At 41.6% G+C, this 72,089-nt stretch overlaps 1 protein-coding gene across 2 annotated transcripts; it reads right to left on the bottom strand.

Annotated features, from left to right (window-relative positions):
• Positions 1 to 4,009: 4,009 nt before the first annotated feature.
• Positions 4,010 to 33,704, bottom strand: RBBP6 (RB binding protein 6, ubiquitin ligase). 2 transcript variants are annotated; one of them, XM_002929222.4, is made up of 18 exons: positions 33,539 to 33,704; positions 28,774 to 28,873; positions 26,640 to 26,676; positions 22,106 to 22,150; positions 19,936 to 20,024; positions 19,727 to 19,823; positions 19,194 to 19,333; positions 16,394 to 16,566; positions 15,039 to 15,142; positions 14,598 to 14,923; positions 13,454 to 13,550; positions 13,211 to 13,289; positions 13,057 to 13,111; positions 11,821 to 11,889; positions 9,357 to 9,719; positions 8,965 to 9,066; positions 6,356 to 8,116; positions 4,010 to 5,999 (listed from the first exon to the last, which is right to left on the bottom strand). In XM_002929222.4, exons 1-18 carry the CDS (start codon positions 33,702 to 33,704, stop codon positions 4,430 to 4,432), a joined length of 5,373 nt encoding a protein of 1,790 aa, XP_002929268.1. In that variant the 3' UTR covers positions 4,010 to 4,429. The 2 variants fall into 2 exon arrangements, with proteins under 2 accessions (XP_002929268.1, XP_002929269.1); XM_002929223.4 differs by lacking the exon at positions 8,965 to 9,066 and having other exon boundaries at positions 4,430 to 5,999.
• Between the last annotated feature and the right edge of the window lie 38,385 nt (positions 33,705 to 72,089).

Here is a 72,089-nt window from a genome sequence, read left to right on the forward strand (position 1 = left end):
GGGGAATGAGGCCTCTGTGGTCTGACCTCCTTCGTGGCAATGAGACCACATACAGCAAATCAGTTTTAGGATGGAACCTTCCCCTATCCCCATCAACGCCGTAGCTTATGCTTCAGGTTTCCTTTGTGCAATTTCCATCATATTAAAATGACCACAAAGGGAGTAATCTTCGTATGCTCCATAACCTACCATTGTCCCTCCAGGTTATGAGGTGTTCGTATTGCCCAAGATCTTCTATTTGCACTTCCCAAGAGTCCATCTGCTTTCTCAAGGAAGAGAATTCTGGGCATCTGTCTTTAGTTCTTAAAAAAACACAAACAAAAACACAACTTTTAAAATGTGGCATTGTGGCAAAATCCCACATTTCTGACTGTCTGCCCCTCCCATCCTTTCTCTGGACTCTAGCACTGATACAGTTCCCTCCTATGTTCACTTTTCATCCAACTTGGTTACCAAAATTTTAAGGTGTCGATGTTTCTACAAAAACTATTTTGAATCCTAAAGGTATGTCCATTCTTTCACTAGTACCTCTTACTACTTTAGATGTTAAAAATGAAGAACTAAATTGAAAAAGATCCATACTGGCCAAGCCAGCTTCATAGCAAATTACTAAGTAGCCAGATTTCTGAGTGGAAAAGCAAGATTCACTCTAGTGTTGGTTCAAAATTGGGATCACTGTTCACCCGCCACTAGTTTTTTGTGAACTGTATTAAATTAGCAATAGCTATTCTTTAAAAGTCCTCTTAACATGATCTTATAAATAATCTCAGAAGCCTGTAACAAAGAGAAGCCTTGATGAAGTGTTTAGACTGCATTACTCAAAAGAATTCTCATGAAATCTCTGAGCATTCCTGTTAACCCCATTTTTCCTATTAGTGTGCTCAACTGTTACACACAGCAGAGCCACGTTACCCTTTAAGGGTTTTAGTGGCTTACTTTATTCAATTCTTTCATGATCATTTGCGATTCTTAAAATCAATTAAAAATACTAATGCCAAAAGAACATGTTTATGATATATAAAAAGAGAAAGCAGAGCACACTATATATACGTACCTATGTATTAGAGAGGCTTTGTTAAAACAAGAGACCAGCTGAAATTGGCTTACATAAATAGCAATAGTATAAAAGGGCTCAGAGAAAAGAGCTTGCTCCAAACCAGAGGTTTTGTTCCATGTAGTTTTGCACAGTAAGAACAGCATTCATTAAAGGAGTTAAAGACAGGAAAAAGTGGACAAGACAGATGGGGACACATGCACAAATCGGGATGAATAAACCATTAACTACCTTTCTAACTCTAAAATCCCAGGCTTAAAAATTTTGGAGGGGATTTATTTAGTGCTCTTCATTTGGCATTCTGAGACTAGCAAAGGAGTTATTCTTAGGCCCCTGATCATTAAGGCTCTGTAATATCCTTGGCACACTCAAGCAGCTGGTTATTGGAAGGATACTATCTTCCAAGCCTATAGTAGTTCAAAAATTATTTTCCTCCCTTAAAAATGTTGACGTCGCTGGTTTCCAGGAAGTTTGCAAAATTTAACGTCAAGCTAAAAAAAAAAGTTACTTCATCTTATCAACTCAAACACTATAATGTGCAAGGCATGGTTTGGCTTCCGGAATATAAACCCCACATTCCTTTTGAGGCCCTCTCAGTCCATTGAGGAAGACAACCAGAGCCCACAGAAAACAACTGGAGTGTCCTCACAGCATATTCAGTGATGTTATTCCACTTNCTCCCACTCCCCCTGCTTGTGCTCCCTCTCTCGCTGGCTGTCTCTATCTCTGTCGAATAAATAAATAAAAAATCTTTAAAAAAAAAAAAAATGTTGACGTATCGCTGGTTTCCAGGAAGTTTGCAAAATTTAACGTCAAGCTAAAAAAAAAAGTTACTTCATCTTATCAACTCAAACACTATAATGTGCAAGGCATGGTTTGGCTTCCGGAATATAAACCCCACATTCCTTTTGAGGCCCTCTCAGTCCATTGAGGAAGACAACCAGAGCCCACAGAAAACAACTGGAGTGTCCTCACAGCATATTCAGTGATGTTATTCCACTTTGGGTGCATATGGGGGTGGGGAGGCAGGCACTGTGAGGGAAGAGTTTAAAAAAAAAAAAAAAAAAGGCAAGATAATTCTTGAACAGTGGGTAGGAAACTGAGACAGGCAAAGGAGGAAGAAAACTCCAGCCAGACGAAAACAGCTGAGAGTAGAAGACACGAAAAAAAAAAAACAAAACACGGAGATAGATAGACCATGGCCTTTCCAGGGTCCAGCAAAAATAGGTGAGTCTTAACATGTGATGTCCCACTCCTCTCTACATGGCAGGGCTGAGTTGGACTAGTTAGGCTTGAGTACCCAAGGGTGGACTGAACCTTCACAGGCAGTGGAATTTCCTGGTCAAAGTAGTATCAGACATCAAAAGTTAGAATTTTTAAGGATCAAATAAATACAAGCAACTAGCACAGTGCCTGGCAGGTACTTCTTACAATTTCTTTTAAGCCTTTAATTTCATTAAGCAGCCCATTCAGCAACCTTATTTAGGCTTGAGTTAAGCTGTTTGGGTACAGGAAGATGGATTAGAGGGAGCAGGTTTGGGGAGTGTCTTGTGGTGGAAATTACAGGGTTCAGGCAATCACAGAAAGGACAGACAGTAGAAAGAGTAAGGGAGGAGTTAAAACCTCAGGCCTACTTAAGGCCAGTAGAGGATGGAGCTTAAAGACCAGGCTGCAGATGAAAGATTGGTTTCAATTTAAGAGCGCAATGGCCACAGATAATGAATTCTGGAAAACTGTCCTAAGAGTGTACTGCTGTTAAATGGAAGGTCAGTTGAGAGTAAAATCAAAGGCCAGGAGCCTACCTCAGTAAGGAAACTGACCTCACATGATGAAGTTTAAGTCCTGGGTGCTAGAGTCCTCAAATGAATGTGGGCGATATGATCCTGATCTGGGGTCCTGATTAGTACAAAAGGGTAGCCTAGCTGGAGTACCTCAGAGTAGAAGTGGTAGTAGGTGTTGTGTGGGGTGGGGTGTGGTGGGGCTGTGAGGGGCACAACAGACACCTTCAACCCCAGTGACCGAGCCCTTTAAAGGAAAGTTGGTTTCATTTAACTTAACACACTTAATTTTGACAAACATGTAACAAGCTTAACTCAGTCCTGAATGGCTTTCATGATGTCAACAGCATCTGTGACACCCACATTAATCTCTTTAAATCCTTTCTTTAAATACTAAAAGTTGCATTAAAAACACTCAGTGAAGTGTTTTTGCATACTGTCCCAACGGCCCAGTCTGGAAATCCTGACAGGGCATGGACACAGGAGGTTCATAGAGGTAGCTGCTAACGTAGATACTTTCCTTTCTCACTACTAACAGTCCAGGGGTACCCAGGACCACCCTCAGACTGGAGCTGGTCTCTTCTCCTTCTTCCAGCCACTGTCATCTTGATCCCTGTCTATACTGCCTTGTTTCTGAGGTACCCTTCTTAACCTAACTCCCCAAACCCTTTCAATAGCTTTTCATTACCTACGATAACTTCCTGAACCACAGCCACAAAGGAAGAGCCCATCAGAGTCTAACCTATGCTCCTGGCCCTCCTGCTGTTTGCTCTTGTCAACAGGGCAGACTCAGCAGGCCACAGACGCTCACGGCTGTGTGCTTTAGCTGGCACTTTATCAAGGAATTTAACATTGCTTTATCAGGGTTTCAAGAAAGACAGAACCATAAACAACTCACAATTTCTCATTGCTAAAATTCAAGTCCAAACTTCTAATTACTCTCTTTGTTTAAGACCCTTTTCGATTTTTTTCAACCTGTTCTCCATTAATTAATCCTGATTTCTTATTTTTGGCCACCTACTACCAGCCCACTGATGAAGTCTACCTACCATGTTTACTTCATCATTTTGTATATTTGGTGCAGCTAATACTACAGGCTCAAAGGCTATTTTAAATGAGGAAATGGAAAGGGGAAGAGACATGACACACTTCCTTCAAATAACACAAACATTCGACATTTGAAAAGTTTACTGAAAACTTTTATTGTAATCAAAAAGTGACATAACGGGGTTGTAATGAATTCAGCAAATCATTCTGCTGATATTTTAGAACTGATACCAGCTTTTGCCAGGCAATTAAAAAAATTCAAATGTGAAAATTTCACAGTACAGTAAACTCCACCCCAACTAATTAATGGTGGTTAAAAATAATAGGCCCTAGCAAAACCTCTCATGTTACATGGTCACAACTCACAATTCTGTACAAAAGTTCGTGTTATAAAGCTCTGATGTAAAAATCAAATAATCAAGCAGCAATATTTTAAGTGCAGCACAGGGTCTTCCATATCATTATTTACAAGGCTTGAATCTCTTTACATTATAACAAAATTTAATACAGATGACTTAGTAATTAAGTCAATTTTTTAAAATCTGTCCTTTTATACAGGGACAGATTTCACTTTTTGGTCATCTTTCTCCTTCTCCTTTTCTTTATCTTTGCTCTTCTTTGACTTCTTCTTCTTGTGTTTGTGTTTTTGGCTTTTTTCCAATTCTACTTCAGTGCCTGCGTGCTTCTTATGCTTCTTATGTTTTTTATGTTTCTTGTGCTTTTTCTTTTCCTTCTTCTTCTTCTTCTTCTTGCTGTCCTGACTCTCTGCAGAGCTGGCACTACTGCTGTGGCTTCGGGTTTGGCTTCCAGAAGGGCTATGACTTCTACTTGGACTAACGCTAGGGCTGCTTTGACTCTGGCTCCTGGCCGTGCCTATCTGGCCGCCTGCTGCTGGGTCCAGGCTGTCTTTTGCTTTCTCCACGACTTTATCTTTCAATTCCTTAGAAACTTTTCCTGAAGTTTCCTCCTCTTTTACAGACACATTGCTTTCACTGTCACTTTCATTATAGTCTGGTTCAAAAGCAGCTTCGTCAGTTTCTCTAGTTAAGTCGGAGGAAAGTCGGGAGGAGTGACTTAACTGCGGTTTCGGCTTGACCGCATTCTTGTCAGTCTGCCCAGGAACTTGCTCTTTTTCAGTCTGTGGGTCTGGTGGGTTAAGCACATACGGTGGTAATTTATTGCCACTGGACTCTTTATTGTTCCTTGCTTCTAACATGTGCTTCTCACGATCTTTACAAGGATTTTTATCTACAGGTTTTGTCTCTTCACTTGGGCGCTTAGTATCATAAGTGGCTCTTTGATCATGAGGTTTTTTGTCTCTTGAGGGACTGGAATTGCTCTTTTTGGGATCTCCTGTTCCTTTTTTGGGCAAATCTCTCTCCTCCCTTGGCTTAGCTTTCTGTCCAGACACAGAATCTTTACTTCGAGAAGGAGAGTCTTTTCTTCTTAATTCATTCCTTTCATCTCTACGTTTGGAACTTGAGTAATCTCTGCTGTCATAGTCGGGTTTTTTGTCTCTGTTGGGGGTAAAGTCTTTAGTTGAAGAACCTCGAACGGAATCATGCTTATCTGAAGTTCTCGTCTCTTTGGAAGGTTGAGACAGACTTTTAAAATTTCCCTGCTCATTCAGACGGTCCAAGTTACTATCCTTCTCTGGCTGAGCGCTGTTCTTCCTCTTCTCAGGGTTTTCCTTCTCTAACACCGAATGATCTCGATCTTTGGTCTTCCCCTTTTCACTGGATGCAGAGTTTTTTGAACTTTTGATCTCATGCTGTATAAGTTCATGGCTCACTTCCTTGGTGAGTTTCTGAATTTTCTCTGATGACTCGCTTTCTTTTTCGGTATACTTGACTGTATTTAATGGTTTAGTGCTAACATTTTTAATAACACTGGCGGGTTTTCCTACACTTGGTATAGGCTGTGTGGTCTTAACATCTTCTTCTTCAGATTCAAAGTCATCTTTATCCCATTTGGACTGAGGAACCTGAATCATAATAATAACATCTTCAGCAGGAGTTGTATTGTCATTATTATACTCTTCCATAGTTTTAATGACAGTTCGTTTTGTATCTGTTTTTTCTTCAGATTTCCGCACAGGACTGCCTCCAGTTGAGCTCGTACTAAAAAAAAATTAAAAAATTGTTAATTTATGATGAATTTAATGAAGAATTTACTAGTGAACACTGATAAATATAAAAAGGCTAAATTAAACATAAATGTCCTTTTAACTCTCAAAAGCCAATGGCCCTACTCTGATGGAGATTAAATGATTAAAATGTAGGATTGTGTAAAAAAAAAAAAATGTGGCTCACCCACAAAATCTACTTACAACCTTCAACTCCTTTCTTTAAGGACAAGAATAAACCAGCCTAACCCCTTCTTAATTAACATACCATGCTTTAGAAGCACAAGCACTGACAAAATGAAATTCTTTCCCAAAACACACACCCACACCCAAGCACCCATAATCAGTCACCTGGTATAATCCACAAGTGTTGAGCTGGATCCGTCAGCTCCAGCTACTTTGCGTCTGACCTTTCCTTTGACTTTTTCTTGTTTAACCTTGCTAGATGTTGACTCCAATTTTTCAGAGGGTTCTTTTGTATTAGATACATTTTCTGTACTTCCAATTTTTTTACCAGTTTCTCTGTTGAGCTTGATTTTTTTGGCTGGAGCAGATGATGATGAAATTTTGTCTTTCTCAGGGGTCCTATCCATCTTTTCAATATCAGGTTCCATTTTGCGCTTTGGTGATGGTTTCACTATTTCAGTCACTTCTAGTTTAGAGATTTTCATTGAAGAGGATTCAAAATCTTTGTCTACACCCTTTTCTTCAGTTTTTCTTTTTCGTTTTTCTCCCTTGCTGTCAGGTGGCTTACTTTTCTCACTAGGCTTCTTGGCCTTTTCTTCCTTATTAGTTGGCTTTTCTGATTTGACATCTTTGGAGTAATCCTTCTTCACTTTTTCCTCTTTGACTGGTTTTGTCTCTTGGTGTTCTTTTGTCGACTTAGAGTGAGCTTTCCTGGGGGTACCAATGATCTTTTCATCTTTTTGGGAGGAAGATGATGATTTAGCACTGTCAGTCTTTGGAGTCTCCTCTTTGGTTTTTTTAAGTGGAGGTTCAGATCGAGGAGATTTTTCACGCTCTCCGTCTAGTTTTTCTTGAGGTCCCTTAGCAGGTTTTGCAACGTTTTCCTTTTTGGACACAGTAGAACCATCATTTTTCCGTTTGGTCTTATCACCTTTCGCTTTTGGTTTGTCTTTCTCCCTCTTGTCTTTTTCAGACACGGATTTAAAAGTGATAGATTCTGCATCCATTGGTTCATCTCTAACAGGCGTAGCATCATCTCGACTTGGGAGAACAAACAACGAGTCTGTTTTATTTTCTTCACCACTTGTAGGTTCTCTTGATTTCCTAGAAGTTTCTAATAATTCAGGGTTTAGAAAGCCTTCACTTTCCTCCCCCTTTCTTCTTTTCCTATGTTTCTTATGTTTGTTTCCTTTACCATCTCCTGGAGCATTTTCACTCTCCTTCTCTTTTGACTTTGTGTTGTCCTTCTGATTGTGACTGTCTCTTGTTGAAAGCTTTTCTGGATAGTTGCCACCTAAATTTCGACTCCTATGACTTTGTCCACCAGCATAATCTTCTCTGCGGCCTCTTGTGAAGGGAGAATTCCTGATATTAAGAGGCAAAAACCTCTCTGGAGAAAAGGTCTCTCTATTTGTTGATGGTCTAGGCTGTGCTCCAGTAGCATAACCTATTTTATAATACTTTTCATACCACTCTCTATATTTTCTCTCCCATTCTCGGTAACGCTCTTTTTCAAATGGGTCTCTAAAGTCAACACTCCTCCCATAATAAGCTTTCATGTCATAAGGTGGCGGAACTTCTCTGTATCTATTAAAATATTCACGTTCTGTTTCCCCTTGAGGCACATTACGTTTATTGGGAGATTGTCCCCTAAATGCTTGAGGAGATCTTGACCGTGAATGGTATCGTCTATATGGGGGTGACCTTGACCTAGATCGATGATATCCATGAGATCTAGACCGTGAACGGTAATTTCGGCTCTTGCCTCTGCCTCTTCTGGGGTATGGAGGTGATCGTGAATAGGAACGAGAGTGGGAGCGGCTAAATGATCGAGAATAAGAACGTGAACGTGTTGAACCAGATCTTGACTTAGAATAAGTATACGAACTTCTTGAATATGATGAACCACTATAGGGAGATTTAGACCTAAAAACAAAAACAAAACAATAGTTGATAGTTGAGAAATATATATAAAATAAAATACAGACTCAGATTCTAGCACGCTCTCCTCACGGTTCCATCTTTCTTTATATCAAATTTCATCTTAGATGATTAAAGAGGCACAGTGACCTCTACTGGAATGGAATAAAGTACACAAAGATCAGAGCAATAACTTGTTGCAAAACAAAAGTGAAATCTTGACAATTAGAGTGAAGCGCATTAATGTACCGTGAGTTATATGAGCTAATATTAAACAAAATGCCAATTAAATTTAAATTTTACTTCCTATCTGGTTATTTTAAGTAGGAATAATTTCTTTGTCCTACGTTGGCCAATAGTCTAGCTTTGAAAGGAACCACATTTCAAATATAAGCTTTAAAAAGTAAGTCTTTTAAACAAACTTCCAGGGAATTTTTATAATTCAGTTTTTCTATCGATAAAGCAATCTGTATCTACCACTACTTCATTAATTACACAGGTTAATGTTCCAGCAAGAAGCTGTAGCCTCAGGTAAAAGGGTCCTCAGAAATGTTCTTTGGCTATTCCTCTATTTCTTTCCTTCCACAAACATTTCCCAATTATTTCATGCTACAAATACTTTGAGGGACAAGGGCAATTTAATCCCCATAACTGCTAGTTCTACACAATAGAATTTACATTGAGACATTATTTCAAAAAACAGATATTGGGAAGTAAGCTACATGTCCATTTCTATAAACCTAGACCGAATCAGAAAAATTCCGTAAGTGCAATGTTATTTATATCCATAGCTAATCCCTGGATATTCAAAGTCCCATTTGTAATTCTGTTGTGAAGGCTTGCAAAACACTAACCTGGAAAATGAGCGCCTACGCTCCTTTTGAATCTTTTTGTATTCCATCAATTCCTTAGCAAAATCATTTGTAAACTCATCTAGCTTGGACTTTTTCTTTTCCCTAGTAAAATAAAGTTAAAGAGTGAAAGTTAACAAAAACCATTTAAGAAAACTAACAAGACAAATGTAATCAGATCATGAATGAAATGAATGAAATTGCCATTAGTTTTCCATTTTAAAACTATTAATAACTAAGAATCCCTGAGGAAGTTGCTTGTATGGCTTTGGTTTAATTTTTAGGTGATTTTTCTTGTACTAACTGGAAACACTAGAAAATGTTTCCAAAGATACCTGGTTTAATGTTACATCAGAAAATGAAAGTGTATGAGAATTGCAAATTAAAACACTCACTCTTCTTTTAGCCGTCGTTGCTCTCTATAGAATTCTTCCCTGGACAACGGGGGTGCTTGTGTTGTTGGGATGGTATTTGAGTGAGCTGTCTGCACTCCTGACGATACCCAAGTTGTCGATAAATTGGCCGGAGCTGGAGGAAAGCCTGGAGGAGGGACACTATAGCCAGCAGGTGGTGGCTGGCCAGGAGGAAACTGAGGAGAAAACTGTGGAGGAGGCACACCTGGAGGGAGAGGAAGTGTATGGGGTGGGGGCGGGTACAAAGGAGGGGGTGGCACGGGCACAAAAACTGGCGTTGCTGGTAGCGACGGTCCTTGAGTTCTCTGTGATCTTTCGCTGTGGTGTCGTCCGCGGTTTATACTTCTGGAGAAATAAATTCCGAGATATTATTCCTTCAAACAAAAACCACCCAAGACACGACAAAGTAAGCTTGTCTTTTCTATCCATAATCATCTTCAAACTTACAAACGATGGAATAGAATTAACTATTCAAATAAGCATAGGAACTTAGTTATCTGAAAACAGAATTTTTAAGGCCACTTGGGGACTGAAATGATACAAGTTTACAGGGCCTTCTCTCTACGGAGACGCTATATTTACAAGGTCTCTTTTGTGAAGCTCAATTCATTATCTACTTCACAACGATCTTTTGTGACTTCCTAATCTGTCATTTAAAGGAACTGACAAGGTTAATGCCTCTCTGACCGAGGCCTCCCCAAAATGCCTTCCAGACCAAAACTTTCGATGAAGAAAAACCACTTCCTGTAATCCTTTGAGGTAGGAAGTGTGGAAAGGATCCTTCTAAGTAGTACTTCAAAAATACCTAGAACTTAGGTATTTATAATTTTGTATTTCACCTGACATTATATGCATCATGAGCATTTCCCGATGTCATTAAAATGTCTTTAGAAACACAGTTTTAAGGGGTGCCTGGGTGGTTCAGTCAGTTAAGCTTCTGCCTTTGGCTCAGGTCAGATATCAGGGTCCTGGGATCAAGCCCCATATCCGGCTCCCTGCTCAGTGGGGAGTCTGCTTCTCTCTCTCTGACCCTCCTCCCTGCTTGTTACCTGCCCTCCCCCACCACAAAGAGTTTTAAATGGCTTCATAGTTTTATTTTGTTTTTGCATTTAAAGTACTTTTTATTAATTTGTTACATTTTTTATTTTTTATTTTTATTTTTTTATTTTTTTTTTTAAGATTTTATTTATTCATTCGACAGAGACAGAGACAGCCAGCGAGAGAAGGAACACAAGCAGGGGGAGTGGGAGAGAAAGAAGCAGGCTCATAGCGGAGGAGCCATGTGGGGCTCGATCCCACAACACCGGGATCACGCCCTGAGCCGAAGGCAGACGCTCAACCGCTGTGCCACCCAGGCGCCCCTGGTTACATTTTTTAAAAAACTGGGAGTACAGTTGACACACAAGGTTCAGGTGTGCAACACAGCGATTCAGTAAGTCTATACCTATGTGAGGTTCACAGTGTAACTACTATCTGTCATCATACCACCCTATCCCAATACCATTGATTATATTCCCTATGCTCTACCTTTCATCCTCAAGAAAATAAGTAATACTCTTAACATTGGTAATTAACAGCTAAAAATCTCAATGTTTTATTTCTAAGGGTTGGGTGAAAATAACAGTGCTGGCCAGTTTCTGAATTGTCTCCCATCAAAGAAATAGTGGCTTCTTTAAAAGGTGGGCTTATTTCTGTAAGGCTAAGGGTTTTTTAAATTATAAATAACTGGTACAGAACAGCAGCATCATGGCTTTAGATTTTAAGCCTCTTTTCAGAGTCTGAATTAGTAAATACTATCTTCTATTAACATGTGATCTAGTAACAAAGTTATTACTTAGCAATTCTCAATGGCACACTAGAAGATACCCTTAATATTCTTGTTATAGAGTTAATTTAGAGGCCCTTTACCCTGGTGGCGAGTGTGACCTAGAAAATAAGACCTAGGGCTTACTTCACAGAATAACACTACTTTCGCCTGTCCAGGGCAAGAGCCTCGAACAATCTCTTTGTCTCTTCTTTTGGAAAAGAGAACGTGGGAAAAGATTCAGACAATGGAGTCTACAAGAGAAATAAATGCAAGTCTTCTTCATGCTTGGGAGGTAGCTAGTTAACTTTCATCTTAAATTAAACTGGCACCTTAAATGTTGTCTGGGCCTTAATGACTTCCTTCCACCCTCAAAAGAGTAAATGTAAGTTGATATTCTGTCGTGTGCTGGGAGAAAGTAGTCATTGGGAAAGAGTATTAACGATGTAGCCTAAAACCATCATTTAAAAGACTAAATGTAATCTATTCTCTAGGCCTCAAGGGCAACTCCTGAGGACTTGAGTGAGATAAGCATAAACCAAATGACCTCCCCCCCTGCCACTGCTGTGCTTTCATTTCTCTGTGTTGTATTTTTCAGCGTGTCATCCGATCACAATTTTTCAAGATGTTTAACAAGCCTACCTGTAGCAGCTCCTCTCCCCCCTTCTAATTTGCTGCGGTGGTGAAACCAGATATCCAAGCTTATTGGAACTGTGCAGAAAGATAAAATGGGCTTGAGTATATAACACAAGATCTCTTAGCATGTAGACTTTAAGACACATATTTTAACTATTTTAGAAAATTTTCCTCTCCCTGATCCCCATTCCAAAATTTGTTCCAGATGGAGGAGATATGAGCAAGTATTACATCTACTTAAACTATTTTTTCTGATTAATTATTGTGACAATAATTAAACCTCAACGTACAGTATTTTTCACAATCTGGTATTCCATTTAGCACTCTACAAGTGACTGTGAACTTGTTACAGAAGAGAAATAGAGCCCTTTTATCTGCTGCGCACTGTGCAGCTGAGCAACTAGCACTGTTCCAACTGTGCAGATGAGCCAATGGGGCTGTGGAGTAAAACCGCATATCGCTGCTAAGTGCAGGGGCTGGGATTCCAGCCCAAGCCTACCTGTCTCCAGATCCTGTATTCCTTCTACTAATACAGTCTGCTAAGTCTCTCACTTAGCACACTTTTGAAAATAAAAAATCTGACTTATCTTTCAAACAAACATGTCAAAGTTTGAGAATATAAGCCAGTTTATATAAATTTATAAGCCTGTTTATATATAGAAACAGAAACGACAGTACACATAAAGACCATTCATAAACAAATATACTAATTTTTAATGCCACAAGACCATCAAATACAAAGATCAAAATTCTATGGATTTTAACATGTAATAAAGTTTCACTAATACAAATTATTCAAAATGAGAAATTCTGTGTTTGGTAGCCTTAGTATGTGTTTACTCAAATCAAATTTTGAAAATCCATGTTAAGGCTAGGAAAAAGTTTATTAGCTTTTATTAGCACAATAAGTGATTCAGTATTTAAAATACTCTTTCAAAAAAATACTTTCATTTACTTCTTGTCTATTCATTAACTGAGATCCTGTTGAGATCACCATTTGGACATGAGAGTAACAAGAATTGATAAGAATTTATATTTTACCATTTCAAGAAAAGAATTACTTATTCTTTTAGAAAATAGTTCTTCACATAATCTTGAATTTACACTTCACATAAAAACTATGTTAACATGGCATACGAAAGAGGAGTTCACAATAAAAGATATTCAGCAACACAGTAGATTATAATTCCCATTATCTAGTTCAAAAGCAATTATCTGGAGATTTTTAAAATATATACTTACTGTTCCCAGCCTGGCCGACCACCACCCGGACGAGCAGTGTTTATTCTTACTGGACCTTGGAAGCAAAAACAATAGGTAAATATAAAATAGCATGTTATGTAAAGTTACAACTATTTTTGAAAGGAGAAAATGTTCAAAACAGAATTTTACTCACCAGTTGTGGGGATCAACTGTCCATGCAACAGTGACTGTCCAAGCAAAGACGGGGTTCCAAGTACAGGTACCTGGTAACCCTGTAGGAAAAAAACATGAATAAAAAGAAACAGTTAAAAAGAAAAAAAAAAAAGAAAAAAAAAAAAAAGACCAAAGAGGGAGAGTTAAAAAGAAAAAAATCAAACAAAACCCAGAAGAACTACTGTAAGACAGAACTCCAAATTTAAAAGCCAATCAAACTTACCTTCTCCTCCATAAGAGCAGTGATTGCAATTGAAGAGGCCCCCTTTGAGTGCTCGGGCGCAAGGGCTGCAGCCGGCAGTATTTTACTATCAGAGTCCCTACAAAACAACATAGTTTGCGACACATTAAAAAGTCATCAGAAATGGAGGATTCAGAGTAAAAAAATTACTAAGTCTGTTCGCCCACCACCTGCATTAAGGTGAGTTAAATCAAAGTTGATGAAAACTTTTGAGGAAAGTGAGAGGACTGAACCTTTGCAGAGTTCCTCAAACACACACTGGTAAGTAAAAAGAAGGAATCTCCTTAAGGAGTCCCATCTGTGATAGCTATGATAGAAACCAGTTCAGTGGTAAGAAAAATAAAGCTTAAAAAAAAGAAAGTCCAAGTGTGGGACCTAAAGAAGACAGGATTAAGAGTAAATTCTACTGCCAGCTCCACAACTGAACCAAAGGGGTGATCTTAGAAAAGCCAATGAACCCACAGACTCATTCTATTAATCACAGCAAATCAGTGAGAAGTCTTCCATATACATGTAAAGGTCCCAGTCCTCAAGATTTTTGCTTCCGTAGGTCTGTACAGACCCCAGTATTTATTTTTTTAAAAAAGGTGGTTGATTATTTAAGAATTTATGAGCCACTGGACTACATAGTTGAAGGTCCTTTCTGTGTCTGAAGTGGTTAGGATTCAAGTGAGTTTTCATTGGTCTTCTACCTAACAATTCATTCCTGATTTCTCTACCGCCACCGATGTTTTATCCCCTCTACTTCACCGATCCAAATTGTGCTTAGTTCTGCTCAAATCGACTCTAATACCATCATTATGACCACAAGTGAATTCTCTTTATGATTCAACATTTAACAAGGGTTGCTGGCAACTTGTATAGTTCTTGATCTTGGGATGCTTAATCATTTGCTGAGTGAATCTCCTTCATTTGCCTTTTCCTCCAATAGGAGTAAGTCATCTCTAACAAGGAAACTTTTATAAGAGGGTTACTTTATTAAGTCCTCCACCTTACTGAGCACAGTGATTCACAAGGATGATACACACTGCAGGCCGCTACAACTGCTAAAGCAACATACAACAATAAAAAGCTGTATTACTGATCTCACTTTTTTCTGAATAGTGAGAGATGCAAAAAGACTTACCGGAAAGGTCCATCTGATTTTTCTGAGTGGACTGATATGGAGACTGTCGCAGTTATATCAGGTACAGGAGCTGGGGTAGAAGATGAATTTCCAGGCACAGGAGCAGCCAAAGACGACGGGTTGGAAGTTAAGGAAGACATAGAAGGAGCTGGGTGAGTTGATGAAGATGTCACTGGAATCATCAGAGGATCCTGTTGTCTTGATATTGGAGATCTCATCAAAGGTTGTAGGTTCCGCTGAATGAGTGGTCTCGGGGGTGGGGGTGGGGGTAACTGTTTTCGTAGTCTTTTTGTATAACCAGTTTCATTTTTGAAGTTATTAACAGCCTACAGATACCAAACCGAAAAATGCAGGAAAACGTTAAGGCTGTATTTACTCAAGTACAGTTTAAACAATAAAAATTTTAAAAATTTTTTCAAAAAAGGGATACAAAGGTATTACCTGTCGTAAGAATTTATTGGCAATTAAAGCATCAGGAGAGACATCATTTTGATGGCATGTTGGACATGTATGATCATCTGATTCCAAGAGTGCTGTTCTTATACCTATGTCAAATAATTTAAATATTAATAAAAGCAGAGTACAAACTCAGTGTTTAGGGAATGAATTACAAAGACCACTTTCTAATCAGTTATATTATTGTTTCCAAGCACACATCACTAATCATTTCTAAGATTAAGAAACTTAGAAATAAAATCTCTTGCCTGATACCACTCCTCTGCTCTAACTTCTCTCTACCTTAAAAACAGAAGTCATGAATATGATTTCAACAAACATTTAAACTGAGAGAAAGAGCACTCTTTCCTAAATACTATTCTCTTTGTTTAGCTACTAGTTGGAATATTGTAGGGGAAAACAATAGAAATAAGATATAGTCTAGAATGATAAAAACTTTACATGGCTAGCAGGCTTTTAAAAACAGCCTCACGAGAAAAGTACAGGTCAAAAACCAGAAGCATTATTCAGGCAAAGAGGTCAGCGACACCTTCAGCACAGTGCACAGGAATAACACTAAATTAATAGATTCACCAATTATGCTTCAGCGTAGTAAAAAAAATCCAGTAATGTGGTTTGTTAAATCTAAGACACACTCTGAAGCAAATCTTAAGCGACCTCTTCTTGACTTCGGTCTTCACTAAAGAGGCCCCAAAATAAAAGACTTATATCTCAAAGCTATGTTTAGAAATGAAAAAGGCAGAGCAGGACTGAGCAGTGAAATTTTCAGATGATGCCATTTTCATCTGGGTTAAGAAGGGGCAAATTCAAAATAAGTGGCAGGAAAAAACCAAATGCTAATATAAATGATTTGAAAAAAAAAAAAGTCAATAAGTCACCACATGGCAAATGTTGGGTAGTATTTTTACAGAGAGCAGTTCTCAATCACAATTAGGAATTTTAGAATAAGCTATTTTTCACAATCCAGGAAAGGTATTTAAGTACCATTTAAAAATATTTCCAGAATATCTAAGTCCCAAAAAGCTTTCAAAATTTTGCATACCATTTAAAATGTATAGGCAACAAAAATCCTCCATTTCATAAAACCTCAGTACAGCTACCCTGATGAAGGTATCAGAGGTGGTCCATTCTAATAATCAACAGGACAAAGAGGTGATTGACTAAAAAAAAAAAAAAGTGCAGCGACAAAAACGGTTCTTGCTATTAAATGCTCGCTGATGAACTGACCAATTACCGACATTTCATACTTCATTATTAAAACCTCTAATGCTGCTTAGAGCCTTTCCAAGTAAATACACATGTTCTGAGATCTAGGTCTTTGAAGGTTCAATGTTTCTTACATTCATCACAATAACTGTTTCCACAGCAGGGAATGACAACAGCATCAGTCATAATATCTTTGCAGATGAGACACAACAATTCATCTGGAATAGGATCATCCTCTTCTGAAGAAGAAGATGGCTCCTCTGGTAAGAAAGGTGGTTTTTCTTTCTTTCCAATTGCATATGCTTCTCTGTAAAAGAAGGTTTTACTGTTTTAACACTGTTAAGAAGGCGAAGTATTTCCAAGATATGTACATGTTCTACTACACCGTAATGCGAACTTATAATGTGGTAATGATGCTAAATTTGTTTACACAAGTACAATACCTTCCAAAATAAGGGAGTGATTATGAACATCCTCCCCCTAAACAACAAAAAGACATAAAACAAAATCCTCAACAAGTATAACAAAAAGAAACAAACACTATAAAGCTGGCTAACAGGATCTTAAGAATCTACAACTCTAGAACTGAGGGCCGGAGAATAAAGGGACACATTCGGTGCCACAAAATTAAGTTTAAGTGGCAGAGACAGGATTTGAACTTAGACATGACAACACCCTAATCACAATTTTCTCTACCCTACCATGTTACTTGAAAAACAAACGAAATTTCTCCTCCACGTCCAACAGTGTGAAGGTATTAGAGTGAATGCCGTACCACAGGAAACAGAAATTGGTGCTGACATTACACAATCAAGGGGGATACACCTCAAGGGAAATAGGGCGCTACCAACCACACCAGTAGTTAGAAGTAGACTGCAAAACCAGTGGTCTACTTATAATCAGTATTTTAAAAGCGAGACTAATCTATTTATAGCCCACTAAGAAATACTAATGACTGAAGTGATCAGAGTATGTGTTACAAAAATATAAAGTAACACTTTCATCATTTGGGGTTCATTTTTTGGTAGAAGTGCATTTTGCAGAAATGTTGTACATTTAATATATTAAAAAGAAAAAACACAATACACTATTCTCAGACTTGTCACCACTATTTCGAACACCCCCATCTTCTCTGTAATCAGGCAGATTTATAAAACACAGGAATTCCCAGATAAATTCTTTCTACCTCATTTAGGAACAGAGTGTGTCAATCTCAACACTGGAAATGAAAGAATCTCAGCTGTACAGAGTAGGGTACCTTAGGTGTGTTATTTGTGTTGCAGTTGCTCCATAGACATCACCACGATTCCAGAAATAAGTATCAATTTGCTTATGCCCCATTGTTCCCAATTTGTGAAAGAGGAGTCTCCCACTGCCCAAAAGAGAGAAAAGGAAAAAAAAAAAAAAAAAAAAGAGGAGAACAGAGGATAGAAAAAGAAACAGAAGAAGAGTCTGAGTTGCTTATCAGTGGTGTTAGTGGAGAGGGTGAAAGTTTCATTTAAAATATTTGGACTCCCATTTTCCCCAGTATTTGCTGTGTGTTTGGCACAAATGGGTTTTTTGTATTTCAGCATTCAAAAGCAATGAAGTTAATTATTAGTTAGGGTTCACAATGGTGGTGTTAATTTTTTCAACACAAATTTCTATTTAAATACTTTTACTTGTATATTTTATATTAAGATGAAGCGGTCTGCTCTTAAATTGTGTCTGTAAAAATCATCCATTTCAACCTAAATTGTTTGGAAGCATGTACGAAATATCTGAATTAGAAACAGCATAACAACAGACTGCTCTAAGATGAACCACAAAACACAGGATGGCGACGGAGAAAAAATAGATGGGGGTGAAACTGAGAAAGTGAACAAGGTTGGGAGTTTGGGAGAACATTCATTCCTATCTGTGAACTAAAACAAGGTACTATTACTAAAGTGCATACTTGAAACCACTCCGTCTGTTCCCTATCATTCTGCAGCATAGCCATCTTTCTCCATCACCCTCACCTGCTCACTACACTGCACTTCAACACGACAGCATGAAACTGAGGAAAACTGTTCTGCACATTTTCCCTGTCACTATGAACACTGGCAGCTATTCTCTAAATTGATGTTTCTCAAGGTATGTCCTGAGGACATGCTCACTTCATAATCCACTGGAGGACTGGATAGAGAATGCAGTACAAAGGGACAATTAATACTGTGCTCGATATTACGTGAGTTCACAGCTGCCCAGGGCAACTGAAAATGTAATTAGATGTATCAATAAGAGCAGATAAAATGAGAAGTTATCTAGTTGAACTACACCACTAGGTTTTCACATCTATCCATTTCATTAAAATTGACTCATTAAGTAAAATCTGAAAACCCACTTAAAATAAGCACGAAGCTGTAGCATATAGCGCTGTAGCTCTTCTAAGCTAACGGCTTAGAAAATAAACCATATTTTAGAATCTTCACACTCACACAGTATCTCCAAACTTGTTCAAGAGGACTCAGCTTTTCATTTATTCTTGGCACTTATATTTGCCTGGACATCTTGTAAAACGTTTATGCTTAAGCCTTTTGTTTCTCAAAAGGATTAAAGTATTTGTCTTCTTCACTTAAAAAATGTAGATAGCATTAAAGATTATGTGGGAGTATGTATGTGAATGAGGAAGAAAGCAGGGTATGACAGAAAAAGAAAAAAATCAGAAGACTACAAGGGAAGTGGCACTCAGTGATAACAAAAAACCCCAAATCCATTTTAAATTTGCATTTAATGGAGCAGACTGCAGCCTCTCATTCTTCACATAGAAATGCAACACATGGAGACTAACAGACTTGCTATACAATGCTCACAAGAAATCCAAATAGCCACGTTACGAGCCCGAGACTACAGAGAGTACTGGCGCCTGGCCGGACGGCGGCCTCACAGGTCGTACCTAACTCGCATACTTACGCATCTATAGTTGGTATTGCGTATTTTCCAGTGTTGGTGAGCATTGCACCTTTCATGTTAGGATCTTTCACCTCCATCATAAAACTTCTGGGAATACCAGTGCTTTTTTTAATCCTAGGACCAGATTCAAAGTTTTTATCCTATTCGGAAGGAAAAGGAGAAAGGAGGAAGAAAGAAAGCAGTTACCTTTACTTAATATTAAATAACACGCAGTGCTCATTAACTGCTTCTATTATTTGTAGGGCTTTACACTCTCATTTAATCCTCACAACAGCCACACGAGAGAAATACTGCTATGAGCATCTCAGTCTCACAGAGAAGAAACAACAGGCCTAAAGAATCAAGTAGTCTGCCCAAGCTCACGCAGCTATTAAGTGGCAGAGCCAAGGTCTGAAGCCTGGCAACTGGGCTCCAGAGCCTGTGCTCATTTGCCACTGTAATAGAAAAGGCAGTAGTCACCAAGAAAAAAAATACAATGGCTAAGAAACAATTAAGAAAAATAAGGTATACCAGGGTTTCCACTTTGGACTTACCCCATTTGTTGGGCAATTCTTAATATAATGGCCAGGTTTACCACAACGAAAACAGGTATAAGATGGAGGTGGTGGACCTAGGGGTTTCTTCATATAACTGAAAGGAAAAAAAAATTATATGTACACAAAAACTTGAAAAAATAATGCTTTTGATTGGGGGGGGAACCCACCCCAAAGTACCTATTAGTATGAAGCATTTATGGACTTACTTGATTGGGTCGTATTCATGGCCAGATTGCGACATCATTGCTTTAATTTTATCTTCTTCAGAAGCATTGGCTTCAGCCAGATTGGCAGTCTGTTTAACAGGTAATTATTTGACACACACATTAGAAACACATTTAAGACCACACAGCCAAAGACAACACCACTCATCCTGTAAAGAGCAGTATCTAATCTTGCATAAAACCTAAAACTGAAAACTATTTACATGTATAACCTAGAAGAGGCACCGGGAGTTCCTTAGGCCATTACATGATGTTTGGGTGTCTGCAGGGCTGAGGAAGATTGTTCTGGGGGCACTCAAACCTTAGACCCTGTTTGTACCTTTCATTAAGATTTGCATATGACTCCTCTAAGAGTTAAAAACAGATTAAGGAAACACTTGACATTTTAAATCTTAATAATTCAAGTGTCACAACACAAAGACTTAATACTTAAAACTTGGAGGTAGGGTTGTGGGTAGAACAACTGAACATATTATGCAGCTGATATTAAGCCAGAAGGCTCTTTAAGCAATAGCATCAGTTTCAAATTAAGTGCAAAGCACACGCAACTGAGCACTCATAATTTTAAATCCAACTCTCCAAAGTCTTATGAATTTCATTCATCTTTAAGGTATTATACACAGAATAGTCTAGATATAAGCAGGGTCTAAGGGAGTGAGTCCTAATAACTTTAATCTTCAAGCATCTAGCACTCACATCAGCCATTCATTGGGTTTTATCTTTACATTCATCCACAAAACAAGCAACCAGTTTTAACATTTTATTGTAATTTTATATACAAAGAATGCTTAACATTAACAGAGCTTAGAACAACAGCAACATTTACAGAAAACTGGATTACAGATGTTGAACAACTAATTTGTTTGAACCCAAACATTAATTTACAAATAGTTAAAAAAAAAAAAAAATCCCCCAAACCTCCAAAATTCCCCAACTGCTTCCCACAAAGAAACAATGGTAGGAACAGACCAAAACTCAAATATGGTCCTTACAGCACATAAGAATTAAAACCGTGAACTATAAACTGCTTAAGAGGTTAACTCTATGCTAGACCACTTTGCATTAGAAAATGGTAAGAGAGGATGGTTTCAGCCCACTTTGTGTCTTAGAATCATCAATTTTCATGTTTAGTTTTCCCGGAACAAGAGCTTAAAAAGCTTATTTGTTATGAAGACATTTTTGGGGATACATTCTAGGGGAAAAGGACACAACCTCTAACAAAGCCAAGGATAAGATAGGGACAGCACTAATGGAAAATCCATCCAACTCATTAATCTTGGTTACTTAAGTTTGGTTTTACATTTCTGATAGTAGGGAAAAAAGGATTTTTGGAAAACTGGAAGACTTCCTTCTCGTTCCTAAAAAATCTGTCTATTCTGTAATATAGGTCTTTTTTTTAAAGGCATGATTTGCAAGCTACATCTATTGTTTTAAAAAGTAATCCATCACTAGTGCTTTCCCAAACAAAAGTACACATTGTTGAGCAGAAAATGCAAGCAATTTTATCGCAAAACATGGCATATACAATTATTTCAGGAGGTAACAATTTGTCCCTCTGCCAAACATACACATTGGTATATTCCTGCAAACAGCTTTATACATTTACACAATTCATGTAGTCTGTGTTCAAACAAATTAGGTTGTTTAAAACTTTTTCTAATGCAGACAGACTACAAGTCTATAGCATAAAGAAACAATTGTAACACATTTAAAATGTTGACCTTCATGGGATCGATTCAAATATTCAAGAAATAACCGTGCAATCGTCCATGTAAAGGAAAGCTTCTATTTTGGCTGCTTAAAGAAAGTCCACGTAATTTACAGCCAAAACCAGGAAATTCCTCCAGAACTTTGTTAGTTTCCAATGTATAATTAAACAAAATGTATGAGGGAAAAAAAAATCAAGTAAGTGTAGCTTCATGTGTTTCTTCAGTCTTGAAGATGAACAACACTCCAACATTATGGTGAGGCTGCCAAAATACTCCCCCTATCTTCTCAAAACGGCAACTACTCTTTACAGGATAGTAATAATGTGTACAATGTTTTCGCAAAATACATCCTCCCCCAACCCCTCTTCAAACAATTGTTCCACATTAAAAAAATACGATGTTAGAAAAAATTTATATTTTCAAGAATATATATATATATATACCTTTGTAAGCTGGGCCAGAGAAATAGACGCAGAAGAGTCATCAATCTGTTCACAAAAAATTAAACACACATTCAAGTTCCACACTGAAAACAACTGAAAGTGATCATTTAGTCCCTACTGCCACCTAATGTTCAAATATTGGGCATTTTCTTAGACGTTTTCTAAAGAATGTCATTTCGTTTTAAAGCTGAAATTGTAGCTCACCCTGCTTTAACCCTTCTCTACGTATTTCACACACAGTAAAAGGCTAAAGTTGAGGGGGCTCAATTACAATGAAAAAAAGAACAACAGGGTAAAGAAAAATATATCACAGAAAATGTGTTCAGAGCACTGACTAAATATTAAAGAAGAGTCCCGTGTCTATCAATGGTCTCTAAATTGGATAATGCTTAAGATAATGTACACTAGACAAGAGAATAAGAAATCTAACTTTCCTGGAATGCCATTACATAACATTGTAAAAACAAGCAGCTCTTTAAAGGCTCAGATAATTGCTTTAATAAAACAGCTCCCACATAATTGCTACTTTTTTCTCTATTTTTGAGCATGTACTGTTCATTCTGAGTAAGTTTGTTTATTCTCCCATACAAAGAGTAAGAAAGGCTTCTTGCCAAAGAAACCACAGCTTTATCAGGGCAAAGATGTTAAGGCAAAAAAAGGGAAACCAAAGGCAGCCTGGGCAAAGGCAAACAGGGCTATTATAAGAAGATGGACTTTAATGTGTGAAGAAAGTTCATTTAATCAAATGGAACAAGTATTATATATTGAAGGATCTAAGAAGGATTTTAAAAATGTATTTTCAAATGTGATATTAAAAAATGTTTATTTGATCCCTGAAATGATTTTAATGTTTTTAGAAGTGTATGTGTGTGTGTGTGTACACACGTACACACGTACACACACACACACCCCTTTAGCATATAACTCTAAAGATACGATTTCCCTGTTTTTAAGTGTGCCAAAATGAAAACGTTATTAGCTTCCTATGTAGTAACTGGATTGCTTATTCAACAGGTTATAAATTTCTCATGCATTATTGGTCAGAACTCTTATTTAAAATGGAGAGGATGTAACGAGATGTCTGGATCAAAGAAAAACAACAACAACAACAACAAAGTGAGTCTCCATCAGGTATTTTGCAAATACTCCAGAGAACTAAGAGTATTAAAATAAAAGCAGCATGAGTGAGAGCCCCAAATAGAAATGTTACCAGTTTCAATATGAAGTTCTTAGCACACTGCCTACCACAGTAGGAGTTCAATAAGTAAAAATAATGTTGGCTAAATTTAAAATACATCTTATAAATATCTTAGGGTTTTAAAAGTTAATGGATATTATTACTGGGATGCTTATTTAAAGAAAAGATTCTTAGCTCCCCACTGAGGCACGGCAGAGTTTATAATGCAGTAACTCCACATTCCTAATACACAACCATACAATCCACCAACGTGTTCTTATTCTCATCTAGCTTTTAAGTGCTCTTTCGTTACAGAACTAATCTCAAAGGGAAGGTTAAAGAAAAAAAAAAAGAATACACAAATATCCTTTTTATCCAGAATAAATTCTGATCATCTGTTTTGAAGAGGGTTACATTTTACATCAGCTAGGAATTATTTGAATCTAAGTAGCAAGAACTGAACAATTACTGTCAGGCATCATCTATGTTTCTAACCAAAGAAACATATTAATAGCCTTTCAAAATAAATCCATTACTGTCTACAATATTAATATTGGTTATTTCTTTAAAAGAAAGCAGCTATATTAACCTTCTTACAGCTGGAACTAAAATACTAACATTTTTTGTTCTTCCCATTCCTAAGATATAGCTGTCTTTTGGTTCTTAAGCCGGGCTTTCTTGCCCTTTTAGTTTTCTGCCAACTTGTTCTAGTATCCTATAAAGTGGTTTCAGATATTCAACAACATCTACATCACTTTTTTTTTTTTCCCACCAAACAATTACTCTAGCATCTTAAATACCTTAAAATCCACAAGGAAGTAAAATTTACCACAAACCGAGAAAGGCATCCAACTGTTTTCTGCATATAGCAAGGTACTAGAAATTAAGTGAAAACTGCCGACAAGAAATGGTTTTAAAATGACTAGGAATTTACATGTCCTAAGCATCAATAAATGTATTAACTCTTAGATATTAATGATTTAAAAAATGCACCATGTTAAAGAAAGTAGTCTTAAAAAAAAAAACTGATCAATGCATACTTTGGACATCATTAAAATTAACCCACTTCCCCACATCTAATTCGTGGTCTTGCTTCTGGGAGAAAGAATCCGAAATTTTTTATGCCACCTACATTTGCTTGAAATTAAAGGATCCTACAAAATGCAATTCTGATATTTAGTAAGCAGGAAGAACACCCAGCTTTGCAGTACCAACATGGAAGGATGACTAAATAAAACAAAAGCTAAGGAATATAGATAAATAGCCATCCTTGATCACAACTGGCTAAGGTTACCAAAAATGTACACACATTTACTTTTATTAATCAGAAGTTAGAAATCGGTTTGGTGGCTCTATCTTACTTGGCTTTTGTGAATGTGTACAATAACAGGTGATTTGTAAAATGGGCATTAATTACGCTTGATGAATATATCCTCATCCTAAACGCCAGCAATGTACCCCAAGCAAATAAATGATGGGGATATTATCTAATGTTTCTATTTCAGACATTCTACCTAAAAATTAAAGCCACTTTAAAAGTATCAAAAAAAAGAAAAAAGAAAAAAAGAAAAGAGAAACCTAAATAAGCATAAAATAAACTGCTTCTTGTAGTGTAATACAGACATGCCAGGGAACACACAAGGCTAAAAGAATGTTAACTTTATTTATGAACATGTGATCTGTGTTTATACACATGCTAATAAACAAAAAGGAAATAACTGTTTTCAAGAAATAAAACTTCATCTGAATTAGTTTAAATGCTATATAAAAGTACTTTATACAAAGTGTGTTACATTAACTACTACAGTCACCAGGATAGTCACTCTAATTTGTGCTAGCATTTGGATACATAAAATCAGTTTTAAACCAATCACCAGCAAAACAGAAACGTGGACAGTTTTTTACAGCATTATGCTTTAAAAACCAAAAAACCAAACCAAAACAAAAAAACCAAAAAAACAAAAAAACCCAAAAAAACCAAAACCAAAAAAACCAAAAACCAAAAAACCCCATATACCCCGGGGTGCGGGGGGGACCCCAAAACACTAAGTTTTGATCTTTGAATCATCATATTTTAGTTCCATGAGAACTAAAGGCCATATACTTTAGAGAACAAGTCCAAAGTTCAGATATTCTATATTATCATGTTTAAGATGCAATGATCCAAGGTTAGTGAAATGCCTGATACACAATTAAAGATCAGTAGTATTTAAAAAGGATAAAGTAAAACAGCAAGCAATACCCTTGAATTCTAAATCAAGATTTCAGACATCTTGTATTGTGTACAGATCAAGCCTGAGCAGTAAAACGTTTTGAGAACCATCAAGTTTACAGAACCCAATTACTACAGCCCTACGCTCCGAAACAAATGTGTCACCCCACAACTTAGGAATACTGCTACCTTTTACTTAAGACCTCCAAGTCAACATAGTGTCATACTCAAGCTATGATCATAAAAATTAAGATGTTATCCCGGTTAAGGGGAGTTACCTTTGATGAGCTACAGCTTTCAATTAGCTTACAATTAATGCAGCATTTTATCTCTATGAGAAAGAGGAAAATACTTGAATTTGGAGAACTAAGCAGGCTGGAAGTGGAAGACCTTATATTAAAATTTAAAAACAATGTACTCAATTGTATAAATCACCAATGAGACATTTATATACTCACGGGGGCCCAATTTCAGGTCTCACTTTATAGTACAGATATAAACAAAGAATAAAAGCTTGAAATTGCCAAATAAGACAAAACTAAGTAATAAAGCTGCATCAAAAGTCTCTGGAAAGCTCTTTTCTATATGTGTCTGAACTTGGAGAAAGCATCAAAGTTTAACATTAGCTTTGCATATTGCTAATGCATTTTTTAAAGCCATCAATCAGGCAGAAAAAAAACTAACAAAAACTAAGTGATACAACGTGAAAATGGCAAAATATACACTCCAAACATTTTTTTTATTGCAAGAAACAAAAAGCACACAACAGCCTGTACATACATACAAAATACTAACTATAGACAGACAGATGTAGAACATGTTATCATGTTCATTAGTGTAAAACCTACAAGAGCTAAAAAGAATCATATACATTAACTGTACAACACAGTGTCATACAGGGAGGATGCTATCATATTTAATATGAAACAGTGTTTTTTGGGGCACAAATTACCCATTTCTACAAAGTAAGTGTGCAAATTATGCCACATATATCCATATTCAACTGAGCTGTCATCAAAATACACTTTATTTACAATATGTACTATGATCAGTTGGATATTAAGTTCTAAATTATTTACTTCACTGCTACATTATAAAGGTAAAAGCAATGTGTAGAAAAAGTGTGAGATTGTGTTTTTACATACTGCTTTTGAAGTTCCCATCACTGGTTCAGTTCGACTTCTAAAAAATAAACAAAAATGAAAATAGCATTAATTATGAGCAGCTATTTATGGATTTTTGTGCTAAAACATCCTAATACATATCTCTAATCACGTATCTTTATGCACACAAATTTCCTTTGGTAAAAAGATTTAAAAACAACCAATTTCCTAAGTTATAAGTACACTACTTTGATTAATCTTTACCACCTTTTAAATAGTTTAAGACTTATTTGTGGCAAATAAAATAAAATTCCGTACTAAGGAATTCTAAAATAGGTGTAACCTGCCATTTACAATAGATGTTTTCTCACAGGTATTATGAAGACCTTTTGTTAAAAAACACTGTAGCTATTTCTTAACAGCCTAAACAACCAAATTACATTATTCCCTGGTTTTCTAATAGGCAACAAATGTAAATTTTCATACATCAGATTTTCTTGTTAACATTTATAATTTGGATCCCTGAGAAATTGCTGTGCTCCAAAAACTAAATTTCAAGTCCAGAAAGACAGGCTGATATTTACTTTAACTTCTTTTAAGTCTCAAAACAATGACCAAAGATTAAACAAGAATTCTAACTTCCAGAAAAACTCAATATAGTCTGACAGTGTATTAGTTCAAAGAATGAGTTTGATGGTTATGGAGAACCGAACAAATTGATTTTTTAAAGTACATACAAATAAAGCCCGAGAAGAAACTCTTTTAAAAGTCCTCACAGGAAAGGGGACAGGGGTTGAGTTGCCAAGTACAGCGCTTAAATGCTCAGTCGAAGTTTATGCTGTCCTGACTACAGAGAAATGCTAGTGCACATCTGAAAGGAGTTTCTAAGTTTACATGTGACTTTCAAGTTCTGGATAAAAATGAAGCTTTCATAAACTCAGAGGCATATTACAAGACAAAACAGATTACAAAGGAAATCGCACAGTGAATTAACACACAATTTTAAGAGGCAACTTATTTTCCCATGTACTTCAAATAATTCTCTCCCTATGAGTTTCTTAGTATCAAAAAAAAAAAAAAATCAACTGAAAACTGAATGTTTACTGTTTTTAAAAAGCACTTGGTAAATTACAGTGTAACTTCACACTAAATTCCAGGAATTAATTATTCCCTTATAATTTCTTAAAATTACACAAAATTAAAAGCACATAAGTCACTTGGCTTTTATTAAAAGGAAAAAAAAAGTATGCAGGTTTTTAAGTTGGTGCTGTACAGAAGATATTACACAAAAGGATCTCCAAATGCTAGGACATGGAATATAACTTTATAGCAAACTAATGACAATAATTTTAGAATGAGTATTTGCTCATATGAGGTAAAGCTCCAAGAAATGACTATTCTACCTCAATTCCAAGAACACATTCCATTTCCCAGGACTGGCAAATTCCAGAATTTTTCATTGGCCAAAAGCAGAATTTGCCAAAATTTCAAATAAGGCTACCTAACTTCTAAGTGGAAATTACTCTTTTCACGTTATTATAATTCTAGCGCTGTTAAAATTGCAAGGAGGCAGGGAAAGTTAAAAGATATATTTTAATTCTGCGTCTTTCATGAATTCCTTAAGCTCTAGGCTGGTGCTAAAATACTGCTGTGTTCTTACTCCAATAATGGGAGTCTACAATGGGCCAGGCACTGTTTAATTCTTCCAGCTCTCTTCTTGAGTCAAGTACTCATATCCCTATATTATTTTAAGAAATCTATTTTGAGGCTTAAGATAACTTACCCAAAGTCACACAACTGGCGTGAAGCAGCTACGGAGTCAAACCTAAGCCGGATTCCATAAATTCTATAAACTCTACAGCTTCCCAACAAAAGCCCCTTTTTGAGGAGCAAATGTTAGCATTACTAAACACTCTGGATGCCATCAAAATATTTAGGACAAATCTTCTAACATACTTATACAGCAAAAAATTCTTCCTGATAGCTCATACTACTAACTACAGAATAAGTCAACTAAGGGAAGAAACCAGGAAAAAATGAACCCATCCTCACAGTTTTAAGGACTAAGAAGATACACTTATTAAGGTAATGACTACAGTTCTAAAATACTTGTTCTCAAAAAATAAAAAAGTCTATTTTGAGGACTTTAAATACATGAGAATTGATAAATACTTACATAACATACGTCTTGCTTGTAGATTTAACACCTCCAATAGGAATTCTTCTAACAATTACAGATGAATTCTTAGGAATTAGAGCATTATCATCAGTATATTCTGTAAAAAAGAGAGAGAGTTGAATTTCTATTTGGCGATTTGGAGAAGTCAGTCCTCAAGAATTAGAAAACTTCAACCAAACATAAACTTTATGGAAAATGAACTTAAATTTAAAAGAGCATTAATCACTGCATGTTCCTTGCATCTGGATTACTGATATTGTCAGAACAAATATGCAAAGCCATAAGGAGGTTCTCTTCAAAGGACACCAAATACTCTCAGCAGGTTCTTGGCTCTAGAGCTCCTATTTCTGTGGAACCCCAAATCTCAGTAAGACTAAGTCATGCTTTAGTTTATTTAAGCATCTAAACTATGAGAAAAAGCTGTTATTTAAAATGAAGGCATTCTTTCGGCCCTAGCCCCTCAACCTATTATTAAAAACAACAGACTAAAGAAATTATGACATGCTTTGAATAGAGAAAAAAGAGTTTTGTAAAAAGAATTAATAGTGGGATACAACTTCAGGTAGAATGTTGATTTAAGGCCCTTCTAAGTAACCCTTAATTAAGACTTAAAGACTGACAAGCTAGACCGATGTACAAAAAGCTGGACCGAGTGTTTCAGATAGAAAGAAAAGCAGGTGAAAAAAATCATAGAAAGTCCAGAATAGCTGGAAGATAATGAAAGGGAAGAATGACTTGAACTACAAATAGAAAGGTACAGATCACACACTGATTTATATTTTGTTTCTAAGTACAACAGGAAGTCGCTCAAGGATTTTAAACAAAAATGGTAACAATTTGATTTACATTAATAACAAACAAACAAGGTAACTCTGTTATCTTTGTGGACAACGAACCCATAGGGGAACAAAGAGGGTGACCAATAAGGAGGCTGCTGCGAAGTCCCAGTAAGAGACGATGGTCTGTGCTGGGATGTGACAGATGAAGAAAGGGAGAGAATCACAATGTTTTGAGGCAGAATTGATAAGGCTATCAATGGATTTAAGGGAGGCGTTGAAAGAAAAAGAGCAATCAGGCATAAAAAACTGGGTTCCTGGCTTAAGCCAACTGGAAGAACAGTCATGTAACTGAGAAGAAAACAGAGAGGATGAATGGATCCTATTTTTCTACTCTTTAAACTCCCTATTACTTGCAATACTTCCGGAAGAATGAAATTAAGAGAGAACCTGGACCAATTAACTTAACTATGGGTAAAAAGCTTTCCTGAGAAAGGAATCTGTAAAATTACTAAAAAGAAAAATAGGGAGATAGACATGAGAATGTACCCATCTTCCCCAATCACACAATCAGGTATTAGGGTTCACTCTTTTAAGATTATGGAGTTTACTTGCTTCACTTAGTTACTCAGCGCCAAGTGGCTGACTACCTCTGTTCTTCCAGTTACTCTAATTTATAATACATGTGAGCATTTTAAGCTTATATATACTCTATTAATTTTAATCATAACATTGTTAGTTATTTCCTGTTACAAACTAAACTGTTCAAGAAAGGGTTCTTTTCACTATATTGCAAGGAGTAGACTGTATCTCACAGGTATCAATCACAGCGACGCAATTTCCTAGACCGTTAAAGACTATCATCATCTTGATAGTTCATAATAGTTCCAAATTTCAAGCAAGCTCTGAGTAAGAAAAACTGGATGATGGGAGATGTTCAAAAAATAAAAACAAAACTTGGTGTCAAACATTTGACAAAGACTTTCTGAATATGTAACAACTTTCAAAACCATTCACTGTAGCCTTCCAAGACAATTCATTAATTTGATCAGCACAGTACTGTGTCAGACTAAAAGTCACATGCCCCAATACCAGATGCTCTGAGTGACCTTTTAAGTACCTGAATTCCACTGTTGACGTCCTACCCTTAAAATACTTTACTAAGTAGCCTTTTAGCTTCAAAAGACCCTTTCCAGGTGCCAGTGTATTTCTGATCCAAAAATATAAGGACCATTTATTTCAGAATGAAAAACAAGATGAATCTGAGAAATGGGTAAGAGTCTTTTAAAAATACTTCATTCTCAGCTTTCAAATCTTTCACACTTAAGCTCAGAATGAAGGTTTGTTTTGTTGGGTGTTTGTTTGGGTTTTTTTTTTGGAGGTGGGGAAAGAAGCTGAAAGGTAGGAAAACAAATTTATATGGGAAAGCTATATTAAAACATAGGCAGATCATTTGGGATTTGTTTTGAAAGGTAGTCTAGAAATAAAGGAGCAGGATTCTTACATCTAAAACATGAAATTCTGATCCAAGCATTTTGGTCTAATCAAGATTTAAGGATCCTAAACTTGGACAGATTTCTGAAACTCTAAGGAATGTTTTACAGAAATATCATATACTGGGTAATTTAAACATTAATTCAAACAAATTAAAGTGATCCAGTTCAGCATCTTCTCCTAGGCAATCTCCTAACTATGAGGCTAGAAACATTTATTTTGTACTCTCTAAATCTAATGGTGCTAAACCCAGCCCATTCTTACTCAGCTGCCTGTGACACCGGACACTAAATTTCCTGTAAAATTCATTAAGTGACTATCCTCTGCGCTACAATCAATGATATTTTTTCCTCCCTTAATTTGAGGATTGCACAAAACACACACTCTCTCCCCAGAAGCTCCTTTTCTTAATCTAACATCAAAGCTTTCTCCAGTAAGGACAATTCACACAAAACATACAAAAGAAAATATGCTGCTGGGCAGAACACTTCCCTGGCTTTCAGGGTTTGTAAAAATAACACATCACATAATTTCCTGGCTTAGAAATAAAAATAACACAATGCCACAAAACTCTTAGATTTTTGGACGAGAATTCCATCAACTATAACTTACTCCAATCTAACAAAGTTGTATTCAATTATTAGGTGGAGAAAATGGACAAAGTCTATGATAAAATCATTTAATACTCCAGTAAAATGTAAAACCTGCCTAAGTATAGGACTAAAATTGCCTTAATATTCTTTACTTTCATTTATATTGTCTTCCTCTCATTTTTAAGTATCATTAACATATCAGCATGTCCTGAAATTCTTATAAGCCCATCTGTCCTGTGAAGTGAGGCTACACAATACTTAAGGGACACTTTTGGCGGCCTTAAAAAAAAAAAAAAGTATTTCCTTTAAGGTATTTTCTTGAATAGTATTTTAAAAAGCTGTTTCTCAACTGCTCATAATCAGCAATTTTTCCTCTCCTTAAGTAGAGGATTCTACACATAATTACAATCAATCACCAAAGCTTCATGTGAAGTATCACTTAGGTATGACATTTTAAAAGGTGGTGGAGGCAGTGGAGAATATTCTTTCACGTGTTACCATGTGACTAAATAAAGTTCTTTCTTAACGAATTATTTTTGAGACATGCCATTTCTTAATATAATTATACTTACATCTGGATGTAAATGGGAAACAGCTCTTTTACATGACAAGATTTACTCTATTAAAAACTACAGACTACGGGCACTGGCTGGTTCAGTTGGTAGTGTGTGTGTCTCTTGATCTCGAGGTTGTGAGTTCAAGCCCCACACGGGTGTAGAGATTACATAAAAATAAAATCTTTAAAAAACAAAACCCAAAACCCCATATAGGCTAGAAGTGAGGGCCCTCCCCCCAATTTCAACCCAAGTCACACCTTAAGCAAATTTACTTATCGATAAAATACCCTAAGCTAATTAGAACTTCTTTATTTCTCCTCATCCCAGAATGACCTACTGAAAACTACACATCAGCATTACAGTAACGAGAAAAAGAAACCAAAACAAAGGCAGAACCAGAATCTGAAGAGACTGTTTTATCACACTGTCATATCTAATGTTAAATTCTCAACATTACAAAATGCTTTTAAAAAGGAGAAAGAAATTAATTCCTATTAGTGGCTTGCTTGAAACTCATGTGGTAGCAGCCTACTATTCTCCATATCCTAGTAACAACATAATCATGTAAAGTCTAGCAATTACTACTTTAAAAAAGAAAAGCCTTTACTTTTGATCTTTACTAAACTGCTACTAAATTTTAAGAGTAATGTGATGAACTAAGACCTCAACCACTTAATTATTGTATTACTAATTCTGGAATTTACACACAAAAGTGGTGACATCAGAACACATCAAGTTCCAAAAGCAATTCCAACATTAATGACTGGATGGATTAAATCCTCAAAAATATTTAAGTGAGGATCCCTTCCCCACAACACAGGCAACTCCAAAATAAAAATAAATTAAGTGCACAAGGACAAGAAGAAAAGGAGTACATAAAACCTGCCACTGAACCCCAAACCGTTGTCAGGTTAGAAAGTTAGAGAAGTATCTCTACTGCTGCTTTAACAAGTAAGAAGCCTCCATATGCTCTCCTCCCCTCCTTCTGGTGAAGAACAAACTGGAAAACGCCACAAGGCAAGCACCCCAAGAACCTGGATAACACCCCTCACCCTCTCCCACCGAAATCCTCATTTTAAATAACATTTGAGAATAATCACTTCCACCTTTCAGATTAGCCTGTAACCGATGATCGCAGTAGGCAGACATCAAATAAGCCACTTAAACTCCCAGGCCGACCGCTGCAACCCTTGGCTCTCAATGAAAGCCCTATCAAAAGTATTAGAATGAACAGTCCCACAAGAGACGTAATGGCGGTTAGCCTTCTGCCAGACAACCAGTATCTAGCACAACCAGTATCTATCTTCAAGCAGCAAATATCTGGAGCCCATGTGGCTCTTACCTTCTTTCGTCTGCGCGTTGGTGATCTGCAGGTCGCAGTCGGCAGCTTTCAACTTCTCTCTCCCCATAATCTGCTTCTTTAAATCGCAGAGGGAGATGTGGAGCCCATCAAAGGTGACGGTATCATAGTTGAGTTTAGAGGAAAATTTATAATGCACACAGGACATGGTGCCAAAGGATTCCTAAGGTTCAGCGAGGAGACGTGGACACTCTCAATATATGTATATTTATAAACTTAAGAGCAAAATATGTACACACACAAAACACTCAAAAGACACCGAAGGACCCTGAGGCCTCAGATTAAATACCCCCCCAACCACAAGCAGGGGTTCGTAAAAACAATAATCCAGAACCCCCCGCCCCCCCGATAATCAGAAGCACTTCATATGGGAGGAAGCGGACGAGGACGGGGAAAGGGGAAATCGAGAATCCGCCAACGGGCACAATGTCACCCGGCTGGGTCCCCCTCGCTCATGCTAAGGGCCGGCAGGAGACGGGGGGCAGGCGGTGCAGTCAGTAGCGGTCAGTCCACACGTTAGAGTCCGAATGACCCCGCGGGGTCAGGGGTCCATAGCGCGGCCGCACCTCCCGGCTGGTCTCTCTTTCCGTGGATTGGGGTGACCCAGGCCCCGGGAGAAGGTTGGGGGAGAGGGCCTAGGCCCGGAGTCCACGAGCGGCCTCTCGCCTCCTCCTGGCTTCCGGACGACCGGCGTCGGCTTCCCCAGGCCCAGGCTCCCCCACACACAAACCCCTGTCGCCTGCTCCCCGGAGGCCACGAGCTGCCCGCGGCCTAGGCCAAAAACGCGCGGTCGGCGGAGGAGAGGCCTTCCCGCAGGCCGCCCCCGGCTCCGCCTCCCCCCCGCCGCCGCCGCCGCCGCCGCCTCAGACACAAAGCCGGTACTAGGCCTCAACTAGGCCTCGAAGCACTTCCTCACCACCCCGGGCCCCAGCCAGCGGCCGGGTGGCTTTGGCGGACCCTGGGGACGCCGCCGAGGCTCCCCGACGCTTCCTCTCGCCGTGTGCTCCGCGCTTCTCTCGCCTTTCGCTCCCGTCGCCTTTCGGCCCCGAACCGCGAGAGGAGGCCCGGAAACCGCCAGGCAACGGCAAGTGCTTCGGGGCTCTCTTTTTGTTTTGCCCCCCTGCCGCTCTCGGGCCCTCACCCAGCGCCGGCGACACCTCCAAGCCAGGCACTATGGCGGACGCGGCCTGGCTTCGGGCGAGCGCCCCACTCCGGGGTCTCTTAAGCAGGGATTGCACGGGCGGCGCGCGCGAGGCGGGGCTGGCGTGCGCCGATAGGCGGGCCGGGAGGCGGGGCCCGCGGCGTCACAAAGCGCACCGGCCCGCCCACGTGACCCCGCGCTTTGTGACTTGGAGCGCGGAACCTGAACCAGCCGGGAGAACGGAAGGAACCATCTGCCTCAAGAAGGAGGGGGCGCTGGCTGGAGGGCCGGCTCGCAGGGCGGCTCCAGGGCGGAGCTCGGATTTCAGCTGCTACCGTGCTTGTTAGTCTCCGCCGTAAAGTGGTGTGCCCAGGGGTGGCCGGCTAACTCCCCTTCCCCGCAATCCCCAACAACTCCCTAGTTCAAGTAAACATTATGGTTGCTATGCAGTGAAGTATGGTTGCTATGCAAGCGCCCCCTAGCCTCCCCTTTCAACAAACCACTTACCTTCAGCTCTTCCTAAGTGGAAATTCTGGAGCAGCCCCCTGGGTAGAACTGACAAAACCACCGCTATAAAAATTTACCGAGCTCTCACTATGTGCTAGGCACAGGGCTGAGCTCTTTGTAACACTGCCAGGCTCTGGAGCCCAGTTGTCGTAGTTGGAACCCTAGCCGTGGGGGTCGATTTAACTCCTCCGTGCCTCAGTTTCTTTGGCTGTAAAGTGCAGTTTAAACTTGTACTCGGTCTACGGGGTTGTTATAGATGAAATGAATGAATATGTTTCCATTGTTTAGGACCATGCCTGGCATATGGTTCAATGTCTCTCACACGTAATTCAATAAATGTCATTTTAACAACATCAACAAAAACCCCGAAGTGGTCAGCACTACCATTGTCTCCGATTTATAGATAAGGGAACGGAAGCTAGCAACCCAATCGAGAACTTTCTGAATTCGCAGAATCAGGGGAATGCCTGCTTTGTAGCGGGGTCCAAAATCCCATTCCTAATTGTAAACGAAGGGAACTGTGCCAAGACCCCCCCTGAGTGGATTGGAGATTATTTTTTCCTTGGGGCATGGGGAAGTTATTATAACATCCATAAAATTCATACTATAACAAAATTGCATTCATAAACTGTAATAATCACTATAATTTACAGTGCATTTTCCTCATCCTCTCTGGATTTTTACTGGCTTGGGCTCAGAGAAGTTAGTCACTGAGAACAAGATCACGCAGCCATGATGGGACAGTTTGTGTATTTAGGAATACACACACCCAATCTTTACAGAAGGTGGTTTAAATTGATCATCATCTTGTCAGGAACGTTTTCCTAAGGCAACCTTAACCAAATAGGATGGCCACCACTCTCTCTCTTCCTCTTTTTTATTTTATTTTCTTCCAAGCATTTGTTACTACTTGACATGGTATATATTTACTTTTTAATTTTCTGTTTCCCCCCACAGCTGAGAACAGGGGTTTTTCTCTTTTGGTCATGTGATATACCCAGCTCTTAGAACCCCAGCCTGGACACAGTAAGCGCTAGATAAATGTGTTGAATAAGTACATTTTTATGTGGTCTATGGAAATACCATGGCAGTAAGATTTTTGCAAATCAAAGGCAGCCCCGGAGACCCAAATACAATTTACTAAACCACATTATTAGCATCAGTGCTTTTCACAATATAACAAATTTCTCCCACCTTTATCTTTGGTAACTGACCAAAATTTTCTTGCTCTTGGGTCCACTTCAGAATGGCTGCTTTTCTTGAAAAACCTGTGTGAACCAAAGGTGGGGAATTACATCTAAGGAAAGAAAAGGTGGACAGGAAAATGAGGTATTGTATTGGTATTCACACCTCTAAAGTGGTAAATCTATATTCTTTCACTGGTCTTTGGCTAATTCCTCACACTTAATTCAACACTAATTAAATCAGCCTGTTGGGACTCAAAGCAGGCCACATCCTCAGGATAGAGTGGATTAGAATCCTGCCAGAAGATGAGCATGTGTCCTTGGAAAGAATATAGTCAGTGTTCTGATTTGGTCCAATGGTTCTCCTCATCCAAGAGCCCTTTACAATGCTTTTGGAGACCTCACTCTATATCACGTCGAACAGGTCAAAATTCACCCACAACCCTCATTAAATGTGCTTGTGATGGGATTTAATTCAGTTGCTTGCCTAATCGACAAAATGTTACTTTTGGTTCATTTCACGAAATTCCTTAAGGAATCTCAACTTCGTAAATTTCTGTTGGTAATATGGAGCTGCTCTCCCTGCCACTTCTCCCCTCACCCCCACCCCAATATTCGTGTAAGCCCTTTGGAAAAGCCTTTTGTACTGTACCTACCTTTCCAAACTTCTTGTATGTAGCAACTCTGGAGCTCCCACCTCCTAGAATTTTAAACCTTTGTCACCCTCAAACCCACTGTACCCTCATATCCCCACCAAACACATACATCTAGTAGATCCCTTACCTTATTTTCATATGCCGACATTTCAGTTTCAGAGAACAGAACTGGGACACCCAAGAAAGTCTGCCAGTCTGCAGTGGGGGACGTGTGTCACTATCCAGGCTCTGGAGGTTAGAATGAGATCTACCCTGCCCAGGCTGCTACATACTCTTATAATCTAATCCCACCAAGTGCCCCAACAGCAGATTCTGAATCTGGCCTCCGCGTTCTCAGCCCAAATTCACAAAAGGTAGATAGATCCTTTATATCATCGATGTATCTTCCAGATGGTTCATTGCCTTTATATTTTCTTTATTTAATACTGAAACCTACAAAAAAGTTTTGCATTTTTATGTAACAAAGTCCATCAATCTTTTTTCCTCACGGTTCTTACCTTTACATGTATGTTGTAAAAAGTAGTTCCTAGCCACTCAGCACCCACCTTAGATTTTTATTTGCTTGTGTTTCCTTCCAGTTTATGTATGGGGATCACGATTTTAAATTAAACTCTGTAATCGATTTGAATTTTCTTGTGTGTAGGGTGTAATATAAAGCAGAGACCATTTTCTCCCTTTTTAAATTATGAAATATATTAATAAAGGAGAAAAAGCAAAAAATATGTATTTATGGTTTGATGCAAATTATACATGTGTCTTATAAAGGGACTTTCTTTTGTTTTTTAACTATATTTTATGGCAATTTGTAACAGATTGAATGATTTTAGTTTTTATAAGATTTTTGCAACATTTTACTTGAAATTTTTCATTTTCTCTTCTTGACAACATTATATTTTTTATTTTTTTAAAGATTTATTTATTTATCTGAGAGAGAGCATGAGCAAGCAGGGGGAGGGACAGAGGGAGAGAGAGAATCCTGAAGCGGGCTCCCCACTGAGCAGAGAGCCCCACTCGGGAGTTCAGTCCCAGTACCCTGAGATCATGATCTGAGCCAAAATCAAGAGTTGGCAGCTTAACCAACCGAGCCACCCAGGTGTCCCTTGGCAACATTTTAAAGCACATTTAATTTGTCTAAAGCTAAAGGTCACTGACCGATCACATGAACCAACTTTTTGTGAACAATCTAGTTTCCCCATTATTCAGTCATTCATTCATTCAACATGCATTCAACTGGCAAAATTAAAAAGGCTGACAATACCATGTATGGGAGATGGGGATCAATGGGATCCCCCATGATCACTGGGAGGTTTGGAAGAGTAACTCTGGAGAACAGGTTGACATCCTCTTGAAAATTTAAGCATTCTTATACCCTATGAATCAGTCATTGCATTCCTGGTTATATATACCCAAGGCAAAATTTAACTTATGTACTTCCATGAGAATCTCACGGAACCTCTCTTCTCAGGAACAAAAAGCAGAAACAACCGGAATCCCCTTGAGAAGGGAATGAATGAATACATGATGGTCTATCCCCAGACAGTGGAGTATAATGCAATAGTGAAAATAAATAAAAAAGCAGTAGATGTAACAACATGGCAATGGGATCTTTTTAGCTGTTCTGGAGTCAGAAAAGCAAGTCTCAGAAGTTGACATACCATACCCTTCCTACGAATTTCAAAAACAACTCAAAGCCAACAATGCATTACTCAGGAGGCAGACAAATGCAACACATCGGAAAACTGGCAACCAGGAGACACAACATTCAGGACAGGGGTTACCTCTGAGTTGGAAGGATGAGAGAGGTGAGGAGCCCAGAGGAGATAGGAGTTATCAGCAGTGAGCTAATTCTTGCGTGGGTTCACAGGTAGTCTTTAGTGTACTGAAAACGGACAAATAAAGAATACTTAAACTTAAGGGGAATCATGCACAGAACAGTAAGAGGTCATGAGATTAGGAGTATGATTAATGTGTCCCTGGGGTTTCATCTCTTCTTTCTTCCCACCGCCAGCAAAGACTCTCATAGTCGGAAAAAAATGAAGTCCCTTTCAGAGCAACAAAACACAGGCTAGCTCCCTAAACCCTTTTGCAGCACTGAACGCCGTAACTGAAAATAAAACTCGTGTTCAGCTTATACTTTTACAATTTGGTTCTAGTTTTCTTGTGTTGAGATCAGGGAGGGGACTTGGCCATCAGACTTCTTGGATGCGGTGCTCGATCACAGGACCCTCAGGACTTGATCCCAGGATCTCAGGATCACGACCTGAGCTGAAGGCAGATGCTTAACCGACTGAGCCAACCAGGCACCTCTATCCAGTGACTCCTAATTCCACTCCACCACATAAAGGGGGGCCTGGAAACCAGGAATGTTTTGAAGAGGAGAGGCCTCATAAAAGTGCCAGGGGATGTTATATATAGAAAGACATATGCCACACTTGCTTCTCCTAGAAATTCCAGGGCTCTAGGTAAACACAAAGGAGGAGGGGAATGGGAATGCTATTGAGCCAGAGCTGAGGCAAAGCACAGATCCTTGGTTGAAGCCCTTCTCTCTCAGGTGAATGTGACCTGTTTATTCATTCCCCAGACATGAACTATGTAATGAGTGACCAGGGGTACCAGGCACTGTGCTGGGCACAGTGCAGTGAACAAGTCAAAGTCCCTGCCTGCAGGGAGTTTGCGATAAGTAAAGGATTTTTAGAGGCTCCAAAACTTGCTGTGTGACTTTGGAAAGGTAACGTAACTTCTCTGGCCCTTGGTTTCCTCCAGGGCCTCTTCCGTGGGTCCTGTGTGATTATGCTTGATGTAGTGGTCTGCTGTCATCATCATGACCATTCCTCATAATTTTCATTTTCATTTTGCACCAAGTCCCACAAACTATGTAGCTGATCTTGGTTTCTTGACTTGTGAAACAGAGTTAAAATAGTACCTTCCTAGAAACAGAAACCAAGGGTTACGGGAAGGGGAAGTGAGGAGATGATGTTCAATGGGTACAGAGTTTCATTTTTGCAAAAACAAAAAAAAGAACAACACTGTTCTAGAGCTCTGTTGCGTAACAATGTGATTATACCCTAACACTACTGAATTGTAAACTTAAAAATGGTTAAGCTGGTAAATTTTATGTTTCGTGTTAAAAAAAAAAAAAAGACCAAAATATAGTACCTTCCTTATAAGGTTGTTAACATAATTCCATGACAGAGTCTGGCACAGAAGCATCGTGTAAATGTTGTTTGGAAAATAAATTTAAGGGACACCTGGGTTGGGTGGCTCAGTGGGTTAAGAGTCTGCCTTTAGCTCAGGTCATGATCCCCAGCCCTGCATCGGGCTCCCTGCTCAGAGGGGAGCCTGCTTCTCCCTCTCCCTCTGGGGCTCCCCCTGCTTGTGCTCACGCTCACTTGCTCATTCTCTCTCTCTCTCTCTCTGTCAAATAAATGAATAAAATCTTTTAAGGAAATTTTTAAAAAAGAAAAGAAACTTAAGCAGCAAATGCTAGAGAGGTTTCTTTGAAGTTGAAATGCTTCCATCTTGGATAAACATAACAACAAAACAACTATGGCTAACCTTGGCCTCCCATTTCCTATTCACCACCCTGCGCCAAGTACTTTGAATGCAGATGTCTTTAAATCCTCTCAAGAACCCTGTGAACAGGTCCCAATATTATCCCTATTTCATAAGGAGGCAATGCAGTTCAGAGAGGTGAGGTCATGTGCTTGAGGTCACAGAGGAGCTGCAATTTAAAAAGGGGTGTGCCTGAATGGGAAGGGCATTCTCTTAACCACTGACTCTATTTTACTGCCCAGGCACCCTTCGGAGGGCCCGTGGCTGGGGGCCCTCCCTTCAGGTACCAGGAGTGAAGCTGGTCTGCTGCTAACAGACTTTTCCCTGGCCCTCCTCCCTCTGTCTTCCACTTAACCTCTACTGTCTTTGGTCCTGTGTTTTTATCTTGTCTCTGCTCCTAGATTAAGGCCCCAGACCTCTTCTATGTCTTTCCTGAGGCACCTGGCAGGTGCTCGGTAATTATTTGGGGAGCCCAAAACTGACTCTTGATAAGTGGTTCTGCTTGGCTTCTCCAGCAGTAACAAGCTTGGTAGATTAAAGCAGGGCAGTGGCCTTGAATGTCCCCTCAACGTCCCGAACCTCCCTTGAGGAAGTGCAAGCGGGGACGCCTTTCAGGCTCTGTGCATGCCCCTCCCCGACTCTGCATCCAGGACGGTTGGTCTGATAGACTGGGCTACGTGCTTCACGTGTACTATCTCATTTCACCTTACCATGACCCTGTGAGGTAGGTCTGATTCTTTTCCTGATTTCACACAGGAAGAAAACAGGCTCACAGGGGGGAGCCCAAGGTCACACAGCCCAGAGGTGAGGCCAGGGTCACAGCCGGTAGGGATGGAGCCAGGATTCGAACCCAGTTGGTGAGCTTACTCTCCCCGTCAGGTACCCCCTCTCCCCAGTGGCATCTGTTACACCTTGCCGGTCTCAGGTGCACACTTTGCCTCTAGTTTGCTGGCTTTGCTCCTGGAGGACGCTGGTCAGGAGGAGTGGGGGGATGAGAGAAAGTGCTGATGGCAAAGGCTCTCATTCATCTCCTAGATACTCATGGAGTGTTCTAGGCATGGTTCCTGACAGGCTTCTGGTGCTCAGGTCACAGCAGCGACCATGGCTGGCAAAGCTGTTGCTATCTTGCAGTTTCCATTCTAGTGTTGGATACAATAAGTACCTAGGCAAGCAAAGGAGAGAGAGCTATGGAATGCCATAAGTATTTTTTTATACAAATGGAATTATTTTATTTTTATTATTTATTTATTTGTCAGAGAGAGAGAGAGCACAAGCAGGGGGAATGGCAGGCAGAGGGAGAAGCAGAGTCCCCGCTGATCAAGGAGCCTGATACGGGACTCGATCTCAGGACCCTGGGATCGTGACCTGAGCTGAAGGCAGACGCTTAACCAACTGAGCCACCCAGGCATCCTGGGTATATATCCTGCCAGTATTATGAAGAAAATAAAACAAGTTTAGCAAGATGGAGAGTGATGAGGGAGGGTTAGAAGAGGGGGATTTACACCAGATGGCCACTGTGAGGAGGTGACATTGGAGTTGGCATTTGAATGACGAGAATGAACTAGACTTGTGAGGTTCTAGGGGAAGAATGTTCTAGGTAGGACGAATGGCAAATGCAAGAGTCTTCAGCTGTGAGCCATCACAGTGGAAAGGCTGGTGTGGCTCAAGTGTGGATCATGACGGGGAGTGACTGCACTCAGGTCAGAGAGATTAGCAGGCGCCAGATCATGTAAGACCATAAAACCCACTTAAACAAAGTTTGATTTGAGAGAGGAATGTCCTAGAGGGGTATGAGAACTCAGGGCCATCTTGTTTTTGACGTTCAGGGCAATTCAACTATGGTTGGTACCATGGGTTCCTACGACCCAAGTTACAGCTGAACTATACCTTCTGAAACATCCTGGGAGTTTCTAGTATCCTGAAGGGGCTCAAGATAACACGATGCTGTCAGGTGTGGTTTATCTTAAAGACAGAGGTTGGGTGACACGGCTGCCATGGCTCACAGCATCTTTCCCAGTGGTCACATGACCAGGGTTGTGGCTTCAGACAGGAGGAGAAGGATGATCTCAGGGACAGCTGTCTCTTCCTGCAGCTCCTAGAACCTGTTCCACTTGTCATGCAGGCTGGTGACATAGCTCCATCAGGAATGGGTCAAAGGTAACCCCAATTATCTAGTCCTATGACTCGGTAAAGAGCCAGTGAGTCAGGAAAAGGAAGACAGGGAGGGGAAGGGAATGCCTATATTTGGGCACTGGAGTGTGCCAGGGCACGGAGCTCGCTCCCAACACAGAGGCTGGAGAGCCTGATTCGAGCAGGTCTTTGCAGGTCGTGCAGGTGATTCGGAGGCACAGCCAGGATTAAAGACCCACCACATTCTGGGGTGCACGTGGCTGAAGACACAGAGGCAGGTGCCACACAGCCTTTGTGCTAACCCGGCTCTGCCACATACGGCCATGAGGGGCGCTGAGCTCGCTGTCCAGTGGAGCTGATAGTAATAGTACCTCATTCATAGGCTTTTGCAAGGATAACGCCCCCGAGGGCAGTCCCTGCACAGAGTAAGCGCCACGTAAACATCCGCCTCCATGGTGTTACTTCACTGCCCTTCAGGACCCCCTTGTGAGGAAAGTTATCATGATTACTCAGATTGACAAATGAGAACTGAGGTGACGTGACCTTTCCAAGGTCATACTGAAAGTGTTTTCCTTCAAAACAAAAAGGAGAAAAACAAAAACAAAAACCCAGGACTCCTGGGTGGCTCAGTAGGTTAAGGGTCCAGCTCTTGATTTCGGCTCAGGTCATCATGATCCAGGATTGTGAGATCGAGCCCCATGTCAGGCTCTGTGCTGGGCTTGGCGCCTGCTTGAGATTCTCTCTCTCCTCTCCCTCTGCCCCTTCCCCACTGCCCGCGGGCACACGCCTCTCTCTCTCTCTCTCTCAGATGAATCTTAAACAAAACAAAACAAAAAACACACCAAAATGCAGTCCATTCCTAAATGCTCAAATGATCTGGGGTCTGATGGGTCCATAGTACCCATTGCTCTGCAGACGGGTGACAACACCTCTCTTCCAGGGTTGTCTGGAAGGTGAAATATGGTAGTTCAGGAGCGAGGCAAAACTCTCCCAGTCATGGCTGAGTAACCCCTCACAGATGGGTCCTGCACAAATAACAACTATAAACTCTGAAAGAAATGCAAAAAACAGAAAAACACACAAACAAAAACCACCACCACCACCACCACCCCCCGCAAAATCAAACTACCTGTAGACACTGGGGAACAATCAAAAAACAGGCAGGTGCTAGAGGGATGTCGTCACTTGGAAGAAAGGGACAGCGCGGGTTGAGAGTCCTTGTTTTCAAAGGCAGGCAAGGGAGGGTGGCCAAAACTCTGCCAAGATACCCGGTTTCACCAGCTTAAAGAACCAGAGTACAGGGTACGCGGAAACACAGGCTCTGGACGTTGAGTAGGGAAACCTGGGAAAGGAAGATCCAGAGAAAGGGAGCCCTAAAGTCTATGTATGAGCCCTCCCCACATCTCTAGCAGAGCACTTGAATACATGGCTAACCCTGGGCAAAGTGAACTGATGGCTTCAACTGCCACTCATCCCTGCGGAGACGGTCTGCAATTCAAGTTTAGACAAATTAACTGCCTGCTTTAAAAAATGGAGAAAAAAAAGAGGATGAGACAAGCTGTTATATACTGATGTGGAAGGGCATTCAAAAAATACAGTTAGGTGCAAAGCAAAGACCGGTGTATAATATGCTTCCAAAACATATATATGTGTGTGTGTTTATATGTGTATATATACTCACACACATATTTGTATATCTAAATGTATATACATGTAAATGTCTATACATCTACATGTATCCATACATACTTGTATATATCTAGAATATTTCTGAGAAGGCGAAAGAATCGACAAAATAGTAACAATGATTGTCTTCTGGGAAGGGAAAACAGAATTGAACGGTTGGCCCAGCGACAGAGAGGAAGAACCACTTTTTCCCCCCTTCGTTTTTTTTTTTTTTTAAGTCAGATTCATTGAAGTATAAATTACATATGGAAGAATTCACTCCTTTTTAGTTTACACTTGTCTGATTTTTGGCAAACACATGTGATCACGAAGGAAACGCCACAGTCAAGATATAAAATGTTTCCATCAGCCTCCAAAATTCCTGTGTACTCCTTTGGGGTCAGCCACTCTGTACCCCCAGCCCCTGACACTCCTTGACCTGTTTTATGTTCCTACAAGTGGGCCTTTTCCAGCTTATCATGTAAAATAGAATTATATAGTCTGTTGCCTTTTGAGGCTGGCTTCTTCCATTCAGCATACTGCATTTGAAATGCATCCATCTCACTGTAATATCAGCAGCTCATTCCCTTCTGTTGCTGACTAATCTTCCATTGTATGGACGCCCCATGGTTGGTTGACTCATCAGTTGAATATTTGGGTTATCTCTTGTTCTGGCAATTACCAATAACACTGGTACAAAATTAATGTGTAGGTTTTCCCATGAACATAAGTTTTCTTTTTTTAAATTTAAATTCAATTAATTAACATATACTGTATTTAATTTCAGAGGTAGAGTTCAGTGATTCATCAGTTGCATACAATACCCAGTGCTCATTATATCACATGTCCTCCTTAATGCCCATCACTCAGTTATCCCATCCACCCAACCCTCAGTTTGTTTCCTAGAGTTAAGAATCTCCTATGGTTTGTCTCCCTCTCTGTTTTCATCTTATTTTATTTTTCTCTCCCTTCTCCTATGATCCTGTTTTATTTCTTGAATTCCACATATGCGTGAAATCATATGATAATTGTCTTTCTCTGATTGACTTATTTCACTTAACATAATACCCTCTAGTTATATCCACATTCTTGCAAATGGTAAGATTTTGTTAATGGCTGAGTAATATTCCATTGTATATATACACCACATCTTATTTATCCATTCATCTGTCAATGGACATCAGGGCTCTTTCCATAGATTGGCTATTGTGGACATTGCTGCTATAAACATTGGGGTGCAGGTGCACCTTCATGTATTTTTATCACCCCCAAAAGAAACCCTGAGGCCATTAGCTGTCATTCTGCGTTCATACCCGCCTGACCTTTCCTCTCTCTGCCCCAGCCCCACCCCAACCAACAATTTACTTTTCTCTATTGATTTGCCTATCCTGAACATTTCATATAGTTGGTATCATACACTATGTGGTCTTTGGCACCTAACATCTTGCACTTAGCATAATGTTTCATTTAACATACATGTTTTCAAATGTATTAGTACCTCATGCTGAATAATTACCCAGCTTTTTAACGGCAGAGTAATAAACCAATCTGTAGAGTTTTGTTTTTCCATCCATCAATTGATGAGTATTTGGATTGTTTCCACTTTGGGGCTATTATGAATAATGCTGTATGAACGTTTGAGTACAAATGTTTGCATGGACATTGTCTTTCAATTCTCTTGGTACAGGAGCGGAATTACATATGGTAATTCTATGTTTAACTTCTTGAGGAACCACCAGACTATTTTTCCACAACAACTATACCATTTTACATTTGCATCAGCAATGTATGGGGGTTCCTGTTTTTTCACATCCTCACGGACACTTGTTATTGTCCTTCTTTTTGATGATAGCCATGTAGTGGGTGGGCAGAATGTCCTATCGTATTGTGGTTTTGGTTTTCATTTCCTTATTGACTAATGATGTTGAGCGTCTTTTCATGTAGTTATTGGCCATTTGTATATTTCCTTTATATGTACATATACATTCAAATGCTCTGAACATTTTAAAATTGGGTTATTTGTCTTTTTGCTATTGAATTATAAGAGTTCTTTATGTAGTCTGGATGCAGATTCCTTATCAGGTATATACTTTGCAAGTATTTTCTCCCATGATGTAATTCGTCTTTTTACTTTCTTGATGATGTTCTTTGAAGGATAAAAGTTTTTAATTTTGATGAAAAACTTCTATTTTTTCTTTTGGTATCATATCGAAGAAACCAGTGCCTGATCACAAAGATAGATTCTTATATTTTCTTCTAGGAGTTTTATATTTATATCTATATTTAGAACTACGGCTCATCTTCAGTTAAGACTATTCTATCCTCGTTGAGTAGCCTTGGCACGTTCGTCGAAAATCAGTCAGCCATAAATATACATTTGTTTCTGAACTCTCAAATCTATTCTATTAATCTATAATTCTATCTTTAAGTCAGTACTATACTTTCTTGATCATGACCTGAGCTGAAACCAAGAGTTGGATGCTTAACTGACTGAGCCAACCAGGTACCCCCATTTTGAGTTAATTTTTGATTACAGGTAAAGGCTCATTTTTGTTTTGTTATTTTGGGTTGGCAGGTGTTATAGTACTGTTTGCTCGATAGACTGTCCTTTCTCCCCTGAATGCCTTTTGAGTTTTGTTGAGAGCAACCCATATATATGTATTTTCCTTTGTTTTATATATATACACATATACATGTATATATATTAATTTACATATACATATTTCTGTGCATATATACATATATATGTAGAAAGTGCATAAAATATGTTTAGTTTAAAGAGTAATTATATACAGGGGCACCTGGCCGGCTCAGTCAGTGGAGCATGTGACTCTTGATCTCAGGGGTGTGGGTTTGAGCCCCACACTGGGTGTAGAGATTGCTTAAAAATTAAAAAAAAAATCTTTAAAAAAAGGAATAATTATATACAGTACTACTCAGGTCAATCTCCAAATACAGCCCCATTCTTCTCTCCAAGAGTACTGACCATCTTGATTTTATAATAATAATCCCCTTGTTCTTAAAGATTTACTGTGCTTGTATGTGTCCTTAAATAATTTAGCATAGTTTTGACTGTTTTGAAATGTTATTATATGAATGGAATCTTACTGTGTTCTTTTAAAATTTTTGATTGTGGTATAATACATATAACGTAAGATTCACCATATTAATCATCTGTGAATGTACATTTCACTGGTATTAAGTGCTTCCCAGTGTTATGCAACCATCTCCAGAACTCTTTTCATCTTGCAAAACTGAAACTCTGTACCCACTAAGCAGTGACCCCCATGCTCCCTCCCCCGAATGTACTCTTTTGTATCTTGCTTCCTTTGTTCTATACGATGTTTGTGAGAGCTCCCTGTGACATCCCACACAATGATGTAGCTCATTCATTTTCATTGCCCTATTGTGGTGCTTCTCGAAATCGGACCATCCAAGAAGTCAAAACTATTTTCTTTTTCTTTAAAAAAAAACTTTTTTTTAAAGATTTTATTTATTTGACAGAGAGATAGAAAGAGAGCACAAATAGGCAGAGAGGCAGAGAGGGAGAAGCAGGCTCCCTGCAGAGCAAGGAGCCCGATGCAGCACTCGATCCCAGGACCCTTGGGTCATGACCTGAACCGAAGGCAGCTGCTCAACTGACTGAGCCATCCAGGTGCCCCCAAATTATTTTCATATTACTGACTACACAGACATAGTCTATAAATACTAAGACATTATTTGCCTTTTTAAATCTTCATTCTCTCATGAGCGTACTGTGGAGCTTTTGAGAAACTACATGGTGTGTAATATTGCAACAAACCTTATATAGAAGCAGATATAAGAACTCATTTGTCTTCCATTAAAGAAGACATTAACGAGATTTGTAAAAACGTAAAGCTGCCATTCTTGCTAGTTTAAAAAAAAGTTATTTTTCATACTAATATGACCCATGTCATATGTTTATTATTTTTAAAATGAATAAACAAATAGATATATTAAAAGTTTCTCAGTTTAGGGGCACCTGGCTGGCTCAGTTGGTAAAACATGTAACTCCTGATCTCAGGGTTGTGAATTTGAGCCCCGCATTGGGTGTAGAGATTGTTTAAAAATAAAACCTTAAAAAAAAAGGGGTTCTCACTTTAAATTTCTCATTTGGTAAATACATATAGATATAACCCATGTAAACAAAAGCTCTTTGGGAGTAGTTGGTAATTTTTGAGAAGTGAAGAAGTCCTGAGATTTTAAAGATTGACAATCTTTTTAAAGATTGCCAGGGGCACCTGGGTGGCTCAGTCAGGTAAATGTCTGCCTTCGGCTCAGGTCATGATCTCAGGGTACTGGGATCGAGCCCCCTGTCAGGCTCCCTGCTCAGTGGGGAGTCTGCCTCTCCCTCTCCCTCTGTTCTCTCTCTCAAAAATAAATAAGAATCTTTTTTAAAAATTGACATCACTGCTGTATCATATTCATCCTATGAATATGCCACAATTTATTTATACATTCTACTGTAGATGGAATATGGGATGTTTCCAACAGCATTAAGAATAATACTCCCATAAATAACCTTGAACATGTCTCCTCCTCATGCACATCTTCGTGAGGAAAGAATTGTACATCTTCGACTTTGAGAATGTCATACTGTTTTCCGGAGTGGTCGTACCCACTTGTGCTCCCACCAGCTCGACATTTGCATCAACATATAGAATGACAACACTTTTAAATTTTTTTTGGCCAACTTTACAGATGTATGATAGAGATCTACTTTTCATCGTGTATTCTTGTGTGTATTTGGAATTTTGTTCCGTGTGCATGTGCAATTATGAAACTTGCACTGTGTGTGTGTGTGTGTGTGTATGTGTGTTTGAGAAAGAAAGAGAGAGTGTGACTGGGGAGAGGGGCAGAGAGAATCTTAAGCAGGCTCCACACCTAGCCCAGAGCTTGATGTGGGGCTCGATCTCACGGCCCATGAGATCATGACCTGAGCTGAAATCAAGAGCGATGCTTAACCAACTGAGCCACCCCAGGAGTCCATGAAATTTACAATATATGTTTTTAAAAAGAAAATTTGTCTTTATAAAACCACTTTAAAATAACTTTCCATACAAATACGTTGACAGTGCTTCTATATATTTTTCCCTGAAAAAACTTCCTTGAAAAAGTGATGTGCTGCCTGTCTGCGTGTCTTATTTCTTTGGCAAATATGGGCGAATGGCAGAGCTGGAATTTTAACCCTCGTGCCTCTCTTCCTCCAGGCTCTTTCGCTTCTCTTTAGGACAGCATGGTGACAGGCAGCAGATCTTTTCTCGTTGTATTTTATCTTCTGATTTAGTTCCAAGCCACCTTCCCAGAAGGATACTGATGATGGCTGCCCCCTAGTGGACCCCCACAAAACTGCTTCTACTGGATGTAAGAAATCCCCTCTGCGCTCTGAGCTCTTTCCTGCGGGAGGGCGAGGCCTCCGCTCTGTATTAGCATCTGCTTCGCGGAGAGAACAAACGCACTGATAATCCTCAGTAAAGAAATGACATGCTTACCTTGACAGCATAAGTATACTCTCGGGGACTGATCAAGGTCAGCCTGTACCGTCCCAGCTTTGGTTACAAGCTTGGCTTGGCTATCAGATTTAAAAGGCACGACGGGCTTTAATCCAATACACTTTCTCATCCTCCGCACTGTTGACATTTTGGGCTGGATAATCTTTTGTGATGGGGGGCGGGGCGACTGTGCTGTGCCCTGTAGGATGTTTAACAGCATTCTTGGCCTCTACTCTTTAGATGTCAGTGGCATCCTTTCCCTAATTGTGACGGCCAAAAATGTCCCCAGACATTGCCAAATACCTTGTGGGGGGGCACAACCTTTGAGAAGCACTGTAATGGATACAAACCGAGAGATGCAGCTTGCACATCTTTATCTCATCGGGAAAGCCAGCACTGCCCGTGTCCAGAGCTTCTCTTGCTCCCTCACCCACCCGGCTACAATGGCAAGAGCCAAGGCACGCATAAACCACCTTTATACAGAGAAGCCTCTGCCTTGATTTCTCACCGATCTTTGATGCCATTATTACTCACGTGGGCCGAAGACTCCTGTGCAGACTCAGAAAGCAACTGCTACAGGTGCCCTACGTTCCACGTTTATCTTAAATCTTTGTTTTCCAAAGAGACTGCAATGGGAGAACTCAAGAGACCTGACATGGCCCCCAGGCAGTCCTGCTTTAACCTAAGCCTGAAGCTAACCAACACTTTACTTATCTACAGAAGCCATACCCAGCAAATTAGAGTTGGTTTACTAAGCGCTTCCCCTCCCTGCAGAGACGCTATTCATGCCCCACCCCATCCCCCAAACCACCACCACCAAAAAAAAAAAAAAAAAAAAAAAAAAAAAAAAAAAAAAAAAAAGAAAAAAAANACCAGGCCTCTGTGTCTGCCAGGACCTACACAACCTCAGAGCAGCTCCTTTCAGCTTCCCCGATCCCTACATCATCCCCAATGAACTTCATGGGGCCATCGAAAATCTGGGCTTCTGGGGTGGCTGGCAATGGCTTACTTTGCCCCTTCACTTAAAATACTCTGCTGTATGTCGTGTATATTGTCCTGGTTATGGGTTATGGTACATTGACTCTATCTAGAAACACCTGTCAGCATGCTAGAGACACCCTGAAATGTTCCCCTAAAAGGAGAGTCTGGGGAAAATTTCACAGGCCACGATTCCACTCCAAGGACACCAAGATTCTTTCAAGGCATGGGTGGCTTCTTACATCGCAAAGTAGTCTAGGGAACATTGGCAGCTGCTGGAAATGTAATGGGGCCAAGGAAATTCTGGAAATCTCGAAGAGTCGCCTTTTCTACTTGAAAATCCCTCAGAGATCCTTACTTTCCCTCCCTCCCAGAACTCTAAAGTAATTCAGGAGAAACAATCTGTCTCTTCCCCACTGTTCAGGTTGCTGAAAAGATCAGTCATGAACTTGAATTTACTGATGGCCATTGGGGAGGCCCTGCCTGGGGTGGAGTTGTCTCCAGCAGAATTCCTCCGGAAGCCGACCCCGCAACAAGGTTGTGAGAACAGCTAGTTTATTTTAGTGGTTGATCCCAGGAAACACCAGTTGGGGATTAGAGTCATGAGACACAGGAGAGAAGGAAGCCAGCCAATTAGGAGTGTTTTATGGAACAGGCTACTGCTGTGGGAGGTCGTGTAGAATGTGTATCATAGAGTTATTGTGACCACAAGGGAGACAGAGATGGGCTATTGGTCCATCCACTTTTTTTCCAAAGATTTATTTATTTATTTATTTGAGGGGGGAGGGACAGAGGGAGAGAGAGAGAGAGTCTCAAGCAGACTTCCTGCTGAGCACAGAGCCCTATGTGGGGCTCAATCTCACAACCCTGAGATCATGACCTGAGCCAAGATAACAAGTCGGATGCTTAACAACTGAGCCACCCAGGTGCCTGGTCCATTCATTGTTTATCAGCATTTGAGGGCACGCCCAGCCTCTCCTGCAGGTGGACTACATGACCTCAGTGGCCAGAGCGAGTCCCAGGCAAAGAATTGCAGCTGCTTGCACTGGAGGCGAATGTGACAGCTGGGCGGCTAGATTCCCTCATGCTCGTATTAATTCATGCTTCACTCTGTCTTGTCACCTGTCCCTCTGGGTGGTGGACCATTAGCACAGTTTCTTAAAAAAGACACCCAAAGGAGCATTGGTGGGATAAACTCCATCTCCGCTGTTTCAGTTGGTCCCGAGGCCATCATTGATCTTCCATATCCATTCTCAAGTCTCCTCAACTTTTGGCCAGCAATTTTTTTTCTCATCAACTTCCTTTCATTGAGATACAACTCACAAACTATAAAATTCATTCATTCACGGTGTACAGTGTCATGGTTTTTAATGTACTCCCAAAGTTGGACAACCATTATCACTAAGTTCAGAACACTTGGATCACCCCCACAAGACACCACTAATGGTCCCTCCCCCACTCGCTCCCCCAACCGCTGGCAACCACTCATCTACTTTCTTGTCTCTGTGCCCTTGCCTCTTCTGGACATTTCCTGTACCTGGAATCAGACAACGTGTGGTCTTTGTGTCTGGCTTCCTTCAGTTGGCATCATATTCCCAAGGTTCATCCACATGGTAGCATGGATCAGTACCTCGTTCCTTCATGGCTGGCTGATTCTGCTGCATGAATATACTATTTTGTTTGTCCATCTAAGATGGACATCTGGGTTGTTTCCACCTTTTGGCTACGATGAACATCGCTGCTGGGGATATTCGTGTACGAGTTTTCGTGCAAACAGGTGTTTCCATTTCTCTTGGGTCTGTACCTAGGAGTGGAACTGCTTAGTTATCTGGTAACTCATCGTTGAACTTTTTGAGAACCTGCCAAATGGTTTTCCAAAGCAGCTGTACTATTTTGCATTCCCACCAACGATGTATGAGGGTTCCGATTTTCCCACTTTCTCACCAACACTTGCCCTTCTACTTGATTATGGCCATCCTGGTGGGTGTGAAGTGAGATCTCATTTTGGTTTTGATTTGCATTTCCCTGAAGACTGATGATGCGAAGCATCTTTTCATGTGCTTATTTTGGCCACCAATTTTGCTTGTCTGGTGGTTTAGCCCAGATCTTCATCCCTAGGGCTCTGAGCCCCTGGTTTCCATGCCTGGAGGAGGCTGGGGTTGCTGTAATTGCCTCCTCACGGTTAAAATTGGGCACGGGAGCACCAAGGGGCCCCCCAGCAAATCCTCTGGGTTTCAGAATCCTCCTCTCCGTCCTCATTATGTAACAGCAATCCTATGTCCTAGTGATAATGAGAGTCAATTAGCTCAGCTAATACAGTAACTGCATTTTCTGCCTGCTGGGCTACTGGTGTAAGGAGCCCAAAATGACCAGGTAGCGGCTTAGCTTTAGGTAAGTGGAATGGTTAGTGTGTCACCTGGTAGGAGCATCCCTCCCCCTAGGAATGGGGGCCTTTTGTTCGGCAGAACTTAAAATCACCGAGAGAGGAAACACAGATTCCCTAAGTGGGTCGCTGGGAGTGATGGCGGACGGGTAGGGATGCTATTCTTGGTTCTCAGACCCATGCATTATAACTTTATTATTAGGGACATACTGCCATATAATGGCCACTGGGGCAAAATACATACTGCATCTCGAGGGACAGCACCTTAACCACCGCCTCCCCCCACAAAGGTGTCATCCCCAAGCTGGTGTCTTAGCTGTGCTTTTAAGAAGCCTTTTCAGTGTTCTCGTAGATAGGCAGCTTTTTTTTTTTTTAAAGATTTTATTTATTTATTCAATAGAGCGAGAGACAGCCAGTGAGAGAGGGAACACAAGCAGGGGGAGTGGGAGAGGAAGAAGCAGGCTCCCAGCTGAGGAGCCTGATGTGGGGCTCAATCCCAGAATGCTGGGATCACGCCCTGAGCCAAAGGCAGATGCTTAAGGATTGAGCCACCCAGGCGCCCCTAGTAGATAGGCAGCTTCTGAGTGACATGGAATATCACATCCATGGTCACCTCTCTCATCATAAAGTAGGAGTCCCTTGACTTAAGACTTTGTTACCCAAGATCCCATTATGGAAAACCAGACACTCTGGGAACCTTCAGTTACTGGTGCCCGTCACTGGGAGCAGGACAGATAGATTAACCCATACTTGGAATCCACATGAGTCCTAGTAGGGAGACGTCACTGCCTATTCCAGGATAGAAATGGTCCAATGCAATCAACTTGCCACCAACTGGCCAATTGGGTTCTTTCAGGGACGGCACCATACTGAGGGTTTAGTGTCAATCGATGGGCAGTACAAATGTCCAGCAGCAGCAGTGGCTAGATCAGTCTTGGTGGGAGGGAGTGCGTGTTGTTGAGTCCTTGCTGAGCCTCCAACTCTCCCACATATTTAGTTCAAATGTTCGCAGTGACGGCACAGCTATAACTGAATAATGAGGCTAGCTGATCTCCAGGACAAGGTGCCCTGTCCACCCCATTGTCCAGTTGCTTTCTTTTGATGGATGCCCTGTGATGGGTAGGGACCTGAGGCACAAGGATCCAAATACTTCGTGTCCCTCCCACAGCTCCATCTACATAGTCCTGCCTCAAGATCTCTGATCTTAGGACCTTGCTCCTTCAGGGCTCCTGACCGATCATTGAAGCCGTTCGCCACTGCCGGGAAGTCAGCATATATCCTTAACGCAGGCTACTTCTTACTTCTCGCAAAGTTGATGACCAGGTCCGTTGCCTAGAGCTCTGTCCAGTCTTTCAAAGCTGCCCCCAAGTGGGGATGTAGTGCAGGAGAAATACATTGTCAGCTCACACCAGTAGATTGAGCCAACCTATCCGTGAGCTTGGCTTGGCTTTTCTCTTTCTCTAGCAGGTATGTAGGAAACCCTTCTCAGGACATAGGCATGAGCTGAGGAAGAGTATCAGAACAGTAGAGGCAGATCCAGGGAGGTCTGGGCCACATGTCTGTATAATCTAATTGAGTCCTCTGGACCTGCTCAGGACTGATCCCAAATGTACCATTTCCACTGTACCATGAATTTCTGCCTCGCTTGCCCAATCGTATGACTCGGTGGGTCTAATACTAGCCAGCTCATGGATGAGTGTTCCATGGTGAGGTACTCAGTCTCTACCAGAGCCTGAGTACATGCTGGGTGCTGCTTTTTCAAGTAGTAAAGAGTTCTCTGGCACATGGCATGGACTTTGTCCAGAACATTAGGGTTCTGTGCTGCAACTCTCCTGTTGGGGCTTGCTGGAGATTCTGCACGGTCTCACTTTCTGTCATGGTCACCTCTATGCCGTGGGATCTGCCATGTTCTATGGCTCAAATTGCAAATCCACGTGTACTGCGCAAACCCTGATGCAAAGCCCCAATTTTCTGTGGGCCTAAGTCTTCATGGTGATATGAAGTGCAAGGTGCAGTATCCCTTCCTTTACCTTGGAGGGGCTGCCTTGCTATGCCCCAGACCACCCAGCTGGAAGGAAAACTTCACCAATGCAGCAGGCTCCTGAATCTTTGTAGAGTTCATCTCCTGTCCTGTGGCACCTCGGAGTGTCCAGAGATTTTGCACTCATCAGGCCTGATGAGCACGGTGTCATTAGTATAGCAGACCAGTGTGATACGCTATTGGATGTGCAGGACATCAAGGTCTCTTGGGACCACATTGTGGTAAAGAGCAGGGGGGTTGTAGCTCTGGACCAGTGAATTGAACTGCTCAGGATCCTCCTTTCTGATGGGGATTGAAAATAACTCATCTGCCAGGTCAGTGGTTGTGCTCAGTGGAGAGGCGGTGTTTGTCCATGCTGGTGAAGATTTCCAAAGAGCAAGAGGCAGCCCCTGAGGGCTTTGGATCAGGGGAGTGATATCATTACACTTGCCTTGTAAAAGGTCACTTGGGATTCTGTGTGGGGGGATAGATTGGAGGAGAGGTCAAGAATAGATACCTTAAAAGTTCATCTGTTGGGGCACCTGGGTGGCTCAGTTGGTTAAGCGTCTGCCTTTGGCTCAGGTCATGACCCTAGGGTCCTGGGATCTAGCCCCGAGTCCGGCTCCCTGCTCAGCGAGGAGCCTGCTTCTCCCTCTGCCCCTCCCCCTGCTCATGCTCTCTCTCTCTCTCTCACTCTCTCAAATAAAGAAATAAAATCTTAAAAAAAAAAAAGCTCATATATTGTGTCCTTCATATATTTGGAGTTGTTGCACCGTAGGCTTGGCTGTATTCACGGAATGGCTAAGTGAATTAGCCAAAGTCAGCCCACCTCTGGACCCTAGGTGCTGTCCTTACTGTTGAGCCAGTTTTTCTGTCACTAGCAGCCCGAAGCATCCTGACTCGTACAGGTACTGGTAGGACGTAGATCAAGAGGTTTGGGGTCACCTGTGTCACTACACAGAGAAAGCCCGCCTTTAGAAGAAGCCAGTATTAGAAAACTGAGCCACGAGGTTTAGAAAGACCAATTCCCAAGGCTATTTTTTGAAAGCCCGCTCCAGCAGGGCTGGCATACCAGTGACGGTGAGCCTACAACTCCCCCCCACCTTTTCTTTTTAAAGCCAATTTGAACTGAGGTTCTGCCGTTTGCAATCAGAGCCCTGCCTCTTGCAAGGCTGCCCGGGAAGGTATGGAAGTGAAATTGTTCCTGCTGTAGGATGGGAAGAACAGGCTCTGAGGGAGGCGCTCTGACTTGACTTTGTCACTTGTTAACAGATGCATATGTGGAAAGATTGCTTTAAGATTAGCTGTTGAGACCAAGTAGGGTTGAGTTGGAGCCAGGGGCTCTAACGTAAGAATCCAATGGACTCAGGAGTAGCTGGGGGTGGGGGCGGAGGCGTATGGACACAGAAGACACCCCCATGCCCTTGGCATTCACCGTTCCATTCCATGGTGACCCCATCCTTCTCCAAGCGGCTGCATCTCAGCCCTGTGCTTCCTCCTGAACTAGGAGGGCTGGGGACTTAATGCTCTGGGGCAGCCATCAGCTCGAGCTGGATGGGGTAACTCTGAGAGGGTTTTACACCATCTCCCACGTGTCCTCAGTAGGGCCGGATCCCAGCTTGCCCAAGCAGTAACCTAATCAATAAAGCACCCCTCGTTTCCTTCTTTCCTTCTCCCCTGTCTTGCTGCCTGTGATGGATCCAATTGTCCCCTCCTGAGACCCAATGTCTATGTTGAAACCCTACCCCCTGGGACCTCAGAATGTGACTGGGGGATATAAGGCCTTTAAAGAGGTGATTAAGTTAAAATGAGGCCATTGGGGTGGGCCCTCATCCAATCTGACTGGTGTCCTTAAAGAAGAGGAGATTGGGACACACAGAGACATGGAGGGTGTGCATAGAGAAAAGACCACGTGAGGACATGCCAAAAGGTGGCCATTTGCAAGCCAAGGAGAGAGACCTTAGAGAAACCAACCCTACTGGCCCCTTGTACTTGGACTTCCAGCCTCCAGAACTGCGAAAAAATAAATTGTTGTGTAAGTCCACCCAGGGTGGGGGATTTTGTTATGGCAGCCCTCGCCAACTAATACACTTCCCCAGTCCTCTCCCAGGACCTTCTGAGATCACTCCCCAAATAAACTATCTGCACTCACATCCCATCTCTCAGGCCAACAACAATGAGTAGGAAACGGGGTATGCGGAGCTCTACAGGTCAAGCTCCGACACCCAGAAGTCAGGCAGGAAGCGGCAGAGGACACTGTTCAGTGTGGGATTCGGAGTCGGGCAGAACTGGATTCAAGTCCTGGCTCTACCGTCTTCTTGGATGAGCTGCTTAGCCACTTTGAAGCCTCAGTTTTGTCTTCTGTAAAATGGCAATGCGATGGAACCCGCCTCGTGGGAGCGCCGTGAGAACTGACTGCTTAGCGCTGGGCAGGTCATAATCAACAAATGGGGGTAACCCCAGTGGCGCTAACATGCAGCAAACCTAAGTTCCTCTGACCCCGTATAACTGGGGGGGGTGGGCCCGAGCTCCTGGCTGACCACAAGCAAGGCCCCAGAGGAGGCTCCGTGGAGGGGACAGAACCGTGGCATTCCCGTCTTTGTTGAGTTTCTCATCCAGGTGGGAAGCCCAGTGCCCTGAAGTGAGCTGTTTCCGGGGCAGTGGTTCCCGTGTCCTAGAGAGAAGAGAAGTTGAGTGGGGAGCAGGGGACCTCCGTTCTGGAACTAACTCCTTAGTTTCTAGGTTCCTGTAGGCAGGGATCTTGTGTTTTGCTTTCGCTTGATTGCCAGAGTCTAGGGTAGTGCCCAACGCAGATGGATAGATATGCATTGCAGGAGGACCAAGTATGACTTTGGGGCCCGTGGGCCTTTCAGACTAGGTGTGAAAAGTAGGCGTAAAAACCTTTGCCAGGATGTTTGTGTCGTTGCAGTGATGTAAGCAATGGGCTTTGTAGGTGGGATTATCTGTCTGAATACAAATGATGGTTCTCTCCAGCCAGGCATGGTAACTTGTGGGCAAACAAGAAGGTTCTAGACCTAGACAGGATTGGAGCCAGACCCTGCCGTGCCACGTATAAACGAGTGGACTTCACCACGGGGTGTAACTTCCCTGTGTGTTAGCACAATTCAGCATTTAGTGGGCTCTCCCTAAAGGCTGCCCAGTAACGTCCCTCCCTGGGGCCCAGCTTTTGCCTTTCTGCCTTTGAGCAGCACCTACCAGCGTTCTGTTCGCTTTTCTTCTTGACCACTAGAGGTCAGGCTAACCCCAAAGTTCAAAGCCCCTTAACGCGGCGTCTAGAGGCAAAAACAGATGAGTGCTTGGAAGCCCGACAAAGTGCTTCCAAGGTGTGTCTCTGTCCCTGTTAACCAGCACTTGGATTTTATCACTGGGCTGAGAGGCTAGGGAGTTCCCACTAAGGGCAAATGCAGTTGACTTACTTCTGAGAACTCATCAGGGAAAAAAAGGGGACAAAAGACAGAGAAAGTGAGAAGTAATAAAAACAGCTTCTGAGTGTTAACTATGTGTTGGGAACTTTTAAAAAAATTTTACACCTATCAACTGATTCAGGGATATAAAGCTGGATGGGGTGGGTATCATTAGTTTCATTTTAGAGATGAGAAACTGGCATAGAGACATAGGTGACCGAGATTTGCCTGGGCCCAGGCCTGAGTGCCGCTGATTCATTGCCAGCCCGGGATCGGTGAACTGCCATAGGCTCCGAGCTCTTCCAGGCGCTGGCTGATTCTTTCCATCTTTGGGCTGCATTCCCTTGGTGAGTTGGACCAGGCAGGCACCTGATCACTCTCCCCTTCCTTTCTGTCTGTGGCTCTTTGAGGGTCACACAGACATAGGTTCAAATCCTGGCACTGCCACTTGCCAGCCATGTGGTCTGGGTAAGTACACCCCTCACTGAGCCTCAGTTTCCTCCTCTGAAAGACCTAGAACCTTGTTCACAGGTCACTTTCCAATCTCTGACTCTTCTTCTGTCTCCTCTGGAATGTGAGTTTCTGGAGGGAAGAGTCCTTCTTTCTGATGCCTGGGACAGGGCCTGGCACATAGTAGGTGCTCAGGAAATATTTATGGGTGGTTGCCCCACTCTCCCCACCCAATGTCCCTTAAAAAGGAAGTGTCTCTCCTTCTGTATTCTCATGGAGAACGCATGATTTCAATCATTTCCTAATGACCGTTTAAGTCATGCATTCATTCATTCATTCATTCACTCGTTCATTCCAAAACACTATTGTGCTTCTATTCTGATAAGTTCTGGGTCCATAAAGAGGTGTAAGATGCCTGCTTTTGAGAGCTTCAAGTCTATGATGAGACCTGCTGGTAACGAGTTCAGATCTCAGTAGTCTCCTCCCCTGCGGCCTCTAATGTCCATGGACGTTTCCCATGTACTTGAGCCTTGTCCCCTAAGAAGCAGAACTCTCTGCGGCCTCTTCTGCTAAGGGGAGAGTACCCCATGGGCTGGACAGGTTCCAAACAAGTGGCAAAAACTGGGAGACGATGCCCTGGAGAGATGGCCATGCACAGGCTGGCTCGAGTCTGGGCTCCTATTTGAATGGAGAGGCAAAGAGGAGCCAGGCTTCCCTGGTCCAGGTAACCTGCTAATGCTCTTAAAATCAATGGCGCAAAAGCCAACCACACTCAGACATTTTGTACACAGCCTTAGATCCTAAATACGAATGGATGCATTATAACCCAGCCACACCTGTTTGTTTGTGTTTGTTTTAAAGATTTTATTTATTTATTCGACAGAGATAGAGACAGCCAGCGAGAGAGGGAACACAAGCAGGGGGAGTGGGAGGAAGAAGCAGGCTCATAGCAGAGGAGCCCGATGTGGGGCTCGATCCCAGAACGCCGGATCACGCCCTGAGCCGAAGGCAGATGCTTAACCACTGTGCCACCCAGGCGCCCCACACCTGTTTGTTTTAAGGCCTGAAGGCTTCTGCAAATTAGGGGGAGTTGGGGGACTGCAGGGAGAAAGTCTCATTACCAAGGGGTGTAGCACAGGCCCNCACCTGTTTGTTTTAAGGCCTGAAGACTTCTGCAAATTAGGGGGAGTTGGGGGACTGCAGGGAGAAAGTCTCATTACCAAGGGGTGTAGCACAGGCCCTGGAGGAAATTGCCCCAGGGGACCCCTACCACTTGGAATCCGGAGCTCCCTGTTCTTTGAGAGCCCTCTGAATGTTCCGGTTCATTGAAAGGTGGGAGGTTTGACATCACAGGGTTGATCAGATGGACCTCGAGCATTGACCGGCACATACAGGCATTGCTCCCAGCGATAATCAATCAGCAACATGGCATCTACCGCTGTCCTTCCTGGAGCAGATATGTGGCCTTTCAGCCACAATGCTGGCCAAGGGCTCACTGACAGGTAAGAGCAAACACTTCGGACATACTTGCTAGGGGTCAGTCATTATTCCAAATCCTTGTGTAAATTAACCCCCACAGCAGCCTTGCGAGGTGGGCGTCGTTATCAGCCCCATTTCCAGAAGAAGAAAGCGAGTTGAACAAATCTAAGTCATTGCTTGCAGGTCACCAGCAACCCCTCTTGGATATTGTAAAGAGATGAAGGGCACGTGGTTGTATTTAGTCTGGAGTATGACTTTTTGTTTGGCCTTTGATCTTACAAACTCAGACATTGTTTCCATTGTTCTCTGGTTGGCTGCCAACAACTTTCTCCCTAAGGCAATGGGTCGTTGACTCACGTTCAATTGCTTGGGGGATGGGGTGGGGAACGCTTCGGAGTAACAAGGAACTGAATATATCACATCTGACTCTGTGTGTCCTGCTCCTTCACTCATTTTACTAACCATCAACCTCGAGTCCTGGCGATGGGGTTTAAGACCCTGGGGCCAGCCCAGAACTGCCCTTCTGGGTGGGATGCCCTCTCCCTCCACAGCTAATAAAAATACACACATGTCATTTGAAACTTTCTAGTAACTACCTTGAAAAGGTAAAAAAAACACCCATGAAGTTAATTTTTTTTAAAGATTTTATTTATTTATGCGACAGAGATAGAGACAGCCAGCGAGAGAGGGAACACAAGCAGGGGGAGTGGGAGAGGAAGAAGCAGGCCCACAGCGGAGGAGCCTGATATGGGGCTCGATCCCATAATGCCGGGATCACGCCCTGAGCCGAAGGCAGACGCTTAACCGCTGTGCCACCCAGGCGCCCCCCCATGAAGTTAATTTTAATAATCTTTTATTTAAGCCAGTATGCCTAAACTGTCGTTGCTTCCACATGTTCTCAGCCAACAAATTCATTACATTCTTTTTCTTCATGCTGGATCTGGGAAAATACTGGTGTGGATTTTATACTTACAATCACATCTTCATTTAGACTAACTACATTTCAAGTGCTCAATAGCCACACATGATCAGTGGATGCTGACTGGACACAGCAGCTCTAGAGCCCGGGGAATCTGTTCTGGAGGGAACCCACTAGGGTGGCTGGGGTCACGATGTCAGCAGGTGGCTCTCTAAGTCCCAGGACAGTGCTGATCTCCAACTTAATCTCTCCTGGAGAAAGGAGCTTTGTTCTCTTCTAGTGGAGAATCTGCCTGTGGTTTGTGGATTGAGGGATGTCTTCTGGAAGGCAAATGCTAGGCCCTGACCCAAGTTCGCTTAACCCATGGAGAGCAGGGCAATATTTATTCAAGCAACAACTACTTAGGGAAAACTTCATTGGTTCAGGATCCCATTCAAGTGCTGTTCAAGGTCCTGGGGGAATGGGAGCAGATTCTCTCCATGGAGAGAAGACTCAGGAGGTCTGCAGAGAGTTCCCTTCAAACCTGCAGCGGAGGGCTGACCATGTGAGGCATGGTGCCTGTGAGGACCCAACCGGAGACCAAGGGAAGACCACCCATTAGAATCAGGTGGAGCTTACACAGGGTCGGGCATTATTTGTGTCCTCATCAACCGGCAAGGGAAGAACACTTAACACGTAGGACATCGAGCGGAATTCTGTGAAAGACATTGCCTCAGTGGTCACCAAATTAGCCCTAGACTAAAGACTGTTTTGGACCTGCTCAGCAATCTTAAGAGCAGGCCTCAAAAGATTCAAATTGTTCCCAGTAATGTAACTGCACCTTCCTCAAACAAAACCCCCAAATATTTAAAGGAAAACAAAAAATTTCGGTGTTCAGCCATGTGAAATTCACAATGTCTGGCATCCAATAAAAAATTACCTGGCACACAAAGCAGGGAAATATGAGCTATAACGAGGAGAAAAATCGATCAATAGAAACAGATCCAGAAATGTCACAGATGATGGAATTAGTAGACAAGGACATTAAAGCACCCATTAGAGATACACTCCATATGCTCAAGAAGGGACAGGGAAGCATGAGCATGTTAGCAGGAGGCGTGGGAGATATAAAACAGACCCAAATCAAACTTCAAGATCTGAGAATCGAAAGGAAACCCAAGCAAATCTTGGCTCTAACACTTGCTGTGTAACCATGGGCAAGTTAATACGCCGTCTGAGCCAGATTTCTCATCTGATGCATGGTAGCTAATGTATATGGAGCATGTGTTCCTATCAGGCACTGTTCTAAGACCTTTGCACGACAAATCTATGTAGGTGCTGTTATTCCGGCCTCCGTTTTACGGATGAGGGTAACGGAAGGATGAGGCACAGAAAACTTATGTAACTTGCTAAAGCTTACATAGCACAGAACTGGCGGATCCAGGATTCAAACCAGAGCCCAAGCTCTTGGCGGCCATATGCTTCTGCCTCTCAATGCCATAAGACTGGGAAAATGATTGCATTTGCTGCATAGGCTTTCAAAAAAACTTTTTAAATTTCAGGGTTTTTTAAATTTTATTTTTAAGCAATATCTACACCCAGTGTGGGGCTCGAACTCACAACCTTAAGATCAAGAGTTGCATGCTCTGCAGACTGAGCCAGACTAGTGCCCCTAAATTTTCAGTTTTATTGAGGTATAATTGACAAATAATTGTACAAGTGTACATGATGATCTGATATTTGTATCATTGTAAAAGGATTTCTCCCACCTATTTACTGAACTCATCCATCACCCCACATATTTATCATTTGGGGAGCAGTGGTGAGAACATTTAAGATCTACTCTCTTAGCGGATTTCAATTATACAATAATACAGTGCTATCAGCTATAGTCTCCAGGCTTTGCATTAGATTCTCAGACCTCACTCATTATATAGTTGAAAATTCGTAGGCCTTTGGTGATGGTCAAACCAGACGGTTCATGGGAATAGGTTCACTTAGTCAGAGTGTTCAAAGCGAAAAATAAATGAAAGCCTCGGGTGGATTCAGGATGGCTGGTGTATAGAAAGGCAAGGTCTGTCAGGCCTGGAAGGAGCATTAACACTGCTCCTTACTAACTGTGGGACAGAAGGTTCAGGAAACCACAGCCTACTCTGGGCTGTCTGAAGGAACTTCGCTTCCCTCAGATCCCTTGGATATCTTCCCACGTCTCCTGCTCTTTCCCTGGACAGGAGGAAGTGAGTGAAGACGTACCGCTTCCTTCTCTTTTCTGTTTTACATGGAATGCACCAGTTACGGTCGGGGAAATTGAACAAAGACAAGTTGGCTGAAGGCTCTTCATGTTCTTTGCTCTTTTTTGTGTCACCAAAAAGACATATTTTTGTTTTGTTTAAGGATATTGTCAAATCTCCAAAGAAGCACACACAGGCATGTTGAGTAGTAAATGGCCCAGTGTAACTGGGCTTCTGAAGTGTCTTTGTTGCATTCTGAGAGATTTACTTGGTTCTGGATTAGGCCGATGGAACTTTAATTTGAGCTCTGATCGAACACACTATTTCCTGTCCAGACCAATCCCTGGGACCAAGTATTAGAAAAAAAAAGCAAACCTCCAGTTCACTAAGGCTGTAGACATCAGTTAACGGGTTGGGATTATCTTCTTGTATGTACCTATTTGTGTAGCTATCTTTGTTCAAAATTAGGTTAATATCAATGTTGTATTTATTCCCTAAAAGTTCCTTTTATTGTTTCTTATGACAAAAATAATATGTTCCTTGTAGAACATTTAGAAAATATAGGCAGATATAAAGAAGGAACCACATTGCAGGGAGCCCAGCATGCTTTAAATTTGATGTCTATTTTTCCAGCATTTAAAAAATGTCTATCTGAAGAAAATGAGGTCATACTCTTTAAAATTGATGTATCATGGATGTCTTCCTTGGCCATGGCTTATTCTTCTGTAACATAAATTTTTGTGTGGCTCCATAATAAATATATAGTCAGGTTATATTTAACGCAAATTTGAATCACACAGTTTGAAATAGTAGGGTATAAAATATTAATTAAACTTTGCTTTATGGGCAAAATCTGAAATAATGTGAATCCTGCTTTGCATTTCATTTTTGTAGGAAATTTAATCTTGCATAACATGAGTCTTGCATTCTGTGAGATCTTCAGCAATACAATCCCTTGCATAAAATATGACTGTCCTCTACTGCCATTGATTTAGCCCAGCGCCTTGTTGATGGTCACTTATTACAGCAATGAGCTTCTTTGAAGATAAATCTTTGCACACCTCCATAATGATCTCTTTAGGAAAAATTCCTAGACATAGAATTGCTGGCTCAGGGCTTTCGATGCACATTATCAAAATCCTGTCCCGAAAGGTGGTATCCACATTTAACTACAGATATTTACATAATGCTTATTATGTGCCAGGCGCTACTCCGAGACCTGTGAATCCTCATCGTGATGATATGCAGTAAGTACTATTATTATTATCATCCCCATTTTACAGATGACGAAGCTGAGTCACACATAGGTCCCAGACCACAGTGCTAGTAAGTGGTAGAGCTGGCTTCTGAGCCCTAGCTCCTGACCACTGGGCTTCTCCAACATTCTGAGCAGCAGACGACAAGGGGGTCATTTCTCTGTGTGCGTTTCCACAGCAGGTAATATGTATCCACTCAAAGGGATTGTGAATCTACTGTTTAGACTAGGGAAATTGATTCAGCAAAAGATGGTTTCTGAGCAATGGTACCATGAAAGAGAGAGACAAAAGAAGTTCTAGTTCTTGGTCACCGATAAATTGTTGTCTTTTCTAAGAAACCCCATCACAGTAATGTTTTGGAAGCTTCCCCTAGGCAGAAGAGACCTCTCATCTTTGGTCTTTGGTCATCACGTAACAAATGTTCCTGGGGTCTACCTGTTGTCCCCAAGGCTCTGCTCACAGCACCAGCATTTTAGGAAATGCTCCTAAGCCATGTGGCCCTCTTCTTCCACCGTCTGCTGCAGATACTGGCTCTATGCTTCAAGGACTTCGCAGCCTGCCACCATGCCTGCCCAATGCTTGCATTATTCACACACTGCAGTGAGCGTTCATGCTGAGAAACTAACAAAGAGCCATAAAACTGGGGCTGTCAGCCTGAGGTAGACAGCTGAGTTTATTGACTCACCCTGAGCTCACCTGCGGGATGACTAATTCTTTTCCAAGACCTGTAGACCCTTGTCTTAGGGTACAAATGCTAAGCAGCTGTAACAAGAATATCCAACAAAACATGGCTTAGAGACTAGTTTATTCTTTCTCATATTAACAGCTCCGAGGTAAGCAGTGCTGATCGCTGGGGTGACCCTAATCTGCACAGACTTTCAGGGACCCAGGTTCCTTCCACCATGTTGCCTTGCCATGCTAGGGCACTAACCTTATAAGCACGGTCGGGGGTCAGCTGGAAAGGGAAAGGAGCCGGAGGAGCAATGCTCATTGCTTAAGGCCTAGGCACATGGTACCGCCACTGGAATTCCATTGGCAGCAACCAAATCACGTGATAACACCCAACTGCAGGGAAGCTGGTAAATGTAGTTCAGCCACATACCCAGAAAGAAGGAGAGAGTGCGTTTGTGGGAGAGCTAGTGGCTCCTATGGACCCTATCAGGATACTTACCTTTCTTGTTTCTCTTCCTATGGCATATCAGTGGGTGAATTCAAGAATAAAACGTGGGGCGCCTGGGTGGCTCAGTCAGCTGAGTATCTGACTCTTGGTTTTTGCTCCGGTCATGATCTCATGGGTACTGGGGTGGAGCCCTGCCTGGGGCTCCCCACTCATCAGGGAGGACACTTGAAGGTTCACTCCCTCTCCCCCCAGCCCCATACATGCGTGCATGTGCCTCTTTCTCTCTCTGAAATAAATAAATCTTTTTTAAAAAAGAATAAAATATAAGGCATCTGGAATTTATTTAGTCTTAGCACACCAGCCTCATGGGATCTGGAGATTTACTCCTAAAAGCCTGTACTAATTAAAAAAATAAAATAAAATAAAATAACATAAAAAGCATGTGTTAACCCTCTTGTTTGCCCTGACCCACAAATTAGCTCATAGGTTGAAGTTAAAGCTAAGTACACAGGCTTCGGAGACAAAAAAATTTTGAATGAGAAACCCAACCCATTTACCTACCTTCTGTGTCACTTTGGGCATGTTACTTAAACTCTTGAGTTTTGGCGTGTTGTGAGGATTATAGAAGCATGCAGAGAGAACTGGGTGGAAATCCTGGCTTCTGGGACACTAGACAGGTCTAATTTATCTGAATCCTGGGTTTCCTGGAGAATGAGGCAGTGCCCTGTCTCTCACTGGGTTGTATGAACGATGTGTGTCCTAAGCACGTAGACCCATAGTGGCTACAATACGGAGAAGTTGGGCATGTGATCTCCACTCAGGCTCAAACAGTGTGACCATCCTGATTCCTCTGTAGGTCGGGTCAGCCTCAGGCCACCTCTACACGAGGCAAGACGGCTGTGACAGAAGCTGCTGCTTCCCCAGACTCCACTTCAAGTCCCGTTGGCTCTGACAGGTTATGTGCCTGTCTCTGAACTTCAGTTTGGGGGATGAGGTTAGCTGATTGGTTTAGGCCAATTGGGACCCACTCCTGGAACTAGGGATGGGGTCACCCCCAAATAACTACAGGGCAGTCGTATAGCTCCTCCGAAGGGAAATTGCGTTGTAGTTACCAGAAAGGCAGCCAAAACAACAGATGTCCACCACAAAGAATGTGTTTGAAGGATGAGTTAATTGGGCCTAATTACGGCCCAATTTTGATTTGTTTTTTGGAAATTAGGAGCTGACTTCTTCCGATGATAGATGAACTAATCATGGGTCTGGCAGTTTTCCTTCTTATCCGCCAAATGACTTCTCGAGCTGCCTTTTCTGGCTTTGCCTGTACCAGTGAATACTTTGCTCCCCCATGGCATCGTTGGCGTGTTTGTGCCCCACAGGTACATCAGAAACCCCCAAACCGATGGACTGAAGAGCAACCCACAGGGATACATGTATTTTTGAACTTGCAGTATTTACCGTTTTTATTTTTTTAAGTTTTTTAAAAAAGATTTTATTTATTTATTTGAGAGAGAAAGAGCGATCGAGAAAGCACAAGCTGGAGGGCAGGGGAGAGGCAGAGGGAGAAGCAGACTACCGGCTGAGCAGGGAGCCCGATGAGGGGGGCTCCATCCCAGGACGCCGGGATCATGACCTGAGCCGAAGGCAGACGCTTAACCAACTGAGCCACTCAGGTGCCCTGTAGTATTTGTCTTTGAAATAACAATAAACTTCTTGTCTCTAAAGCCTGGAGATATATACATATATATCACAGACTTTGGAGACAAAAATTGTATATACCTGAGATTACATATGTATGTAGATATATATGTTAATATGGATAAGGAAACTTTTGGGGTCTTCTTGTTTGTAAAATTTTGCAGTAAGAACAGATGCCCTCTAGGTTCTTTTCAGCATGAAAACCCTTTGGAGAGGCAGTACGATGGCATAGCAACAACAACCATGGCCAAATGTAATTATCAAGTACTCACCAGACACTGCCCTAAACTCTAATGTATACAGTATTTTATCTCACTCAATCTTCACAACAACTATATGAGGCGCGAATCATTATCAACCTCTTTTAGCGGGGAGAAAATTGAGGGTTAAGGAAGTCACACAGTTCAAGGTCACGCGGTGGGTGGTGGCTAGGGTATGGAATTCAGGTTGGTAAGATTCCAGACTCTGTGCTTTCTCTCATGCTATACTGTTGCTAGGCTTCTGCTGGGGAAGAAAGGACTCAGATTTGGGAGTCGGAAAAACTTGGACTTGAATTCTGGATTTGGCCCTGTGTGACTTTGGGAAAGTTACTCAACCTCTCTGAGCTTTAATAAGATGTTAGATGGAAATAATAATGACTACCTTATGGGTCAGGGGTTAGAATTAAGGTAGTTGAATGAATGAAAGTAAAATTTTTGGCACATCGTAGGTGCTCAGGAAGGGATATCGATCATAATGACCCACTAAACTAAGCCAACTGTTAGAATACATTGATACCAGGCATGTAAGAACCACGTGAATGCATCCCCGGCTTCTGAGTCACCGCTTTGAATACCCACCATAAAGAAGTATGTTTGTGAAAGCAATCTTCTTTACCAAAACTTTGTCTCGAACTGCAAAGCATGCATTGGACACAGACTATTGACAAGTGATGAAACAGGGGTGACATTTTTAAAATACCCATACCAGTGACTGCTGTTTTGGAAACAGACGTGTTCTTCCTCTTTCCGATATCTGGGTCATTTCCCCTATTAAGGGAAACCATTGTCTCTACCGAGGCTCGCTCAGGAGATTTGTTTTCCCAGGCAGGAAGAGGGGTAAAAACACCTGGCAGCAGAGGATAGGGAAGAGGGGGGATAGGATGCATGGGGGCGTTCTGAACCCCCATGATAGGCAGGGAAGCAGAACAAGCATCTGCTTTTCGGTCTTGGGGGGCGTTGGATGTAAGAGGCAGAAAGGGAGGACCAGGTGTGTTCTTCCTCCCTCTGGACCTGAACTCCTGCTGGGTCAGTGGAGGTGTGGAGTAGAAATAGCTAGAGGCATTTGGAGGAAACGCTAGAGCCTTTGGGCCCCGATCCCCATTTGGGACTGTGGGATGACAGTGAGTCATAAGGAGCTCTGCTCCAGCCTAGGGAGGCTTCATTACCGCTAGGGGTGTCATGCGCTCATGCAGAAAGGGTTTGTGCTGGCGTATTGAGTCTCTGACAATTCCCCAGTGCCCAGGAACGCTCCAGCATCCTCGTCCACCATCACCAAAAGGACAAAGAAAGCAACTGAATGTGTTAGCTGTCCTTTTATTACAAGGTCAAAATGACCCCGTGGCCAGGAGCTGCAGGATGGATCACCCAGGCCAGGGAGACGGCATGGAAGTCACAACCAAGTCCCAGAGGGATCTGCAGAGCCAGTGGGAGAGGAAGGTGGGTCATGCCTAGCCACCCAGGCGTGTAACCCAAGTAGGAGGACTGGCCGTGAGTTCTGCTAACTTGGTCGTCAGCAGTAGGGGCCTGAGGAAGGTGTCAGTAATGACTCAGGACAAGGGACTTCTCTGTGGAGGGCAGTGAAGATTCCAGAGACAGTATTAGGAGTATGTGGACTTCCTATCTCCCCAAACCCCCTCATCAGAAGGAAGCGTAAGACGTTCCATGCACTTAGACGGTGTCTCCACAGGGAGAATGAGGAACCAACCCCGGAGAAGAGAGAGCGAGCCCCTGGGGCCAATCTGACCCTTAAGTTGGGTTAAATATTTATTTATCTCAAAGAAATTGAGCCTTGAGAGAGACTGCTCCAAACAGTGACTGAGTTACCTTAACCTGAGGTTAAGATTTCCCCCCCTTTGCCATCGGTGGGATGGGCACTCACCAACGAGATATTTACAGACAAACGAGAAGCCTCCTATTTTGCACACAGAGTTGTGGTGGGTAGCAGGTGCCGTTGGCCACCCCGATTTTAGGGGTCCTCTTTCTTTCTGTACAGTCATTTGTTCAGGGACAAGCGGGTGTCTCCCCCAGGACTCAGAAGCAAACACTGATTAGTCCAAACAGGTCGCTGTGCCCCCTTCCCTTGTCAGTGCTGGGTTTACGCCTGGGTGTGTGCAACCCTCCTGGCCATGAAACATTGGGACATCCACTGGGGGGCATCTGGGAAGATTTTCCTCATTGAAAAGGAGAGACACACGGGAGAGGAAGTCTCCAGTCTGGTGCAGGTGGTGACTGTAACCGTGGCAGACAACTGGGGACCAGGGCGGAGGGCGTGAGGGAGGGGAGGAGTGGGGTGAGAGATGGTTAGCCGAGGACTAGCACACACACTGTGGGGGGAGGATAAGAAGCTAGAAGGAACCTGGGTCCTTCATGATGCTGTTGGGCTTCTGAAATGACCACCCTACCTCCATCGTTCTTGGTATGTGAGAGAATAAACCCCCCAAGTTAAAGCTGTGTGAGATGGGTATGTTATTTGCAGCCAAAAGCCTTCTGAATGAAGCAGAGCGGGGGTAGATTTTCAGCCTTGCTCCTCTTGCTTCGTAAATGTGTCCATATGATTGTGAAAAGGGAAAGGGTGCCAGCAGTCATTAACTAACATTGAGAACCACTCGGATGACTTCCTCCGGGCAAGCCTTAGTATCCAACTCTCGAACCCTCTGGAAATGACAGCGGCCACGACTTCACATGGTAGCATCTCCTCTTCAATGTCTTTCCTCCAGGAACAGATGAAGCCATACTTGTTAATTCTTCTTGAACATGAACAAAGGGATCCTTTCTGTCCTTTTAAAATGTATTATTAAAATGTAAAAAATAGGTTCCTTCTAGAGTTGCCTGGAAAGTGAACTGGGAGCAGTGAAACAGCAAACTCACTGCTGTTTTTTGGCTCTAACTGGAATCACCTTTGCCTTCTTCCGTGGAATAAAGGAAGTCTTAGAACATAAAAGCATTTCAAGAAGAACTGGCTTGTAACTGCTGAGCTAGCCAGGGCTACAAGGCTCACACTGACTGGAGCTGTGGAATAGGGCTCTCTTTCTAACATTCAGACTTCTCTCTGACTTTGCAAAATTGTATCTACTTCGGTTGAGCTTATTCTTTCCCCCCAGTCAAATAACATTTCTTGGAGTTCAGCATCACACATGCCTAGTTACATTGGGCAAACTAATTTCACGATGATTTACTAGCTGGAAAGAAAGAGGGAAGGTAGTGGGGGGAGACACACACACACACACACACACACACACACACACACACACACTCATCCTTCCAGGGACCGTCTCCACTACAAAATGCCCCAGAATTTCATATTCAATGGATCTGCAATCCTCGAGCCACGTCTTTCCTTTTGGAAACTCCGTGACGTTCTACAGGAACTTCAAGGGGTGAGTTGGAGCCTGGGAGGGATATAAGACTGCCACTGCTTCAGCCCTGCTTCCAGCACAAGTATTATTTGTTTTCGACTGGAGGCTTTAAAAAAGGGCTTTTTGAGAAAAAAAAATACTTCCATTATGAAATAAAATGTGAAAACACCAGTGTTATGTAAGAACAAGCAAGCACACACAGCTCAAATATTATTATGTCCTGACCTTTTAGTGGCATGTGGGTCTCTCGTACAAAGTGCTTTACAAAACAGGTGGTAGATGGGATTTGGCTCAAGGGCCAGGAGTTTTCTGAGCCTTGCTCTGAGTCATGGACAGAAAGGGTGCAGCCATAAGCAACAGCATGGTTATATCCTTTTCTTTTTTTTTAAATTAAGATTTATTTATTTATTTTAGAGAGCATGCAGGAGGGGTAGAGGGAGAGGCAGAGAGAGAATCCTCAATCAGACTCCCCGCTGAGCACGGAGCCTGACTAGGGGCTTGATCTCAGAACCCCAAGACTATGACCTGAGCCGAAACCAAGTGATGGATGCTTAACCAACTGAGCCACCCAGGTGCCCCAGAATTGATCATTTAAAAGGCCAGCATTGTGGGGGGCCTGGGTGGATCAGTAGGT

Source organism: Ailuropoda melanoleuca, chromosome 10 (assembly GCF_002007445.2).
Source record: "Ailuropoda melanoleuca isolate Jingjing chromosome 10, ASM200744v2, whole genome shotgun sequence".
Lineage (NCBI taxonomy): Eukaryota > Metazoa > Chordata > Mammalia > Carnivora > Ursidae > Ailuropoda > Ailuropoda melanoleuca.

Coding starts and splice junctions, on each gene's coding strand:
- RBBP6 (XM_002929222.4), bottom strand. CDS start 33,704: ATGTCCTGTGTGCATTATAAATTTTCCTCTAAACTCAACTATGATACC. Junction 19,824..19,935: donor CATGAATACGACCCAATCAA/GTAAGTCCATAA, acceptor TTTTCCTTTCAG/TTATATGAAGAAACCCCTAG. Junction 13,551..14,597: donor AAATCAGATGGACCTTTCCG/GTAAGTCTTTTT, acceptor GTTGTTTTGTAG/GGACTCTGATAGTAAAATAC.